The sequence below is a fragment of the Zea mays genome, chromosome 2 (genome assembly GCF_902167145.1).
Source record: "Zea mays cultivar B73 chromosome 2, Zm-B73-REFERENCE-NAM-5.0, whole genome shotgun sequence".
NCBI classification, from domain to species: domain Eukaryota; kingdom Viridiplantae; phylum Streptophyta; class Magnoliopsida; order Poales; family Poaceae; genus Zea; species Zea mays.
Window position 1 is genome coordinate 239,772,999 of NC_050097.1, and position 58,372 is coordinate 239,831,370.

The 58,372-nt window shown below is 49.6% G+C and overlaps 3 protein-coding genes and 1 non-coding gene across 6 annotated transcripts; 2 read left to right on the forward strand and 2 right to left on the reverse strand.

The window, feature by feature from the left end:
• Nucleotides 1–25,098: 25,098 nt before the first annotated feature.
• LOC103648252 (probable flavin-containing monooxygenase 1) lies at nucleotides 25,099–29,798 on the reverse strand. 3 transcript variants are annotated; one of them, XR_004856551.1, is made up of 4 exons: nucleotides 28,607–29,798; nucleotides 26,690–28,339; nucleotides 26,177–26,593; nucleotides 25,111–26,067 (listed from the first exon to the last, which is right to left on the reverse strand). XR_004856551.1 is itself a non-coding variant. In XM_035965595.1 (3 exons), exons 2-3 carry the CDS (start codon nucleotides 26,480–26,482, stop codon nucleotides 25,312–25,314), a joined length of 1,062 nt encoding a protein of 353 aa, XP_035821488.1. In that variant the 5' UTR covers nucleotides 26,483–26,593; nucleotides 26,690–27,162; the 3' UTR covers nucleotides 25,099–25,311. The 3 variants fall into 3 exon arrangements, 1 of the variants encoding a protein (XP_035821488.1); XM_035965595.1 differs by lacking the exon at nucleotides 28,607–29,798 and having other exon boundaries at nucleotides 25,099–26,067; nucleotides 26,690–27,162; XR_004856550.1 differs by having other exon boundaries at nucleotides 26,177–28,339.
• On the reverse strand, nucleotides 29,700–30,887 carry LOC103648253 (probable flavin-containing monooxygenase 1). Its single transcript, XM_035965596.1, has one exon. It carries the CDS (start codon nucleotides 30,378–30,380, stop codon nucleotides 29,937–29,939), a length of 444 nt encoding a protein of 147 aa, XP_035821489.1. The 5' UTR covers nucleotides 30,381–30,887; the 3' UTR covers nucleotides 29,700–29,936.
• Nucleotides 30,888–32,322: 1,435 nt separating this feature from the next.
• TRNAF-GAA (transfer RNA phenylalanine (anticodon GAA)) lies at nucleotides 32,323–32,395 on the forward strand. Its single transcript has one exon. It is a non-coding gene; the product is annotated as a tRNA-Phe (tRNA).
• Nucleotides 32,396–37,268: 4,873 nt separating this feature from the next.
• Nucleotides 37,269–39,258, forward strand: LOC100281253 (receptor protein kinase CLAVATA1). Its single transcript, NM_001154172.3, has one exon. It carries the CDS (start codon nucleotides 37,787–37,789, stop codon nucleotides 38,927–38,929), a length of 1,143 nt encoding a protein of 380 aa, NP_001147644.1. The 5' UTR covers nucleotides 37,269–37,786; the 3' UTR covers nucleotides 38,930–39,258.
• The last annotated feature ends 19,114 nt before the right edge of the window (nucleotides 39,259–58,372 follow it).

A 58,372-nucleotide genomic window follows, 5' to 3' on the forward strand; every position in this document is an offset into this window, starting at 1 on the left:
AAACAGAGAGAAGAAGAAAAGGAGATGTTGGCTGTGTACAGCCAAAGGCTGCTTCGGGCTGGGGCACCGGACTGTCCGGTGTGCACCGGACAGTGTCCGGTGCGCCAGACCAGCGCGGGGCAAACCAGCCGCTCTCGGGTTTTCTCCGGCGACTTCGGCTAAAATTCACCGGACTGTCCGGTGTGCACCGGACTGTCCGGTGAGCCAACGGTCGGCCAAGCCAACGGTCGGCCGCGGAATCTGCGCGCGACACGTGTTCTGGCCAACGGTCGGAAGAAGGCACCGGACTGTCCGGTGCGCCAGATCTGCAACGGTCAGCAACGGTCGGCTGCGCCTGTTAAGGAAAGAAATCGGGCACCGGACAGTGTCCGGTGTGCACCGGACTGTCCGGTGCGCCCGACGACAGAAGGCAAGGATGGCCTTCCAGATTTGTTCTCAACGGCTCCTAGCTGCCTTGGGGCTATAAAAGGGACCCCTAGGCGCATGGAGGAGGACACCAAGAATTCCTACAACATTGCTAAGCACCAAGACATCGATTCCGCGCATTTGATTCATTGTGATAGCATCTAGAGCTCTTGTTGAGTTGTGAACTCATTGTGTTGCGTTGCGAGCTCTTGTTGCGATTTGTGTGCGTGTTGTTGCTCTGATTTTCGAGTCTTGTGTGCGTTGCTCATTCTCACCTTACTCCGTGCTTCTTAGTGAAACTCAATTGTAAGGGCGAGAGACTCCAAGTTGTGGAGATTCCTCGCAAACGGGAAAAGAGAAAAGAAAAGAAGAACACCGTGGTATTCAAGTTGATCATTGGATCACTTGAGAGGAGTTGAGTACAACTCTCGTCCGTTGGGACGCCACAACGTGGAGTAGGCAAGTTTTGTACTTGGCCGAACCACGGGATAACCACCGTGTCAACTCTGTGATTGCTTTCTTGTGGTTATCGGGTTCTGACTCTCTCTAGCCACTTGGCAATTACTGTGCTAACGCTTAATCAAAGTTTTGTGGCTATAAGTTTAAGTTTTTACAGGATCACCTATTCACCCCCCCTCTAGGTGCTCTCAATTGGTATCAGAGCCGTTCTCTTCAAGAAAGGGACTAATCGCCCGAAGAGATGGATCCTAAGGGAAAGGGGATGGTGGTCGACAACAACGAGAAGGAGTCCATCTTCAACGAACCGAAGAATGACAAGTCTACCGACTTGGGTTCAAGCCACAAGCGAAAAGATGGGAAGAAGAAGAAGACAAGGCGCATCAAGGAGATCGTCTACTACGACAGCGACGAATCCTCTTCTTCCCAAAAGGACGACGACCACAACGACTACGAGAAAAGGAAACCGGTTAATTCGAACTTTTCTTTTGACTACTCTCGTATTCCGCAAAGTTCAAATTCGCATTTGCTCCCCATTCCACTTGGCAAGCCCCCTCACTTTGATGGAGAGGACTACGGATTTTGGAGCCACAAAATGCGTACTCACTTGTTCTCTCTCCATCCTAGCATATGGGAGATTGTAGAGAGTGGAATGCAATTTGATAGCTCGGATAGCCCTATGTTTATTAATGAACAAATTCATAAAAATGCACAAGCTACTACTGTTCTCTTAGCATCTCTGTGCAGGGAAGAGTACAATAAGGTGAGCGGCTTGGACAATGCCAAGTAGATATGGGACACCCTCAAGATCTCTCACGAGGGCAACGACGTCACCATGCTCACCAAAATGGAATTGGTGGAAGGCGAACTTGGAAGATTCGCTATGATAAGGGGGGAGGAGCCAACCCAGACATACAACCGGCTCAAGACCCTTGTCAACAAGATAAAGAGCTACGGAAGCACGCGATGGACGGATCACGACGTCGTCCGACTAATGCTAAGGTCCTTTACCGTTCTTGATCCTCATCTCGTAAACAATATTCGTGAGAATCCCAGGTACACGAAGATGACGCCCGAGGAGGTTCTTGGAAAATTCGTGAGCGGGCGGATGATGATCAAGGAGGCAAGATACGTCGACGACGCGTTGAACGGTCCACTCCACGAGCCTCAACCTATTGCTCTAAAGGCAACAAGGAACAAGGAGTCGCTACCTAGCAAGGTGACGCAAGTTGAGGCGGCTGGGCTCAATGATGAAGAGATGGCTCTCATCATCAAGAGATTCAAGACGGTGCTGAAGGGTCACAAGGGGCAGCCAAGCAAGAACAAGACAAAGGGGAAACGCTCATGCTTCAAGTGCGGTAAGATTGGTCATTTTATCGCTAACTGCCCCGATAACGATAGTGACCAGGAACAGGGAAACAAGAGGGAAAAGAAGAAGAATTACAAGAAGGCCAAGGGCGAGGCGCATCTAAGCAAGGAGTGGGATTCGGATTGCTCCTCCTCCGACTCCGACAATGAGGGACTCGCTGCCACTGCCTTCAACAAATCGGCCCTCTTCCCCAACGAGCATCACACTTGCCTCATGGCAAGGGAAAAGAAGGTAATCACTCGTAATGCGAATACTTATGATTCTTCTAGTGATGATGAATCTAGTGAGGATGAAATTGATTACTCTAGTTTATTCAAGGGATTGGATAGAACTAAGATAGCTAAGATTAATGAGTTGATTGATGCCTTAAATGAAAAAGATAGAATCTTAGAGAAACAGGAAGACCTTTTATATGAAGAACATGATAAATTTGTTAGTGCACAAAATTCACTTGCTCTAGAAGTTAAAAGAAATGGAATACTTTCTTGTGAACTTTCTACTTGTAATGAAACCATTTCTTCTTTAAAAGGTGAAATTAATGCTTTAACTGCTAAACTAGAAGTAGCAAGTAACTCTTGTGTTGAAAACATTACAATTTGCACTAGGTGTAAGGATTTTGATGTTAATGCTTGTAGTGAACACTTAGTTTCAATTTCAAAACTAAATGATGAAGTGGCTAGTCTTAATGCTCAACTTAAGACTAGCAAAAGTGATTTTGAAAAACTAAAATTTGCTAGGGATGCCTACACGGTTGGTAGACACCCCTCAATTAAGGATGGGCTTGGCTTCAAGAGGGAAGCCAATAACTTAACAAGCCATAAGGCTCCCATTCCCGCCAAGGAGAAAGGGAAGGCCCCTATGGCTAGTAGTGCAAAAAGGAACCATGCCTTTATGTACCATGATAGGAGACATGCTAGAAATGCTTGTAATGATTTTGACTCATATGTTTATGATTCTCATGCCATGTTTGCTCCTAGTTCTTCATATGTGGATGATAGAAATGTTACTAGGAGAAATGTTGTTCCTAAAAGAAATGTTGCTCATGTCCCTAGAAAAGTTGTGAACAAAACTTCCACCATTTATTACGCATGCAATGCTCCCTTTGCTGTTTGTAGAAAGGGTAAAAAGGTAATTGCTAGGAAGTTAGGGGCAAGATGCAAGGGAGATAAAACTTGCATTTGGGTCCCTAAGGATATATGTGCTAACCTTGTAGGACCCAACATGAGTTGGGTACCTAAAACCCAAGCCTAAATTTGCCTTGCAGGTTTATGCATCCGGGGGTTCAAGCTGGATTATTGACAGCGGATGCACAAACCATATGACGGGGGAGAAGAAGATGTTCACCTCCTACGTCAAGAATAAGGATTCCCAAGATTCAATCATATTCGGTGATGGGAATCAAGGCAAGGTAAAAGGGTTAGGTAAAATTGCAATTTCTAATGAGCACTCAATTTCTAATGTGTTTTTAGTTGAGTCTTTGGGGTATAATTTGCTATCTGTTAGTCAATTATGCAACATGGGATATAATTGTCTTTTTACAAATGTAGATGTGTCTGTCTTTAGAAGAAGTGATGGTTCACTAGCTTTTAAGGGTGTATTAGACGGCAAACTTTATTTAGTTGATTTTGCAAAAGAAGAGGCCGGTCTAGATGCATGCTTAATAGCTAAGACTAGCATGGGCTGGCTGTGGCATCGCCGCCTAGCACATGTGGGGATGAAGAACCTTCACAAGCTTCTAAAGGGAGAACACGTGATAGGTCTAACTAATGTTCAATTCGAAAAAGATAGACCGTGTGCAGCTTGTCAAGCAGGGAAACAGGTGGGAGGCTCTCATCACACCAAAAATGTGATGACGACATCAAGACCCTTGGAGATGCTGCATATGGACCTCTTCGGACCCGTCGCCTATCTGAGCATAGGGGGAAGTAAGTATGGTTTAGTTATTGTTGATGACTTTTCCCGCTTCACTTGGGTGTTCTTTTTACAGGAAAAATCCGAAACCCAAGGGACCCTCAAACGCTTCCTCAGGAGAGCTCAAAATGAGTTTGAGCTCAAAGTGAAGAAGATAAGGAGCGACAACGGGTCCGAGTTCAAGAACCTTCAAGTGGAGGAGTTCCTTGAAGAGGGAGGGATCAAGCACGAGTTCTCCGCTCCCTACACACCACAACAAAATGGTGTGGTAGAGAGGAAGAACAGGACGCTCATCGACATGGCGAGGACGATGCTAGGAGAGTTCAAGACCCCCGAGTGCTTTTGGACGGAAGCCGTGAACACGGCTTGCCACGCCATCAACAGGGTCTACCTTCATCGCCTCCTCAAGAAGACGTCGTATGAGCTGCTAACCGGTAACAAACCCAATGTATCTTACTTTCGTGTATTTGGGAGCAAGTGCTACATTCTAGTGAAGAAAGGTAGAAATTCTAAGTTTGCTCCCAAAGCTGTAGAAGGGTTTTTGTTAGGTTATGATTCAAATACAAAGGCGTATAGAGTCTTCAACAAATCATCGGGTTTGGTTGAAGTCTCTAGCGACGTTGTATTTGATGAGACTAATGGCTCTCCAAGAGAGCAAGCTGTTGATCTTGATGATGTAGATGAAGAAGATGTTCCAACGGCCGCTATGCGCACCATGGCGATTGGTGATGTGCGACCACAGGAACACTTGGAGCAAGATCAACCCTCTTCCTCAACTATGGTGCATTCCCCAACACAAGACGATGAACAGGTTCATCAACAGGAGACGTGTGATCAAGGGGGAGCACAAGATGATCATGTGATGGAGGAAGAAGCGCAACCGGCACCTCCAACCCAAGTTCGAGCGATGATTCAAAGGGATCATCCCGTCGACCAAATTCTGGGTGACATTAGCAAGGGAGTAACTACTCGATCTCGATTAGTTAATTTTTGTGAGCATTACTCCTTTGTCTCTTCTATTGAGCCTTTCAGGGTAGAAGAGGCCTTGCTAGATCCGGACTGGGTGTTGGCCATGCAAGAGGAGTTAAACAACTTCAAGCGCAATGAAGTTTGGACACTGGTGCCTCGTCCCAAGCAAAATGTTGTGGGAACCAAGTGGGTGTTCCGCAACAAACAAGACGAGCACGGGGTGGTGACAAGGAACAAGGCTCGACTTGTGGCAAAAGGTTATGCCCAAGTCGCAGGTTTGGACTTTGAGGAGACATTTGCTCCTGTGGCTAGGCTAGAATCAATTCGTATCTTGCTAGCATATGCCGCTCACCATTCTTTCAGGTTGTTCCAAATGGATGTGAAGAGCGCTTTCCTCAACGGGCCAATAAAGGAGGAGGTGTACGTGGAGCAACCCCCTGGCTTCGAGGATGAACGGTACCCCGATCACGTGTGTAAGCTCTCTAAGGCGCTCTATGGACTTAAGCAAGCCCCAAGAGCATGGTATGAATGCCTTAGAGATTTCTTAATTGCTAATGCTTTCAAGGTTGGGAAAGCCGATCCAACTCTTTTTACAAAGACTTGTGATGGTGATTTATTTGTGTGCCAAATTTATGTCGATGACATAATATTTGGTTCTACTAATAAAAAGTCTTGTGAAGAGTTTAGCAGGGTGATGACGCAGAAATTCGAGATGTCGATGATGGGCGAGTTGAACTACTTCCTTGGGTTCCAAGTGAAGCAACTCAAGGACGGCACCTTCATCTCCCAAACGAAGTACACGCAGGACCTGCTAAAGCGGTTTGGGATGAAGGACGCCAAGCCTGCAAAGACACCAATGGGAACCGACGGACACACCGACCTCAACAAAGGAGGTAAGTCCGTTGATCAAAAAGCATACCGGTCAATGATAGGGTCATTACTTTACTTATGTGCTAGTAGACCGGATATTATGCTTAGCGTATGCATGTGTGCTAGATTTCAATCCGATCCTAAGGAGTGTCACTTAGTGGCGGTGAAGCGAATTCTTAGATATTTAGTTGCTACGCCTTGCCTCGGGCTCTGGTATCCAAAGGGGTCTACCTTTGACTTGATTGGATACTCAGACTCCGATTATGCTGGATGTAAGGTCGATAGGAAGAGTACATCGGGGACGTGCCAATTCTTAGGAAGGTCCTTGGTGTCATGGAAATCTAAGAAACAAACCTCTGTTGCCCTATCCACCGCTGAGGCCGAGTATGTTGCCGCAGGACAGTGTTGCGCGCAACTACTTTGGATGAGGCAAACCCTCAGGGACTTTGGCTACAATCTGAGCAAAGTCCCACTCCTATGTGATAATGAGAGTGCTATCCGCATGGCGGAAAATCCTGTTGAACACAGCCGCACAAAGCACATAGACATCCGGCATCACTTTTTGAGAGACCATCAGCAAAAGGGGGATATCGAGGTGTTTCATGTTAGCACCGAGAACCAGCTAGCCGATATCTTTACCAAGCCTCTAGATGAGAAGACCTTTTGCAGGCTGCGGAGTGAGCTAAATGTCTTAGATTCGCGGAACTTGGATTGAATTATAGCATACATGTGTTTATGCTTTTGATCATGTTCATTCTGCATTTTGTTGCTTACTGTGGTGCTCAAGTTGTACAAGCACTCCCTGGACCTCACAAGTCCGTGCAAAGTGATGCACAGTTTTAGGGGGAGATGTGTTACAACTTGACCCTTTGAGACTAACTATGTGGTTGAGTTTGCTTAATTTAGTCTCGAAGGAGAATTGAAAGGGAATGGTGGACTTGGACCATGAAAGACTTCCACTGCACTCCGATGAGAGGGTAACTAATTCCAAGTCCATCTCATGAACTCTTATTGCTATTTGATCTTAATTGAAGATTTTGGTGAGGCAATGGGGTTAAAAGGGCCAAGATTGATCCCGTTTTGGTGCTTGATGCCAAAGGGGGAGAAAATAAAGGCCAAAGCAATAAATGGATCAGCTACCACTTGAGAAATTTGTAGAAGCTAGTAGAATAGAGCTTGTTGGTTTGTCAAAACTCTTTCATTATCTCTTATGTCAAAAGTTGGTTTCTTGTGGGGAGAAATATTGATTATGGGAAAAAGGGGGAGTTTTTGAAATCTTTTGATTAATCTCTTTTGGAATGACTCTCTTTATGCTTCAACTTGTGTGTTTGACTTAGAGATAGAGAGTTGAGTTTGATTTGCAAAAACAAACCAAGTGGTGGCAAAGGATGATCCATATATGCCAAAATTGAATAAAACTCAAATTTGTTTTATTTGAAGTGATTTTGAACTTGTTCTAGTTGCTTTATGTTGTGTTGGCATAAATCACCAAAAAGGGGGAGATTGAAAGGGAAATGTGCCCTTGGGCCATTTCTAAGTATTTTGGTGATTGAGTGCCAACACAAAGTGCTTAATGTGAATCTATGCCCATGGATGGACAAGTTGCAAATCACAAGTAAAAGGTATGTTTCTAAGACTTAGTACATTGGTTTTGTGTACTAATATATTTGTCTAAGTGTTAGAAACAGAGAGAAGAAGAAAAGGAGATGTTGGCTGTGTACAGCCAAAGGCTGCTTCGGGCTGGGGCACCGGACTGTCCGGTGTGCACCGGACAGTGTCCGGTGCGCCAGACCAGCGCGGGGCAAACCAGCCGCTCTCGGGTTTTCTCCGGCGACTTCGGCTAAAATTCACCGGACTGTCCGGTGTGCACCGGACTGTCCGGTGAGCCAACGGTCGGCCGAGCCAACGGTCGGCCGCGGAATCTGCGCGCGACACGTGTTCTGGCCAACGGTCGGAAGAAGGCACCGGACTGTCCGGTGTGCACCGGACTGTCCGGTGCGCCAGATCTGCAACGGTCAGCAACGGTCGGCTGCGCCTGTTAAGGAAAGAAATCGGGCACCGGACAGTGTCCGGTGTGCACCGGACTGTCCGGTGCGCCCGACGACAGAAGGCAAGGATGGCCTTCCAGATTTGTTCTCAACGGCTCCTAGCTGCCTTGGGGCTATAAAAGGGACCCCTAGGCGCATGGAGGAGGACACCAAGAATTCCTACAACATTGCTAAGCACCAAGACATCGATTCCGCGCATTTGATTCATTGTGATAGCATCTAGAGCTCTTGTTGAGTTGTGAACTCATTGTGTTGCGTTGCGAGCTCTTGTTGCGATTTGTGTGCGTGTTGTTGCTCTGATTTTCGAGTCTTGTGTGCGTTGCTCATTCTCACCTTACTCCGTGCTTCTTAGTGAAACTCAATTGTAAGGGCGAGAGACTCCAAGTTGTGGAGATTCCTCGCAAACGGGAAAAGAGAAAAGAAAAGAAGAACACCGTGGTATTCAAGTTGATCATTGGATCACTTGAGAGGAGTTGAGTACAACTCTCGTCCGTTGGGACGCCACAACGTGGAGTAGGCAAGTTTTGTACTTGGCCGAACCACGGGATAACCACCGTGTCAACTCTGTGATTGCTTTCTTGTGGTTATCGGGTTCTGACTCTCTCTAGCCACTTGGCAATTACTGTGCTAACGCTTAATCAAAGTTTTGTGGCTATAAGTTTAAGTTTTTACAGGATCACCTATTCACCCCCCCCTCTAGGTGCTCTCATGAACCCGTTCATCGTCTTGAGTTGGGGGATGCACCATTGTTGAGGAAGAAGGTTGATCTCGCACATCTTGTTCCTGTGGCCGCACATCTCCAATCGCCATGGTGCGTATTGCGGCCGTTGGAACTTCTTCTTCATCTACATCATCACAATCAACAACTTGCTCTCTTGGAGAGCCATTAGTCTCATCAAATACAACGTCGCTAGAGACTTCAACCAAACCCGATGATTTGTTGAAGACTCTATACGCCTTTGTATTTGAGTCATAACCTAACAAAAACCCTTCTACGGCTTTGGGAGCAAAATTGGAATTCCTACCCTTCTTCACTAGAATGTAGCATTTACTCCCAAAAACTCGAAAATACGAAACATTGGGTTTGTTACCGGTTAGTAGCTCATACGACGTCTTCTTGAGGAGGCGATGAAGGTAGACCCTGTTGATGGCGTGGCAAGCCGTGTTCACGGCTTCCGACCAAAAACGCTCGGGGGTCTTGAACTCTCCAAGCATCGTCCTCGCCATGTCTATAAGTGTCCCGTTCTTCCTCTCTACCACACCATTTTGCTGTGGTGTGTAGGGAGCGGAGAACTCGTGCTTGATCCCTTCCTCCTCAAGGTACTCATCCACTTGAAGGTTCTTGAACTCGGACCCATTGTCGCTCCTTATCTTTTTCACCTTGGGCTCAAACTCGTTTTGAGCTCTCCTAAGGAAGCGCTTGAGGGTCCCTTGGGTTTCAGATTTATCCTGCAAAAAGAATACCCAAGTGAAGCGGGAAAAGTCATCAACTATAACAAGACCATACTTACTTCCTCCTATACTTAGATAGGCGACGGGTCCAAAGAGGTCCAAGTGAAGCATCTCCAAAGGTCTTGATGTGGTCATCACATTTTTGGTGTGATGTGCTCCTCCCACTTGTTTACCTGCTTGACAAGCTGCACAAGGTCTATCTTTTTCGAATTGCACATTAGTTAAACCTATCATGTGTTCTCCCTTTAGAAGCTTGTGAAGGTTCTTCATCCCCACATGTGCTAAGCGGCGATGCCACAGCCAGCCCATGCTAGTCTTAGCAATTAAGCATGCATCTAGACTGGCCTCCTCTTTTGCAAAATCAACTAAATAAAGTTTGTCGTCTAATACACCCTTAAAAGCTAGTGAACCATCACTTCTTCTAAAGACAGACACATCTACATTTGTAAATAGACAATTATATCCCATATTGCATAATTGACTAACAGATAACAAATTATATCCAAGAGACTCAACTAAAAACACATTAGATATAGAGTGCTCGGATGAAATAGCAATTTTGCCTAAGCCTTTCACCTTGCCTTGGTTCCCATCACCGAATATTATTGAATCTTGGGAATCCTTGTTTTTGACGTAGGAGGTGAACATCTTCTTCTCCCCCGTCATATGGTTTGTGCATCCGCTGTCGATAATCCAGCTTGAACCTTCGGATGCATAAACCTGCAAGGCAAATTTAGGCTTGGGTCTTAGGTACCCAACTTATGTTGGGTCCTACAAGGTTAGTACAAATATCCTTAGGGACCCAAATGCAAGTTTTGTCTCCCTTGCATTTTGCCCCTAATTTTCTAGCAACTATCTTCCTATCCTTTCTACAAATAGCAAAGGAAGCATTTAAAGCATGATATATTGTAGAAGGTTCATTAACTTTCCTAGGAACATTAACAACATTTCTCCTAGGCCTATGAACAAAATATCTTCTAGACATATCTCTACCATGCATATAGGAAGAACTAGTAGCAAACATGGCATGAGAGTCAAAAGCATCATAATCATTACAACTCCTATACGTCTGTCTTCTATCATGGTACATAATCGCATGGTTCTTTTTAGCACTACTAGCCATAGGAGCCTTCCCTTTCTCCTTGGCGGAGATGGGAGCCTTATGACTTGTTAAGTCCTTGGCTTCCCTCTTGAAGCCAAGTCCATCCTTAATTGAGGGGTGTCTACCAATCGTGTAGGCATCCCTTGCAAATTTTAGCTTGTCAAATTCATTCTTGCTAGTCTTAAGTTGGGCATTAAGACTAGCCAATTCATCATTCAATTTGGAAAATTGAAGCTAGGTGTTCACTACAAGCATCAATGTCAATATCTTTACACCTCTTGCAAATCATAACATGTTCTACATAGGAGTTAGATTTACTAGTTATTTCTAACTTAGCATTCAAACCATCATTCATGCTCCTTAAGCTAGAAATTGTCTCATGGCAAGAAGATAGTTCACAAGAAAGCATTTCATTTCTTTTAACTTCTAAAGCATAAGATTTTTGTGCCTCTACAAATTTGTCATGCTCTTCATATAAAAGGCCCTCTTGTTTTTCTAAGAGTCTATCCTTTTCATTCAAGGCATCAATCAATTCATTAATCTTATCTACTTTAGTTCTATCCAATCCCTTGAACAAACTAGAGTAATCTATTTCTTCATCACTAGACTCATCATCACTAGAAGAATCATAAGTAGTACTGTCTCGAGTACATACCTTCTTCTCCCTTGCCATGAGGCATGTGTGACACTCGTTGGGGAAGAGAGATGACTTGTTGAAGGCGGTGGCGGCGAGTCCTTCATTTTCAGAGTCGGATGACGAACAATCCGAGTCCCACTCCTTGCCAAGGTGTGCCTCGCCCTTAGCCTTCTTGTATGCCTTCTTTTTCTCCCTCTTGCTCCCTTGTTCCTGGTCACTTTCATTATCGGGACAGTTAGCAATAAAATGACCAATCTTACCACATTTGAAGCATGAGCGCTTCCCCTTTGTTTTGGTCTTGCTTGGCTGTCCCTTGCGACCCTTTAGCGTCGTCTTGAAGCGTTTGATGATGAGGGCCATCTCTTCATCATTTAGCCCAGCTGCCTCAACTTGCGCCACCTTGCTAGGTAGCGCCTCCTTGCTTCTCGTTGCCTTGAGAGCAATGGGTTGAGGCTCATGGATTGGACCGTTCAACGCGTCGTCCACGTACCTCGCCTCCTTGATCATCATTCGCCCGCTTACGAATTTTCCAAGGACTTCTTCGGGCGACATCTTGGTGTACCTAGGATTTTCACGAATATTGTTCACCAAATGTGGATCAAGTACAGTAAAGGACCTTAGCATTAGGCGGACGACGTCGTGGTCCGTCCATCGCGTGCTTCCGTAGCTCCTTATTTTGTTGATAAGGGTCTTGAGCCGGTTGTATGTTTGGGTTGGCTCCTCGCCCCTTATCATTGCGAATCTTCCAAGCTCGCCCTCCACCAACTCCATTTTGGTGAGTAAGGTGACGTCGTTCCCCTCATGTGAGATCCTGAGGGTGTCCCAGATCTGCTTGGCATTGTCCAAGCCGCTCACCTTATGATACTCGTCCCTGCACAAAGAGGCTAACAACACAGTAGTAGCTTGTGTGTTTCTATGAATCTGCTCATTGATAAACATAGGACTATCCGAGCTATCAAATTTCATTCCACTTTCTACAATCTCCCATATGCTCGGATGGAGAGAGAATAGGTGACTACGCATTTTGTGGCTCCAAAATCTGTAGTCCTCTCCATCAAAGTGAGGAGGTTTGCCAAGTGGAATGGAGAGCAAATGAGCATTTGTACTTTGCGGAATACGAGAGTAGTCAAAAGAAAAGTTCGAATTAACCGGTTTCCTTCTCTCGTAGTCGTTGTCGTCGTTGTCCTTTTGGGAAGAATTGGACTCATTGCTGTCGTCGTAGTAGACGATCTCCTTGATGCGTCTTGTCTTCTTCTTCTTTCCATCTTTGCGTTTGTGGCCCGAGCCCGAGTCGGTAGGCTTGTCATCTTTGGGCTCGTTGACGAAGGACTCCTTGTCCTTATCATTGATCACAATCCCCATGCCCTTAGGATCCATCTCTTCGGGCGGTTAGTCCCTTTCTTGAAGAGAACGGCTCCGATACCAATTGAGAGCACCTAGAGGGGGGTGAATAGGTGATCCTGTAAAACTTAAACTTAATGCCACAAAAACTTGATTAAGCGTTAGCACAAATAATGCCAAGTGGCTAGAGAGGAGTCTCAACAAAACACAATAACCACAAGAGATCAATCACAGAGATGGCACAGTGGTTTATCCCGTGGTTCGGCCAAGACCAACGCTTGCCTACTCCACGTTGTGGCGTCCCAACGGACGAGGGTTGCAATCAACCCCTCTCAAGCGGTCCAAAGACCCACTTGAATACCACGGTGTTTTGCTTGCTTTTACTATATCCCGTTTGCGAAGAATCTCCACACTTTGGAGCCTCTCGCCCTTACACTTAGATGATCACAAAGAAGCACAGAGTAAGGGAGGGACAAGCAACACACTTAAGACAAGAAATCACAGCAACACCATGCACACAAGTCGCAACAAGAGCTCACAACACAACTCAATGAGTTCACAACTCAACTAGAGCTCTAATTGCTATCGCAAGGAATCAAAAGCGCGGAATCGATGTCTTAGTGCTTAGTAATGCTTAGAGAATGCTTGGTGTACTCCTCCATGCGCCTAGGGGTCCCTTTTATAGCCCTAAGGCAGCTAGGAGCCGTTGAGAGCATTCCTGGAAGGCAAATCTTGCCTTCTATCGCCTGGCGCACCGGACAGTCCGGTGCAGATTTCTTTCCTTCCCTGGCGAAGCCGACCGTTGGCGCCTGGGATCCGTTGGCGCACCGGACAGTCCGGTGCTCCCTCCCCACCGTTGGCTCGGCCACGTGTCTTGCGCAGATCGCGCAGCCGACCGTTGGCTCACCGGACAGTCCGGTGCACACCGGACAGTCCGGTGCGGATTTCTTTCCTTCCCTGGCGAAGCCGACCGTTGGCGCCTGGGAGCCGTTGGTGCACCGGACAGTCCGGTGCTCCCTCCCCACCGTTGGCTCGGCCATGTGTCTTGCGCAGATCGCGCAGCCGACCGTTGGCTCACCGGACAGTCCGGTGCACACCGGACAGTCCGGTGAATTATAGTCGTACGTCGCCGATGAAATCCCGAGAGCAGCGAGTTCGCACGAGCCAGCCTGGCGCACCGGACACCGGACACTGTCCGGTGCACCACCGGACACTGTCCGGTGCACCACTGGACAGTCCGGTGCACCCAGACTGAGCAGACTTTGACAGAGCAGAGCCATCTCATTTCCAATTCAATCTTTCCCGTTTCCAGCACTTAGACACAATACATTAGTTCATAAAACAATGTACTAAGTCTGGAAACATACCTTTTGACATGATTTGCACTTTGTCCACCACATTGCATAAATCAACACAAGAGCACTTGCGTTGGCACTCAATCACCAAAATACTTAGAAATGGCCCAAGGGCACATTTCCCTTTCACTTTCTCCGTTTGTGCCGTCGAGGAGGACATGGTGGCGCCTGCCACACTTAGGTTATCTTGGTGATGAGGAGTCTAGGTCTGAGATATTAGACAACCAAGGTCGTAGCGTGACAGCAGTCGGCATATGCTACCGAGTTGGTGGTGGTGTTGTGTGAAAGGGAATTAGGCTTGCACCTAGTCCCTAATTAATTTTGGTGGTTGAATTGCCTAACACAAACAATTGGACTAATTAGTTTGCCCAAGTGTATAGATTATACAGGTGTAAAAGGTTCACACTCAGCCAATAAAAAGACCAAGTTTTGGATTCAACAAAGGAGCAAAGAGGCAACCGAAGGCCCTCTGGTCTGGGAGCACCGGACTGTCCGGTGTACACCGGACAGTGTCCGGTGCACCAGAGGACTCCAACTCGAACCCGCCACCTTCGGGAATTTCCAGAGGCACTCGCGCTATAATTCACCGGCTTGTCCGGTGTACACCGGACAGTGTCCGGTGCGCCAAGGATGAGCGGCCTCAGGAACTCGCCAGCTTCGGAAAACTCCAACGGCTAGTCCGCTATAATTCACCGGACTGTCCGGTGTGCACCGGACTGTCCGGTGCGACTCCGGAGCAACGGCTACCTCCGCGCCAACGGCTACCTGCAGCGCATTAATTGCGCGCGCAGCGCGCGCAGAAGTCAGGCGCGCCCATACTGGCACACCGGACAGCAAACAGTACCTGTCCGGTGTGCACCGGACACCCAGGCGGGCCCACAAGACAGAAGCTCCAACGGTCAGAATCCAACGGCAGTGATGACGTGGCGGGGGCACCGGACATGTCCGGTGTGCACCGGACTGTCCGGTGCGCCATCGAGCAGACATGCTCCCAACGGCCACATTTGGTGGTTGGGGCTATAAATACCCCAACCACCCCACCATTCATTGCATCCAAGTTTTCCACTTCCCAGCTACTACAAGAGCTCTAGCATTCAATTCTAGACACACCAAAGAGATCAAATCCTCTCCAAATTCCACACAACGCCATAGTGATTAAAGAGAGTGATTTGCTTGTGTTCTTTCGAGCTCTTGCGCTTGGATTGCTTTCTTCTTTCTTGATTCTTTCATTGCGATCAAACTCACTTGTAATTGAGGCAAGAGACACCAATCTTGTGGTGGTCCTTGTGGGAACTTTGTGTTCCAAGTGATTGAGAAGAGAAAGCTCACTCGATCTGTGGATCGTGTGAGAGAGGGAAGGGTTGAAAGAGACCCGGCCTTTGTGGCCTCCTCAACGGGGAGTAGGTTTGCAAGAACCGAACCTCGGTAAAACAAATCTCCGTGTCTCACTTGCTTATTCGCTTGGGATTTGTTTTGCGCCCTCTCTCGCGGACTCATTTCTTTATTACTAACGCTAACCCGGCTTGTAGTTGTATTTATATTTGTAAATTTCAGTTTCGCCCTATTCACCCCCCCTCTAGGCGACTTTCAATTGGTATCAGAGCCCGGTGCTTCATTAGAGCCTAACCGCTCGAAGTGATGTCGGGAGATCACACCAAGAAGGAGATGGAGACCGGCGAAAAGCCCACTACAAGCCACGGGAGCACTTCATCGGAAGAGTCCCGCACCAAGAGGAAGGAGAAGAAGAAGATCTCCTCCAACAAAGGGAAGGAGAAGAAATCTTCTTCTCACCACAAAGAGAAGAAGGAAAAATCTTCTTCCCACAAGCCGCATCAAAGCGGAGACAAGCAAAAGAGGATGAGGAAAGTGGTCTACTACGAGACCGACACTTCATCAACATCAACCTCCGGATCCGATGCGCCCTCCGTAACTTCTAAACGCCAAGAGCGTAAGAAGTTTAGTAAGATCCCCCTACACTATTCTCGCATTTCTAAACATGCACCTCTACTTTCCGTCCCATTAGGCAAACCACCAACTTTTGATGGTGAAGATTATGCTAGGTGGAGTGATTTAATGCGATTTCATCTAACCTCACTCCACAAAAGTATATGGGATGTTGTTGAGTTTGGTGCACAGGTACCGTCCGTAGGGGACAAGGATTATGATGAGGATGAGGTGGCCCAAATCGAGCACTTCAACTCTCAAGCGACAACAATACTCCTTGCCTCTTTAAGTAGAGAGGAGTATAACAAAGTTCAAGGGTTGAAGAGCGCCAAAGAGGTTTGGGATGTGCTCAAAACCGCGCACGAGGGAGACGAGCTCACAAAGATCACCAAGCGGGAAACGATCGAGGGGGAGCTCGGTCGGTTCCGGCTTCGCAAAGGGGAGGAGCCACAACATATGTACAACCGGCTCAAAACATTGGTGAACCAAGTGCGCAACCTCGGGAGCGTAAAATGGGATGACCATGAAATGGTTAAGGTTATTCTAAGATCTCTTATTTTCCTTAACCCTACTCAAGTTCAATTAATTCGTGGTAATCCTAGATATACTAAAATGACCCCCGAGGAAGTAATCGGGCATTTTGTAAGTTTTGAGTGCATGATCGAAGGCTCGAGGAAGATCAATGAGCTTGATGATCCATCTACATCCGAGGCTCAACCCGTCGCATTCAAGGCGACGGAGGACAAGAAGGAGGAGTCTACACCAAGTCGACAACCAATAGACGCCTCCAAGCTCGACAATGAGGAAATGGCGCTCATCATCAAGAGCTTCCGCCAAATCCTCAAGCAAAGGAGAGGGAAAGACTACAAGTCCCGCTCCAAGAAGGTTTGCTACAAGTGTGGTAAGCCCGGTCATTTTATTGCTAAATGTCCTATATCTAGTGACAGTGACCGAGGCGATGACAAGAAGGGGAGAAGAAAGGAAAAGAAGAGGTATTACAAGAAGAAGGGCGGCGATGCCCATGTTTGTCGGGAGTGGGATTCCGACGAAAGCTCAAGCGACTCCTCCGACGACGAGGACGCCGCCAACATCGCCGTCACCAAGGGACTTCTCTTCCCCAACGTCGGCCACAAGTGCCTCATGGCAAAGGACGGTAAACGGAAGAAGGTTAAATCTAACTCCTCCACTAAATATGAGTCTTCTAGTGATGATAATGATAGTGATGAGGAGGATAATTTGCGTGTTCTCTTTGCCAATCTTAACATGGAGCAAAAATAAAAATTAAATGAATTGATTAGTGCTATTCATGAAAAGGATGACCTTTTGGACTCCCAAGAGGATTGTTTAATTAAAGAAAACAAGAAACATGTTAAGGTTAAAAAGGCTTATGCACTAGAAATTGAGAAATGTGAAAAACTATCTAGTGAGCTAAGCACTTGCCGTGAGATGATTGACAACCTTAGGAATGAAAATGCTAGTTTAAATACTAAGGTTGATTCACATGTTTGCAATGTTTCAACTTCAAATCCTAGAGATAATAATGTTGATTTACTTGCTAGGATTGATGAGTTGAATGCTTCCCTAGCTAGCCTTAGAATTGAAAATGAAAAATTGCTTGCTAAGGCTAAAGATTTTGATGTTTGCAATGCTACAATTTCCGACCTTAGAACTAAGAATGACATGTTACATGCTAAGGTTGTAGAATTAAAATCTTGCAAACCCTCTACATCTATCGTTGAGCATATATCTATTTGCACTAGATGTAGAGATGTTAACATTGATGCTATTCATGATCATATGGCTTTAATTAAACAACAAAATGATCATATAGCAAAACTAGATGCTAAAATTGCCGAGCACAACTTAGAAAATGAGAAATTTAGATTTGCTCGTAGCATGCTTTATAATGGGAGACGCCCGGGCATCAAGGATGGCATTGGCTTCCAAAGGGGAGACAACGTCAAAATTAGTGCCCCACCTAAAAGATTATCCAACTTTGTTAAGGGCAAGGCTCCCATGCCTCAGGATAACGAGGGTTACATTTTGTACCCTGCCGGTTATCCCGAGAGCAAAATTAGGAGAATTCATTCTAGGAAGTCTCACTCTGGCCCTAATCATGCTTTTATGTATAAGGGTGAGACATCTAGCTCTAGGCAACCGACTCATGCTAAGTTGCCTAGAAAGAAAACTCCTAGTGCATCAAATGATCAAAACATTTCCTTTAAAACTTTTGATGCATCTTATGTTTTAACTAACAAATCCGGCAAAGTGGTTGCCAAATATGTTGGGGGTAAGCACAAGGGCTCCAAGACTTGTGTTTGGGTACCCAAAGTTCTTGTGTCTAATGCCAAAGGACCCAAAACCATTTGGGTACCTAAAGTCAAGAACTAAACTTGTTCTGTAGGTTTATGCATCTGGGGGCTCAAGTTGGATACTCGACAGCGGGTGCACAAACCACATGACTGGGGAGAAAAAGATGTTCTCCTCATATGAGAAAAACCAAGATCCCCAAAGAGAAATCACATTCGGGGATGGAAATCAAGGTTTGGTCAAAGGTTTGGGTAAAATTGCTATATCTCCTGACCATTCCATTTCCAATGTTTTTCTTGTAGATTCTTTAGATTACAATTTGCTTTCCGTATCTCAATTATGTCAAATGGGCTACAACTGTCTATTCACTGATATAGGTGTCACTGTCTTTAGAAGAAGTGATGATTCAATAGCATTTAAGGGAGTGTTAGAGGGTCAGCTATACTTGGTAGACTTTGATAGAGCTGAACTCGACACTTGCTTAATTGCTAAGACTAACATGGGTTGGCTCTGGCACCGCCGACTAGTTCATGTTGGGATGAAGAATCTTCATAAGCTTCTAAAGGGAGAACACATTTTAGGACTAACAAATGTTCATTTTGAGAAAGACAGGATTTGTAGCGCATGCCAAGCAGGAAAGCAAGTTGGCACCCATCATCCACACAAGAACATCATGACGACCGATAGGCCGCTTGAGCTACTCCACATGGATCTATTCGGCCTGATCGCTTACATAAGCATCGGCGGGAGTAAGTATTGTCTTGTAATTGTGGATGATTATTCTCGCTTCACTTGGGTATTCTTTTTGCAGGAAAAATCTCAAACCCAAGAAACCTTAAAGGGATTCTTGAGACGGGCTCAAAATGAGTTCGGCTTAAGGATCAAGAAAATTAGAAGCGACAACGGGACGGAGTTCAAGAACTCTCAAATCGAAGGCTTCCTTGAGGAGGAGGGCATCAAGCATGAGTTCTCTTCTCCCTACACGCCACAACAAAATGGTGTAGTGGAGAGGAAGAATCGAACTCTACTTGACATGGCAAGAACCATGCTTGATGAGTACAAGACTTCGGATCGGTTTTGGGCCGAGGCGGTCAACACCGCCTGCTACGCCATCAACCGGCTATATCTACACCGAATCCTCAAGAAGACATCATACGAACTCCTAACCGGTAAAAAGCCAAATATTTCATATTTTAGAGTTTTTGGTAGCAAATGCTTTATTCTTGTTAAAAGAGGTAGAAAATCTAAGTTTGCTCCTAAAACTGTAGAAGGCTTTTTACTAGGATATGATTCAAACACAAGGGCATATAGAGTCTTTAACAAGTCCTCTGGACAAGTTGAAGTTTCTTGTGACGTTGTGTTTGATGAGACTAACGGCTCTCAAGTAGAGCAAGTTGATCTTGATGAGATAGGTGAAGAAGAGGCTCCATGCATCGCGCTAAGGAACATGTCCATTGGGGATGTGTGTCCTAAGGAATCCGAAGAGCCTCCAAATGCACAAGATCAACCATCCTCCTCCACGCAAGCATCTCCACCAACTCAAAATGAGGATGAAGCTCAAGTTGATGAAGAAGAAGATCAATCAAATGAGCCACCTCAAGATGACGGCATAGATCAAGGGGGAGATGCAAATGATCAAGACAAGGAGGATGAAGAACCAAGGCCGCCACACCCAAGAGTCCATCAAGCAATCCAACGAGATCACCCCGTCGACACCATCCTCGGCGATATTCATAAGGGGGTAACCACTAGATCTCGTGTTGCTCATTTTTGTGAACATTACTCTTTTGTTTCCTCTATTGAGCCACAAAGGGTAGAGGAAGCGCTTCAAGATTCGGATTGGGTGGTGGCAATGCAAGAGGAGCTCAACAACTTCACTAGGAATGAGGTATGGCATCTAGTTCCACGTCCTAATCAAAATGTTGTAGGAACCAAATGGGTCTTCCGCAACAAGCAAGATGAGCATGGTGTGGTGACAAGTAACAAAGCTCGACTTGTGGCCAAAGGATACTCCCAAGTCGAAGGTTTGGATTTCGGTGAAACCTATGCACCCGTAGCTAGGCTTGAGTCAATTCGCATATTATTGGCCTATGCTACTTACCATGGCTTTAAGCTTTATCAAATGGACGTGAAAAGTGCCTTCCTCAATGGACCAATCAAGGAAGAGGTCTATGTTGAGCAACCTCCCGGCTTTGAAGACAGTGAGTATCCTAACCATGTCTATAAGCTCTCTAAGGCGCTTTATGGGCTCAAACAAGCCCCAAGAGCATGGTATGAATGCCTTAGAGATTTTCTTATTGCAAATGGATTCAAAGTCGGAAAGGCCGATCCTACGCTCTTTACTAAAACACTTGAGAATGATTTGTTTGTATGCCAAATTTATGTTGATGATATTATATTTGGGTCTACTAACGAATCTACTTGTGAAGAGTTTAGTAGGATCATGACACAGAAGTTCGAGATGTCAATGATGGGGGAGTTGAAGTATTTTCTAGGATTCCAAGTCAAACAACTCCAAGAGGGCACCTTCATTAGCCAAACGAAGTACACTCAAGACATTCTAAACAAGTTTGGGATGAAGGATGCCAAGCCCATCAAGACACCCATGGGAACCAATGGGCATCTCGACCTCGACACGGGAGGTAAGTCCGTGGATCAAAAGGTATACCGGTCGATGATAGGTTCTTTACTCTATTTATGTGCATCTCGACCGGATATTATGCTTTCCGTATGCATGTGTGCAAGATTCCAAGCCGACCCTAAGGAAGCTCACCTTACGGCCGTGAAACGAATCTTGAGATATTTGGCTTATACTCCTAAGTTTGGGCTTTGGTATCCTAAGGGATCCACATTTGATTTGATTGGTTTTTCGGATGCCGATTGGGCGGGGTGCAAAATCAATAGGAAGAGCACATCGGGGACTTGCCAGTTCTTGGGAAGATCCTTGGTGTCTTGGGCTTCAAAGAAGCAAAATTCGGTTGCTCTTTCCACCGCCGAAGCCGAGTACATTGCCGCAGGCCATTGTTGCGCGCAATTGCTTTGGATGAGGCAAACCCTGCGGGACTACGGTTACAAATTAACCAAAGTCCCTTTGCTATGTGATAATGAGAGTGCAATCAAGATGGCCGACAATCCCGTCGAGCATAGCAGCACTAAACATATAGCCATTCGGTATCACTTTTTGAGGGATCACCAACAAAAGGGAGATATCGAGATTTCTTACATTAATACTAAAGATCAATTAGCCGATATTTTTACCAAGCCTCTTGATGAACAAACTTTTAACAAACTTAGGCATGAGCTAAATATTCTTGATTCTAGGAACTTCTTTTGTTAAATTGCACACATAGCTCATTTATATACCTTTGGTCGTATCCCCTTCATATGCTATGACTAATGTGTTTTCAAGACTATTTCAAACCAAGTCATAGGTATATTGAAAGGGAATTGGAGTCTTCGGCGAAGACAAAGGCTTCCACTACGTAACTCGTCCTTCGCCGTCGCTCCAAGCAACTCTTCGTTCTAGGGGGAGAACACATGAGCACCAAGCAACAGGACTTCGTATTTGGTATAATCTTAACTCATTTATTTATTGCCAAAGAGGAAGATAGCACTTCGAGGGCTCTAATGATTCCGTTTTTGGCGATTCATGCCAAAAAGGGGGAGAAATAAGCCCAAAGCAAAAGGACCGCACCACCACCTATTTCAAATTTCAAAAACTCAGTATTGAATATTTTTCATTTGGTATCCTATTGTGTTCAAAAGGGGGAGAAAGTAGTATTTCAAAATGATACATCAAGACCCTCTTGAACACTAAGAGGAGGATCTCTTTTAGGGGGAGTTTTGTTTAGTCAAAGGAAAAGCATTTGAAACAGGGGAGAAAATTTCAAATCTTAACAATGCTTCTCAAAATCTTACTCATTTACCTTTGACTATTTGCAAAAGAGCTTTGAAAAGAATTTACAAAAGATTTTGCAAAAACAAAACATGTGGTGCAAGCGTGGTCCAAAATGTTATATAAGAAAGAAACAATCCATGCATATCTTGTAAGTATTTATATTGGCTCAAATTCCAAGCAACCTTTACACTTACATTATGCAAACTAGTTCAATTATGCACTTCTATATTTGCTTTGGTTTGTGTTGGCATCAATCACCAAAAAGGGGGAGATTGAAAGGGAATTAGGCTTGCACCTAGTCCCTAATTAATTTTGGTGGTTGAATTGCCTAACACAAACAATTGGACTAATTAGTTTGCCCAAGTGTATAGATTATACAGGTGTAAAAGGTTCACACTCAGCCAATAAAAAGACCAAGTTTTGGATTCAACAAAGGAGCAAAGAGGCAACCGAAGGCCCTCTGGTCTGGGAGCACCGGACTGTCCGGTGTACACCGGACAGTGTCCGGTGCACCACCGGACTGTGTCCGGTGCACCAGAGGACTCCAACTCGAACCCGCCACCTTCGGGAATTTCCAGAGGCACTCGCGCTATAATTCACCGGACTGTCCGGTGTACACCGGACAGTGTCCGGTGCGCCAAGGATGAGCGGCCTCAGGAACTCGCCAGCTTCGGAAAACTCCAACGGCTAGTCCGCTATAATTCACCGGACTGTCCGGTGCGACTCCGGAGCAACGGCTACCTCCGCGCCAACGGCTACCTGCAGCGCATTAATTGCGCGCGCAGCGCGCGCAGAAGTCAGGCGCGCCCATACTGGCACACCGGACAGCAAACAGTACCTGTCCGGTGTGCACCGGACACCCAGGCGGGCCCACAAGACAGAAGCTCCAACGGTCAGAATCCAACGGCAGTGATGACGTGGCGGGGGCACCGGACATGTCCGGTGTGCACCGGACTGTCCGGTGCGCCATCGAGCAAACAGGCTCCCAACGGCCACATTTGGTGGTTGGGGCTATAAATACCCCAACCACCCCACCATTCATTGCATCCAAGTTTTCCACTTCCCAGCTACTACAAGAGCTCTAGCATTCAATTCTAGACACACCAAAGAGATCAAATCCTCTCCAAATTCCACACAACGCCATAGTGATTAAAGAGAGTGATTTGCTTGTGTTCTTTCGAGCTCTTGCGCTTGGATTGCTTTCTTCTTTCTTGATTCTTTCATTGCGATCAAACTCACTTGTAATTGAGGCAAGAGACACCAATCTTGTGGTGGTCCTTGTGGGAACTTTGTGTTCCAAGTGATTGAGAAGAGAAAGCTCACTCGATCCGTGGATCGTGTGAGAGAGGGAAGGGTTGAAAGAGACCCGGCCTTTGTGGCCTCCTCAACGGGGAGTAGGTTTGCAAGAACCGAACCTCGGTAAAACAAATCTTCGTGTCTCACTTGCTTATTCGCTTGGGATTTGTTTTGCGCCCTCTCTCGCGGACTCATTTCTTTATTACTAACGCTAACCCGGCTTGTAGTTGTATTTATATTTGTAAATTTCAGTTTCGCCCTATTCACCCCCCCCTCTAGGCGACTTTCATTGTGTCACTTCGACGGGTCCAGGGCTAGGAAGACACTCGCATTCTCTCGCCCTTCTCGGATTGACGTCTAGTGCGGGTGCTCTCGGTTTGGAGCTGCTCCAGTTGGGCTTCTTTCTCCATTTGTGTGCTCTCCCTATATATCTAGCAGTATACTACCTATGTGTCACCTCTGGATGCTTAGGTCTTCGTCATGTATGTTCTCCTTCCCTTCCCCTCCTGATCTACAAAACCTTGGAAGTGGGGGAGACGATGGATGGGGGTCTCTGATTTGCTGCCTATGGTACCCGTGCGTTCATAAAAAAATATTATACAAAGAGCGGAGAAAATCAATAAAAAATCTTGAGATCTTTGTTGTGGATAATTTATGTGTGTATTTGTGAGTCGTCACAACGCACGGGTAACCGACTAATCTATACTATACTTAAAGCACCAGTTTCAACGGTCGTCTCGTGTAATCTTTTTACAATAACCCCTCACATCTATTTCAAATTAATCCGCTGGATGCCTATAGATGGCCAAACGGCGGCCCGGCATAGGTCAGACGCCTACAGACCACAACTCTGGCCCAGGTATGTGATGCCAGCATGCTGACTGTGTCGGGCCAGCCCATTAGCCCGTCGGTCCATTTGATTAAATCAGTGTAAAATGTTAAAAAACGGTGCAGGAAGTGGGGACCGAACTCATGCTCTGATGGAAGATGGGCGGGAGACACTAGGTGAAGCTGTCTAACCAGTAAAACATCATGCTCATATGTTTTTAATATTGAATATAAATTGTATGTATATTTTTTTGTAAAATAAAAAATATAATCATGTCGGGCCGGACCAGCACTATAGGCCGAGGCTACAGCCCAAGCACGACACGACATTTTTGGCTCTTGCAAGCATTAGGTCGTTTCTGAGACCACATTGGCGCAATGGACTGCATGGTGTTTGTGAGGTTGCTGAATTGGATGGAGCAACAATAATTTGTCAGACTAACAGTAAAATGAAAAGTTATTTGTTGGTTTTAAACGTTAGTAATTGCTATAAAGTAGCATAATTTATATGGAGCGTATACAGTTTTTATTGATGGCTGACTTTAGCAACCACTCTATATTTTGATCTATCTTTTTTATAAGTTTGACTTCATGTGACTTATTTTAGAAACTTGAGCTTACAAACTTTCTCTTATTTGGTCTCTGTATGGCGGAATTATGCCATTTAATAATCTCTGCTCGTTCAGTCAGTCGTTATGAACTATTTTCTAATCGCTCACTTCATTGGTCGTGTTGTACCAAGACATATTGCATGGGGTAAACAATAACATCAGTTAGCCAAATCAAAAAAAAATATTATACAGAGAGCGGAGACAATCAATAAAAAATCTTGATTTTTTATAGATAGTTTACGTTGGTATTGTTGTAAGCCGTCGCAACGCACGGGCAAACGACTAGTATACATATATTAATCAGTCTATGAATATGACACGAAATTTATTGATTATACGGCACGAAAGCTTTACATCATGTAGACAAAGTGTAAATTAAGATGGTGATAGATCACACATGTGACAGTACACACGCATCACACATTCGCTGAACATGCATGAACACTCACTCACTCCTCGTAGCAGCAGGAAAAGAGCATGAATCGTAACACGTACCGCGCAACAAAGGTCTAGTGTTCCTTAGAGCTAGCGCAGGAGGTGAGGCCAGCATAATCGCCGGGGCCATAGACGTCAAACAGTTCCGAGAAGAACCCCTTGTTCCTCCTGGGATTGTGCCCCATGTCGCGGCAGAGCTGGTCGTTGTACCAGGTGTGGAGCAGCAGGATGCTGGAGCGGCGGAAGTACCTTCCCGAGTACCTCTTGATGCACTTCTCCCACGCGAGGACGTCCTGGTGCATCGCCGCGACGCTCGGCAGCCTGAAGCCGCCGTCCAGGAAGCGCGCCAGCCACTTGGCGCGGACGTCCGACGTGTACATGTTGGAGATGCTCTCGGAGTACCCGAGCACGGCCAGCTGAGGGATCCTAGGGTGTATGCACTCCCTGTAGAGAGGCACGGTGGTGGACGCCGACCCAACTGCGACGCCTCGGAAGTACTCCGACGTGAACATGTCCCTGATCTTGTCGTCCCCCTTGAACCCGGTGGCGAAGATGACGACGTCGCTCTTCACCACCGCCGCCGCCGCCGGCGCCGACGCCGACGACGACGGCTCGCCCTCCACGACCACCACGCCGTCCTTGCAGAAGCTGAACGTCTTGGACTTCTTCAGCACTATGCTCCCTTCGTCCAGCCGCTTGTAGTGGTCCTTGGGCGTGATGGCGATGGTGGCGGCGGCCAGCGCCTGGAACAGGCTGTGGTCGGGCACCATGTCGTGCTTCCTCATCGGGATGGAGTAGTAGCTCTCGGCGAACTTGGAGAAAGCCCACCTCTGCACACACATGACACAACACAACACCAAGGGGTTCTTACTTCTTTTCAAGGGGTTCTTTTCAATTCAGATCATGCATGAGATGGATGGATGGATGGATGGAAATTACCAAGGGAGACAGAAGGGTGGCCAAGGCGGACAGGAGAAGGCCTTCGCCAGGCTTGTGGATGAGGAGTTCAGAAAAGCGGTTGAGGTAGAGCCTTGAGATGTGGAAGCCCCAGGCGAAGTAGTCCGGCAAGACCCAGTGCTTGGTCCGGACCACCATTGTGCAAGGGTGAGCGGTGCCATTCACTTGCGCGCATTCGGCGGCGATGTCGAGCGCCGACTTCAGGTAGCCAACGACGGTGACACGCTTGCCCCTTATCGTCTCCTTGGCCTTGCTCGAGCCCATCTTGGCGTAGTCCATGGAGTGCATCACCTGCCCGTCAAACACCTCTGGACCTTCGCCCTCTGGGAACGTCGTGGGTACGTTGGGCACACCACTGAACCTCCCCACGCAAAGAACCACAAAGTCTGCTGCGTGTGTCTGCAGAAATCAAGAACGTCGTGGGTACGTTGGGCACACCACTGATCTCGCTCCATCCAAATGCATGCTAGATATAGCCTAGGCAGCTCTGCTCACCTCAACGTGGCCGCCGCCGTCGGCGTCGGCCACAGACAGAAGCCACTCTGTTAGCAGCAGGTAGTGGAGATAGATCCGAGACAGGAATTGGAGGTAGGAAGCAGGAACTAGGGATTCAGGAAGATAGCAAGAGATTCATAGGAACAGAGGAAGCAGAGGTTAGAGACGAAGAAGAAGGTATAGTTCTGTTTACAGTCTGAATATCTCCCTTGTCCTATGGACGATCTCCTCTAAATACTCGTTCAACTGGCTCAAGACACAAAATTACATTGCTGACCACTCTGGGCCGCTCAGCTTCACAATTGCCGTCCGGCTCGCTCACTCTGCCCCGGCCCAATTGTATTTATGTCCTCAGACGTAGCCTGTATCTGTCACTGGATGCCTGACATTCCCCCCTTCTTAAGATTTGGCTTGCCCTCAAGCCAAAAGCATCACGAACTTGAGGTCGAAGACCATTCTGCCCGGATCCCATGGAGTTAGCAAGCCAATGATCCATATCAAATATTTACCACAACTGATCATTTGTGTCACTCCAATAGAGGCAAGCATCAGATGAAGTTCATGAAAATTATAGCCATTAGCCACTTCTAGCATTTCTGATAGTAAATGTCTTTCTATGTTGGTGGCTAACTCCTGTGACCAAGACTTGGGCAATAGAATATTAGGAAATGAAAACTGTGCACCACAAAATATCTCAACTGATGATGAATACTTGAGCTTTCTGAAAAATAATAGACTGTTCATGCCTGTAATTGCCAATAAAATCAGCTGTGATATGAACTGAAATTGTCTAATTATGCTAGCTGAGAAAAATTCACCATGTGACTGCTGCCAATATATTGGTAGTTCAGAAAATAGAAACTGGGTTATTTCCTGACCATCCCAAGGAGCAAACATATCAGCTTGAATGAAATGTCCATGGAAGTGTTGCAAACTCAGTAGATCGAAGCCATAGAATATCATGTGCATCCTCTCATTGTGTTGAATGAAGTAGCAATCAGGAGCAACGATTAGCCACACCACACCTCTGTCATGCTGACTGTATAAATGAGTAACTCCAGAAAAATTCCTAACAGTCCAAGTAAACACCATGACACCCGGAATCGAGCAAACAATGGCTTCCTTCAAAACACCAGGTCGACCTCCATATAATATGCCTTCTCCCATCACATCTATGCAGGTCTGGTGCTGTGGCATGTTTAGTGCAATCTTCATTGCTTGCTGTCTTGCTGCATTTAACACAGCACGAGCTTCAGAGAATAGTCCAAGCCTATCTGTGTTGCCAAGAGATCTCATCCAAGGTTTACGGCAATGAACCATTTCTAAAGCACAAAGACGTGATGTCTTTATCAATTCATCAGGAGAGCAAATGGCGTCAATAGGTAAATGACTTCTCTCATCTTCTATAAGTATAATGTTGAACATTGCAGGTGTTGAAGCCAATCCCACCTGTAGGATATCATGTCCAGCAGCAGTGATTCCATGAGTGACTGCATTCTGTAATTTGTGTGCATAATTTCGTGAATCATGTCCAATATCGTGGCTGAGACATTTGGTCGAACACTCGAGGGGCGAGCTGCTGCTGTCCGTCTTCAGCTTGATGATGGTGAAGTCGTGGAAGAAGTGTCCGTCGAACCTGCCAAAGGCGACCTGCATCACGTAGGCCCTAGTGAGTGATGCGTCGAAACGCAGCAGTCCGTGCCGCTGCACAACGTGGCGGTAGTAACTGGTGTCGCAGGTGGTGCAACTGCCGGGATCGAGCTCCAACACCGCTGCCGCCGTACTGGTGCTGTTGCGGGAGCAGCGCATCCGCCACTTGTTGGCGAAGTGTGTGTCGATTGCCGGGTCAGGCGTGGTGCAGATAGCGGTGTGCGCGTCCCTGAGGATGGTGCTTTGCTGCATTTCCTCGAATACTACCTTGGCACCAATCAAGGTAGGCGAAAGCTTGAGGTACTGCAGCAGCAGGCACCCGATGTGCGACTTGACAGGGTCGAGGCGGGCGCACAGGAGCGTGTCCAAGGGCGTGGCGAGCTGCTCCTCGATGGCGCGGTCCTCGCCGTAAGTGTCCTCGATGCCGCCCGCCACGGTGGCTGCGTCGTTTAGGTCCATCACGAACGGCGCGTCGCTGCCGCGAATCCCCTTGAGCGTGCTCTCCATGTCGCCCGTGGCCGAAGCGCACCACCACAAGGTTGTCGCGGCTGCTGGTCCATCGCCGACGGACGCAGCGAGGGAGGCGTCGTCGAGCGAGGCGCATGCGGAGAGGTCGAGCCGCTCGAGCGTTAGGAACGCACGAAGTAGGCGCGGAAGTGGCTCGCGTCGGGGCAGCCATAGCGCGCGACAGTGCACGGCCTCGGCCATAGCATGCTCGGTGAGCCCCCAAGTCGAACAGGTGGTGGGCATGGCGAAGTTGGTGTTGCTGTGCGCGAGTTGAGACAGCGCAGCGCCGCCGCTACCATGGACGGAGTTGTATGAGCCATATTCGATGCCGGTGGCGATGAGCTCACCGGCGTGGTGGTTGTCGAACAACGCCTTGTCCGAGTGGGAGGTGACGAACGCCTCGTCGGGGTCGGAGTCGCGCAGGTTCGAAGAGATATCGCCGTCAGCATCACAGCCCTCGAAGAGCCCGCCCCAGTTGTCGGCAACGACAGATGGCGCTGCGTAGTACTCCTTGTCGTCATCGAAGCACCCGCCCCAGTTGTCGGCGATGACGACGGTCCCAACGGCCGCAGTCGGGGTGGGCGGCATGCTGGCGGATGTGTCGGAGGATTGGTGGACGCTGAGCAGTGTGGGCGGAAGGTCGAGGTACGCAGAAGGCGAGAAGCGCCGGTCCCAGCGAACCTCCAGCTCGTCGAATCGCCGGTTGAGCTCGTCGAGGATGAGCTTGAAATCGAGCGACATGGCGTGGGCAAATTGAAGTCGAGGATCGAACGAATCTGATACCAATTGTTAGCAGCAGGTAGTGGAGATAGATCCGAGACAGGAATTGGAGGTAGGAAGCAGGAACTGGGGATTCAGGAAGATAGCAAGAGATTCATAGGAACAGAGGAAGCAGAGGTTAGAGACGAAGAAGAAGGTATAGTTCTGTTTACAGTCTGAATATCTTCCTTGTCCTATGGACGATCTCCTCTAAATACTCGTTCAACTGGCTCAAGACATAAAATTACATTGCTGACCACTCTGGGCCGCTCAGCTTCACAATTGCCGTCCGGCTCGCTCACTCTGCCCCGGCCCAATTGTATTTATGTCCTCAGACGTAGCCTGTATCTGTCACTGGATGCCTGACACACTCGCCGGCGCCGGCGCCGCCGAAGGCCTGGCCGTTTCCGGCCCACTCCTCCCACGCGGCCACGTCCCGCTCGCCGACGCCGCGGTACTCCATGCCGACCACACGGCGGCCGAAGCGGACGCAGCCGAGCACGCCGAAGCGGCGCGCGTACGCGTCCAGGTACGCCGACACCTGGCGGTGGCTCGGGAACGTCTCCGTCACGCTCTCCGGCCACGGGAAGTCCGCGTACTGGTACAAGGGGCGCGGCGTCTGCAGCTCGGTGCAGGCCGGCGCGCGCGCCCACACGCCGCCCAGCACCGTGTCCGCCTCGAACACGGTCGGCCGGCACCCCAGCTCCAGGAGGTGCTTGCACGCCGCCAGGCCGCTCACGCCGGCCCCCACGATGACCACCCGCTTCTTCTCCATGCCAGCCGGCCGGCGCGGTGCGGAGGCTTGGCTAGCTGACGGCTGTGCTGTGCAGCTCAGCTAGCAAGCGCGCGTGAGCAAGTGGAAGACCTGGTGAGTGGTGACTGACTACCCTGATCAGTGAGGTGGCGATCTTATAGAAAGCTGGCGGTGCATGCAATATTGTATGAGCTCGTTCTCTGCATGCTAGCTTTTTAAAACTTTTGCTAACAAGTCAAACATCTGGGGTGCAGGCAGGCAGAGAGCTGGATCAGAGAATACCAAAAATGGATGTGATATAGCTTAGTTGTCACGGAACTACCAGCTCAATTGATTTTTTTTAAAATATAAATATAAATAGGATCAGGCTGCTAATAATAGGGAATCGATATAGTCGTCTCATGCCATGTGCCATCCTTTGGTGCTTGAGAATAAGAAACCAAGGATATCGGATCTTGTACTAGCTGTAGGATTCAGCATGGGGCGCGTGCGTGCACTATTGTATGAGAAAAAAAACAAAACAATCTACCATTGAGCAACAGAAGCCTTCATGGCTTCATCACATAATCCGATGCATTATTGTGTGTGACTTGTTTCTGCTGCCTGCCTGCCTGGCTTGCTCGATCATCTCTCATGCTCAGTTTACCTGGTGGTGCCATGCTGAGCGATGTCTTTTTTTTTGTAACCATTGTTAATATAGATTATCTCTGTCAACGATTATGCATGCTCAGGAATAATTGAGTTTTAATAACCTAGCTATGAGGCTGTGTGGGTAGCTTATTAAAAGGTTTCCATGTATTTGATATCCATAAAGCATATGCTCTATTTCATGGTGTATATATGGTTGAGATTGATGTATGAGTCATACATGAGCCCTTTGATACATAGAGAACTACGTGACAAGTATATATCAAACTTTGCATCAGTGTCTAACTAATATAAGGTTATGCGTGTTTAGGCTTCGATGGGTCGAGGCTCCGATGGGCCTCTCGTGCAAAGCCCAGCAAAATGCGCAGGAGCCCTCGTGCAAAGTCAAGCAATCCCTCGCTCGGCTCTGATCTGCTGTTAGGTCTCTCCTCCGCCTCCTGTCGGATGAACTCCTCAACGTTGTAGAGCTGATTTGGTGACCCAGGATCTCAGGAGGATTGGAGGGAATTAAGGGGGAAATAAACTATTTTACTCTCAATTCCCTCCAATCCTCCCGGGATCCCTACCTTAGGGCTGATTTGGGGCTGATTTGGTGACCGGGAATCCCGAGGGGAAGAAATCCTCTTGCTATTCAAAATTATGGATCCCCTAGGGATCCCTAATCACCAAATCAGCCCTTAGGAGATTTTCAAGCATGAACTGTCTTCCAAGGTGTCGATGTAGCTCTTCTCGAGTAGGTGCAGGAGTAGGTTAAAAACAAGGTCTGGTCTGAGTGAGCTGAAAGGATGAAACCAAATAAGCCAACATGCCATCATATCTAGACTAGGAGGATAGATGAATCTTATTACTAGCCACTAAAAAAAACAGCTGAAACGTGTAGCCCATTATTGTACCTACAAGGCTCTTTGGGCCCCTCGATTTTAGGCCCAGACTACGCTGCCAGTCCACCGTACTCTACTCTGTTTTTTTTTTCCTTCTTTTTTGGGCCCCTCCCCTCTCTGAGTATAAACAACTTTGATGAATGAATGGTTTGGGATCCACATGAATTTCAGTATCTGCAGCTTTGAACTACATAACGAATTTAGTTTCTGCTGCTTTGAACTATACTGCGCCAATGGCAGCGTCGGCATGCACAGCACAGAGGGCCACTGGCGCACGTGGCTGTTCCCGTCCCGTGGTGGCCCTCTGCGCAAGCAGAGACAGAGCAGCCGACGACGACGATGGCCAGCGACAGGAACTCATGGGGGACATGTAACATTGCTTTGCCACACACTACGGTTTTCAACAAATCAAATAAACGTAGAAGAAAAACACAGCGGGGATAGCTCAGTTGGGAGAGCGTCAGACTGAAGATCTGAAGGTCGCGTGTTCGATCCACGCTCACCGCATTTTTTATTATTTGTTTTACCTTTTTCTGCAATTCATTAAGTCATTTCATTGTTCTTCTGCTATTTGTTTTCTCTCTCCAATTCATTCAGTCATTCGATTTTTCTCTCTCTTTATTTTCTCTCCAATTCACAGGGTTGTTGCTTTAAATGTTTTACATGCTCTAAGGGCCTATTTATCAACAATGTTGTTTCTTAAAACTAATAGTTTTACAACATTATGATTATAGTGTTATACCAATGCAGCCTATAGAAAGAAGGTATATAGATAGATTCAAAAGGGGGAGAGAGATGATCACGAGAGCGCGCATAGAAAACTGACGCGTTACCAGCCGGCGCATCCATGCAGCCATGTCCAGCCGACGATGCGCATGGACACACACACAGTGCATGTGCATGGCGCACGAGTCATGTCACTGGTCAGCTGACAGTCTGACACCCGACGACGTGATCCGGCCAACGAATCCTGGCCGTCCGTTCGATCGGCGCCCGCGCGCCTCTCTGCCCTCTCCGACGACCGTCCGACGACGAAGGCCTGGCCGTGGCCTAGACAGACTAGAGCTCTTTCGTCGATCATGTACGTGACGGTGAGAACGACGTGCTACCAAACGGACAGGAAAAGGTCACAACAGTGTCATCTCCGACGACGCATATCGACGGCCGTGGCCCGTGGGGGGCCCTGTGCCGGCCGGCCGGGCCCACGATGTGAGCTTTCCTCCGGCAGCCGGCATTGCATGAGGAGGGAGACTGGAACCCTTGTTTCTTCGGGGTTCGCTTTTGTGTGTCTCTATGCATGGATCAGACCGGAGAACTAGATTGCAATAAAAGCACGGTCTCTGGGCAGATAAGTTCATGAATGAACAAATCGCAGCCAATGCTTAGGTCTCCACTACCCATGCTCTACTAATTATCAAAGTAAAATTCAATAACTCCATATCTTGTTATTTTGGATAGCACGTATAGGTAGTCATCCCGAAAGATGTAGACCTCATAGAGATAGGCATTCCAAATGCTGCCTCAAGCACGGTCTATGGGCTACTAAATTCTATAAAAGAATTTAGTGTAGCCAATGCTTAGGACTCTATCTCCCTATGCTCTTGATCCAAAATAATGTAATTTCTTTTTTTTTTGCATGAGATTTATTAAGTCTAACTTAATAAATGCTATATTTATATGCAAACATAAATGAATGCGTAAATAATAGCAAGTAGAGATATGTGAATTATTAATGTAAAACAAACAATAATTCACGAACTAAAATTTGCTCTATGTACAATAAAACAGATATGTCTTTACAATATATGCAGTCTAAATCACGAATTTAGACGCCTAAGATAACTTTGAACTGAAAATGCATATAAAACATAGTCTTATACAGAAATTCAGAATTTAAAATGGTAAAACAGGCTATATTAGGCCTCTGAAAGTAGCCCAGGCGGCCTGCCAGGCGAGCTAGGCAGCGGCCAGAGGCCTGCACGCCGGCCCAGCCCAGCTGGCCTGCCCAGGCGGCCCAACAGAGGCCCAAGAAGCCTATTTTATATTGGGGCGGCTAGGGTTTCCAACCCTAACCGCCCCCAGCCGCCGTCGCCCACAGCGGCTATTGCCAGCCGCCGCCAGGGAGCAGGATGCTCCCAGCCGCCACCAGGCTCCAGGAGGGAGCCGCCGCGCCAAGGGGAAAGGGGCCTGCGGGCCCTCCCGCGCCGGTCTCTGCGCCGATCCGCGCCGCGCCTGTGCTCGGTGGAAGCCAGGCCGAGCGCCTGGAGCTCGCCGGCTCGTCTGGCCGGCCGGGGGCCGTACGCGCCCATGCTCTGGAGCCGTAGGAGGCCGCGCCGAGCTCGCCTTGGCGGGCCGCGCCGAGTGCCGCCGCTGGTGGCCCGGTCTGGCAGCCGCGTCGAGCGCCGCCACGGGGGCCACACGACCCACTCGGAGCCGCGCCGGGGTCGGTGCCGCACGCCCGGACCACCGCTTGAGGGCGTGGGTGGGCCCGCCTGCTCGCCGGGGGCCTTCCGCGCCCGTGCTCTGGAGCCGTGCGCGCGCCCGCCTGGGCTTCTCCCGCGCCAGGGCAGGACCGGCTGCGCTCCGCAGAGCGCGCTCGCGCCGGGTTTGCCGCGCCGTTCCCCACCCCCTCCCCCCCAAACGGCCGACGTGGCGGCCGGGTCGAGGGCCATTAGGCCCTCCGATTGGAGGAGGAAGATGAGGCCACCCCACTTGGGTGATGGCCGGTGAAGATGATGCGGCCTCTCGGGGCATCAACAGCGCGAGCAGGCTGCCCACGACGGGCAGCGATGGTCCCGACGACCACGGGCGCCGGTGGAGATGGCGAACGACGAGCAACTGCCGCTGCAGTGGGCGGAGGCGGCGGTGGTGCCTCCAAATCGACGTCCATAGGAGCGGATGCAGACGATCCCACGTCAACCACCGGCACCGGTGGCGACGGGGATGCAGTGGGGAGTCCACACTCCACCACTGGCAGCGGAACCACCGCTGTCCATCCATGGATAACGCAGAAGTGCACATTTTGCACTTGCACACGGCGTTCAGGGATCGCGTGCACCGGTGGAAGCGCTGCGGCTTGCCCAACGGTGAACGCTTCCAACATCGCATCATCAACAATATGAAGAACTTCGCGCATACGACGTATGCGCATGGAAACGGTATGCTCCATACCTTGCTGTTGATGTGTAGATCGATCTTGCTGTTCTTGTCAAGAACAGCGTGTTCTTCCTCTTCCCCTTCTCTGATTTCTCTCTTGAGACAGTGCTAATAACGTATTGTAATCTATTGCAGTGCTCAGTGGCAAATGGAAAAGTACAGAGACAAAATGGCAGAGGAGAGTTCTTTATTGCAGAGATAGATGTATATATAGTGTAGTACACAGGGTTCCAAAAATGTGCGACCCTTAGGCAATAACTGCCACTAGTTAGGATTGATCACATGTGAAACTTTTGTAACACAGCCTACGATTCACACACACAGTGCATGTGCATGGCGCACGAGTCATGTCACTGGTCAGCTGACCCGACGACGTGATCCGGCCAACGAATCCTGGCCGTCCGTTCGATCGAACAAGAGCTCTTTCGTTGGCCGGATCGAACGGACGCCGTATCGTTGGCCGATCGAACGAATCTCTGCCCTCTCCGACGACCGTCCGACGATGAAGGCCTGGCCGTGGCCTAGACAGACTAGAGCTCTTTCGTCATCGATCATGTACGTGACGGTGAGAACGACGTGCTACCAAACGGACAGAAAAAGGTCACAACAATGTCAGCTCCGACGACGCATGCATATCGACGGCCGTGGCCCGTGGGGGGCCCTGTGCCGGCCGGCCGGGCCCACGATGTGAGCTTTCCTCCGGCAGCCGGCATTGCATGAGGGAGACTGGAACCCTTGTTTCTTCGGGTTCGCTTTTGTGTCTCGTCTATGCATGCATGGATCAGAGAGAGCGGAGAACTAGATTGCAATAGACCAAACTCTGCCTCGAGTCGACGGCTATAGTGTGAACCACACTACCCATCATTTTTTTAATCATCATCGTCGTGGAAGCTTATCTATTCGCTTCGGATTCAAGTCGGGTGTTTGAACTGGTACAGCTGCAATCCATATAGACAAAAATACTGTACAGACAGTAGAAAACGGTACGGATTAAAGATAAACGAACTGACTAGTATCACGCAGAAAGTCTGATACAGAAAACAGTCTTTTGGCCTCCAAAAAGCAATACACCTCAGGTTGGGGATCATGCATCGTCTCACCCTCCTGTGACATTTTAAACAAAATATTAACTGAAAACCTTGTTTTATGGGCTTTGTGTAATAGCTTCACGAGTTTAAAAAGCTAGTAACGTTATCTTGAAGCTACCATTGGCATTTCGAGGTCACAGACAGAGCAAAGCCTCCTTCGCAGTCCAGCTGATGCTGCGCTGATTTCTTCTCCTTTTTTTTTCCCCCTGCATTGCATTGCTTCCTCGTTTGGTTGCGCTTCGTTCGGTCAGCCAAATGCAAGGCATGCCGGTACGGTGGCTGCCAGCTTTCCGCTAGCTCAGGTTTGCTCTGCTCTGGACACATGTGTGTAGTTCGTATTCCATGTATTTCTATTCAGGTTCAGGTTGAGGTTGAGGTTGAGAGACCCTGACGTGTTGTGTTGCTTCTGGACCAGGATGCGTGGTGGTTGCCACCCCTATCCATCTCCATCTGCAACGACGCGGTTTCTGTCGCCGCCGCCGCCGCCGTCTGGACCCGCTGGCATGGCATGGCATGTGAGCAAGGGATCGAGTCGAAAGGAGGGCGGCGCAGGGAGGAGTGGGATGATGGCTCACGCAACCAAAAATGCATGGCATGGCATGGCATGGCAGATTGTTAGATGCTGCCTCCTAAGTGCTTGACCCGTAATCATTCGGTTTGGTTGGAGACGTGGAAGGAGAGGCCAGGCATGGTTTCGGCTTGGCGTGGCTCGTCAACTCCGCATTCACGGGGCCGTTGGGGGTGGTGGATAGCTTAAAATTGTGGCTCAGCGAGAAAAGAAAAAAATTCGGTGATCAGTAAAATAGAGGGGATTCAATTCTCTGGATATTCAAAATTGAATAGAAAGGCAGCCCGGTTTCACAGTGCGTTGGAGTACATGTGACGCGAACGTTTCGAAGAGCGCGTCAATCCATCCGAATCCGAAAGCAGGAAGTACCATTGGACGCCTGCTCCTCCTGGGCCCACGCACGAGCCACGGCGGGCCAACCAAACCAAACCAAACCAACCGTATTTTATCCAAACCAACATCATCTTCAGGTGGTTACACCGTTTTACAAAAAGGTGATTTCGTTCGTACGTATAAAATAAATAAATAAATAAAGCTGGAGACAATGACGCGGCAACGACACAAGGTAGACACAGACACGCCCGGCCGGATCATCGTAGGCCTGCCCTCGACGTCCGCCGAACTAATTTTAATTTGATAATCATATATACGCTTCAATCATCATAACTAACCCACATGATCCCCCCCCCCTACTACTCCTACTCCCACCACCTACAGGCTACAGTTGCCGTCCACATCGCCCGCCGCGATTGGCCGTGACCTCCGTCAAGACACAGCATGAGAACCAGCCAATCACAAAAACACGCCAAACTTTCGGAACAAGAAAAAAAGGCGTAAAAAATTCAGATGAAAAATACAATTTCGTAGAAAAAGTAAACAGCCACACCGGTCAACTTTACAAATGGCAGCCGAAACCAAAGCGCGTCTTTGTGCGTGTATATAAACACCGAACTCGCAGTGACGCATCAGCAATAAGCGCAAACGCACACAAGCGGAGGACAAACAAACAGCAAGAGAGCGGAACGCCGAAAGGCAAAGGCAAAGGCAACGGCAACGCAAGCCAGAGGCAGAGCGCGCCCCGCCACGATGAAGAAGGAGGAGGTGGCCTCGCCGGCGGCGGCGACGGTGGTCCTGCTGCTCCTGTCGTCGTCGTTGGCGGCCGTCTCCGGCCAGCCACAGCCGCAGCCGCAGCCCGGGGGCAGCAAGCAGACGGCGGCGAACAACCCGCGGCTGCAGAAGGCGTACGTGGCGCTGCAGGCGCTGAAGCGCGCGGTGACGGAGGACCCCAAGAACCTGACGCGGAGCTGGTGCGGGCCGGACGTGTGCGGCTACTTCGGCGTGTACTGCGCGGCGGCGCCGGACGAGCCGCGGGAGCAGACGGTGGCCGGGGTGGACCTGAACCACGGCGACCTGGCGGGGACGCTCCCGGAGGAGCTGGGCCTGCTGGCGGACCTAGCGCTGCTGCACCTCAACTCGAACCGGTTCGCGGGGACGCTCCCGGAGTCCCTCCCCAAGATGCGGCTCCTGCACGAGCTGGACGTGAGCAACAACCGCCTCTCGGGCGGGTTCCCGCAGCACATCCTGTGCCTGCCAAATGTGAAGTACGTGGACCTGCGGTTCAACGAGCTGCGCGGGCCGGTGCCGCCGGCGCTCTTCGACAAGCCGCTGGACGCCGTCTTCCTCAACGACAACGCCTTCGACTTCGAGCTGCCGGACAGCCTGGGCAACTCGCCGGCGTCCGTGCTCGTGCTGGCCAACCTGCGCCTGCGCGGGTGCATCCCGCGCAGCGTGGGCCGCATGGCGGGCACGCTGGCCGAGCTGGTGGCGCTCAACTCGGGCCTCCGCTCCTGCCTCCCGCAGGAGCTGGGCTGGCTGCGCGAGCTCACCGTGCTGGACCTCAGCTCCAACCAGCTGCAGGGGATGCTGCCGGAGTCCATGGCCGGCATGCACAGCCTGCAGCAGCTCCACGTGGCGCGCAACGAGCTGTGGGGCCACGTCCCCGAGGGCGTCTGCGCGCTGCCCGCGCTCCGCAACTTCACCTACTCGTACAACTACTTCTGCTCCGAGCCAAGCCGCTGCCTCGACGTCCGCCACGTCGACGACCGCCAGAACTGCATCGCCGCCCGCCCCGACCAGCGCCCCGCAGACCAGTGCCTCGCCTTCCTCCACCGCCCGCCCGTGCGCTGCGACGACAGCGGCTGCTTCGCCCCGCCGCCGCCGCACTACTAGAGATCCATGCGTACTCTGGCTCTGCCGGCGGTGGGAGAGAGACAGAAGGAGAGGGAGACAGTCGCCGCCGGCTCGCCGCGTCGGGGCTTGTAAACTTCGCTTGTGTGGACGTGTGGTGAGGGATGTGAGAGTGAGACCGAGAGGGGGGGTAAATCCGTAAACAGAAAACGACCGTATATATTATACAGCTGTAATTCTTTTTTTCTTCTTCTTTTACCTTACTTTCCACAGGAGTGGTGTCGATTGGAGTATTTGGTGGGATATATTGTAGACAGAAACTATAGTGAATTTTACAGCGTTAATTCAATTACCCACTGACCAGTGACCAACAATCTCTTGTAGTTTCCCTTATACCTTTTTTTTTTCCTTCAGTTTCTTGATTTCTTGGCTTGGAAGGTACCCAAGACGGGTACCACACAGTCCATAGAACAAGTGAACAAAGCAATCAGGCAATCAACCAATGGTAATTAATCAATGAAGAGAGAAAAGCTTCCTAACGGCAAGAAGAGAAAATAAAAGAAAGGCAGCAAGAACATGCATCCACTAACATTTTATACATTAATAAAATGGCTAGGAAGACTAAACAAAAGCAGGTAGCAGCAGGAGCGAGTGAATAATCCAGGTCATGAGGGCCACCAGCCCACCGCCACCACCAAATGACGATGGCTGATTAGGATGTGTCATGTGTGTGTGGGAGGGGTCAAACAAGTACACTGCCGAATTAAATAAAAGCTGCAGATGCCCATCCAATGGCGTCCAGGCGTCCAGCTGCAGATGACCACATCACCTTGGCTGGCTCCAGCTTAGTAGTACAGCCGCTCCATTCAGATCACTGTTCAACAACTGCTGCATGTTCTTCCGACGCGTCCATGCTGTGCCTGCGTGCGTTCAATGCGATGCCCAATCGGACACGTCGGTGAGACGGCTTCCGGCGACGGCGACGGCGACGGCGCTGACGGCAGCGTGCGTGCGTGCGTGCATGGGCATGCAAGGGCCGGTGGCGCGCGGTGGGAAAGGCGCGGAGCAGTTGCCGTCCGTCCGAGAAAGCCAGTCCAGCCATCCTGTTTCAGCTAATCACTCCATTTTGGTAGGGTAGGTAGAGAGGGATGAGCATTATGTATGTATATAATATAAATGGCCTTTAGGTACCCAATAATGCGAGGCAGACAGGCTGGCTATGGCAGGTACTAGGCGTATAACGCGCAGTTTAATTGGCAGGCATGGCACAGACACAGACGAAAGGGTGCTTGCCTTGCCCACCAAGGGGCTGAGATCAGCGAGTCAGCGACTACTCCAATCCAAAGTCTCCAGCACCAGCAGAGCACGCAGTACGTACAACTCTTCAGCTCACCATCTGCCATTCGGTGGCCCCGTTTCATGCCCTTCGACGACAGAACAAAGCATCTTCTGCCTGCCCGCCGGAAGGTTCGGCCCAAAGGTTCTTCGAACAGGCGGCCGTCCACCCTGGTGCTCATGGTGGATCGATCGGCCCAGTCATCACATCACATGGGCTGCCGATGCGCCGGCCTCACTTTGGCACGGCCCGTCCACTTCTCCAACACCATCAGGCTTTGACCCTGGTGAAACCTTTTCCCTCAATTCCTGATATACTTCAGTTTCCTCTCCCTTGCTCAAATTCTTCACCTCCTCTTCTTCCACACCACCATTGTCAGCAGGAGCATGCTTAACATTGACACTCCCCTTTATTGCCCTCTCTGTCAATGTCAAATCCTCCATCTTCTCATCCTCCATGGATGCCTTTGAAGTTCCATCCAAGATCCAAGCAGAATTCTGTACTCCAACCATTTATTGTTACCCCCCAAACTGGGCCCATTCATGAAAAAGGCTCGGCTCGTCATGGATCACGACCAAGATCCATTCAGCATTCGTTTTCTTCTTTTTCCCAACCGTCATCTCTCTCTCGTCACGATCTTTACACAGAATTTAATTGCAAGCAGAAGCAGCCCAGCCGCACCGAAACGAAATGTGTAAATGAAATGGATGTTATAATGCGATGGTTATCCCATTGTGTAAATGGCATAGGCCATGGTTTTCACACAGGTACCATAATGTTATAAAATATGGTGCACATAGTTGCCATATTTTGAAACAAATGGCATAGAGCACAACACACACTAATGTCATAGACCGAATGATTTTGATGGGAATATGCGCTGCCATGGATCGCCTGATGAGGATAACATAGAGATACAGAAGCGAGTGATGCTGCACAAATTTCACCGTTCCCTCATAGCTACAGTGCATCTGCACCTTCTGGACAAAATTGATGATCAATCAAACAGCTCTAGGTATTGTGAATGCCTCATAATGCATTTAACTGTACCACTTGTTTGGGATTCAATCCCTTTAAAACTAACCCTTTGGGTACGCATGTGGCTTCTTTCAGGTATTGCTGAGTTGCCAGCAAACAAATGGTTGGCATATTTCTCACAGTTTGGGTGCAGAATGAAATAAGAGACGATGTGAAAGTTTCTTGTGTGGGTAGAGGACTGATGGGTTATCTTGGAAATAAGGTAAATATTCCTTACTGTAATATTTTAGTCATCACCAGCATGTAAAAAAAACTTAGTACCATTTCTATTGCAGGGCTCAATTTCAATAAGCATGTTGTCTTTGCACCAGACAAGCTTATGCTTAGAGATGGCCAAACCGGCCACCCGGTCCGTCAGACACGGTTAGAAAACTGGGCAAGGCCGTCTAAGCCCGCGGGCTCGATTTTCTGTCCGCACCCGGCCCAGTGCGGGTCTAAATGGGCCGGACCGGCCTGTTTAGCACGAAAAAGCGGGCTAGGCGGGCCGGTAAGCACGTTTTAGTGCAAAAAAGCGGGCTTAACGGGCTTATAGGTAAACGGGTCGTGCCTGGCTAGCCCACCGTGTCTAGTTTCCTGTCCGAGCCCGCCCCGCTTATTCGTGTCGGGCCGGCCCGGGCCCGCATAGAACCGGGTCGTGCCGGGCTCGGACCGGGCCCAAACAGCGAGCTTTGTGACGGGCTCACGAGCCTCGTACTTATTGGCCATCTATACTTCTGCTTCATATGTTGCCATTTGACATCAGGGGAAAAGGAAGGGGATGAATGGTGCAGAAATTCCTGAATCAGCTGTGTCGGCGTTTCGACCTCGGGGGGTCCCTGGACCGACGAGTAAATTGTCGTTGCGTGTCCCTGCCTAGATGGGTTGGCGCGGGATGGAACACAAGATGTGGGACAAGCCTTGTATTATCCTGCACCAGGGGTGCCGCTCGCAGTAGGGGTTACAAGCGCGTCGCGTGAGGGAGAGAGAGAGAGGGGGACACAGAGCTCGTCCGTCACTTCCCTCGCGCGAACCCCCCTTCAGGGTGGCCTTGGACTCCCTTTTATAGAGGCAAGGAGAGAGTCTAGGTGTACAACGGGGGGCGTAGATATGCGCTAACGTGTCCGGCAGTGGAGTGCCTAAGCCCTGTGTACATGCCAACGTGGCCGTCGGGGGAGAGCTTGGGCGCTGTACATGTGATGGTGTGGCCGCCGGAGGAGCACCTGAGTCCTGTAGGAGCACAGCTGGCAGCGCGGCGAGGACCCTGCTAACGTCTCCTTGCTGTCGTAAGGGGCGGAGAGCCACCGGCGTCATGGCGCACGCGGGGCACCATCATTACCCGTCGCCGGGGTAAGCTAGATGGGACGTCGGTCTTGTTCCTTGTAGCCTGAGCAGGCTAGGAGTAGGGGAATGATGCATCCCCTATCAGCATGGTCAGTCCGAGCCCGGGGTCGGTCGAGGCGGAGACTTCTCTTGTGGTCGAGGCCGGGGTTGGGCGAGGATGCGATTCCTCCCGAGACCGGGGTCGAGGCCAAGTCCGGGGTCGGGCGAGGCGGAGACCTCCTCCCAAGGCCAGAGCCTGAGGTCGGGCAAGGCGGAGACCTCCTCCTGAGGCTGGAGCGTGAGGTCGGGCGAGGCGGAGCTTCCTATTGCGCCCGAGGCTTGAGCTCGGTGGTTGATCGTGACCTGTTGTCAGTCGTTGCTGGGGTGGCTGACACGGCAGTCGAAGCGGAGCGAGCGGCGCTGTTTTCCTGTCATATCGGACAGTAAAGAGGAGGGGCGAAGTGACTGCGGTCACTTCGGCCTGGCCGACTGAGGCGCGTGTGTCAGGATACGTCGTCAGGCATCCCCCGCATTTAATGCGCCTGCGAAGCGGTCGGTTGGTGAGGCGGTATGGCCAAGGTTGCTTCACAACGAAGCCTGCCCGAGCCGGGCCTCGGGAGAGCCGAGGGGGCGCCTGCCGTCTGAGGAGGCCCTTGGGCGAGGCGTGAATTCATCTGGGACCACTGTTCCAACCCAAGGCTGGGCTCGGGTAAGATCGCGTCCTTCGGGTAGACGAAGTCTTGGCTTGAACCGCACCCGTCAGTTGGTCTGAGGGTGTTAACCAGCCGTGATTAGGAGCGTTGGGGGTACCCCTAATTATGGTACCCGACAGTAGCCCCCGAGCCTCGAAGGGAGTGATAGTACTCGCTTGGAGGCTTTTGCCGTGTTTTCGGTGAGGGGACCGGCCTTTCTCGGTTTTTTGCCTTGTTCTGGTGGGTGCGCGCGAGCGCACCCGCCGGGTGTAGCCCCTGAGGCCTCGAAGGAGTGGTTTGACTCCTCTGAGGTCTGAATGCTTTTCGTGGTGCTTCGGCCGGTCTGGTCGTTCCCACTTGTGGCCCGGCGGTAGCCCAGGTGCGTGGTTGGGTTCCAAGTTATCAGGCTGGTTTGTTGACGCTGTCAATAGTTTTTGGCCGTAGCCGGGTGCGAGAGCAGCCCCCGAGCCTCTGCACAGAGCGAGCGGACGATCAAGGACTTTCCCGACTTTTATTATACGCCCCTGCGTCGCCTTTTTGCAAGGAGGAGGGGGGAAAGCGCCATGTTGCCCTCGGAGGGCGTCGAACATGGTGTTTCCAGTGAGCTGCTAATGGGTGATCCGAGTGGACGCCTGTGCCCCGTTCATTAGGGGTCGGCTGTAGCCCGAAGGCACGCTCCAAAAATACCTGCGGGTGATTCGCCGGACCGAGACCCCTTCGACAGGGTCCGAGGGCTCGATGCCTCCCTCCGGTGGGATTTCGTTACAAATCGTTCCCGCCGGTCTCGGAAATGTCCTAGGGTACCTCAGGAGCATAGTGAAAGGGAATTAGGCTTACACCTAGTTCCTAAATAATTTTGGTGGTTGAATTGCCCAACACAAATAATTGGACTAACTAGTTTGCTCTAGTGTAGAAGTTATACAGGTGCCAAAGGTTCACACTTAGCCAATAAAAAGACCAAGTATTGGGTTCGACAAAAGAGCAAAGGGACAACCGAAGGCTCCTCTGGTCTGGCGCACCGGACTGTCCGGTGTGCCATCGGACATGTCCGGTGCACCAGAGGACTCCAAACTCAAACTCGTCACCTTCGGGGAATTACAGAGGCGACTCCGCTATAATTCACCGGACTGTCCGGTGTACACCGGACATGTCCGGTGCTCCAAGGAAGAGCGGCCTCCGGAACTCGCCAGCCTCGGGAATTCTCTTCAGCTGCTCCGCTATAATTCACCGGACTGTCCGGTGTACACCGGACTGTCCGGTGTAACAGCAGGGAAATGGCTATTTCGGCGCCAACGGCTACCTGCGACGCATTAAATGCGCGCGCAGCGCGAGCAGAGGTCAGACACGCCCATGCTGGCGCACCGGACAATCTACAGTGCATGTCTGGTGCGCCACCGGACATCCAGGCGGGCCCAGAAGACAGAGCTCCAACGGTCGACCCCAACGGCTTTTGGTGACATGGCTGTCGCACCGGACATGTCCGGTGTGCACCGGACTGTCCGGTACGCCATCGAACAAACAGCCTCACCAAACGGCTAGTTTGGTGGTTGGGGCTATAAATACCCCCAACCACCCACCATTCATTGCATCCAAGTTTTCCACTTCCCAACTACTTACAAGAGCTCTAGCATTCAATTCTAGACACACCAAAGAGATCAAATCCTCTCCAAATTCCACACAACGCCCTAGTGATTAGAGAGAGTGATTTGCTTGTGTTCTTTCGAGCTCTTGCGCTTGGATTGCTTTCTTCTTTCTTTATTCTTTCTTGCGATCAAACTCACTTGTAATTGAGGCAAGAGACACCAATCTTGTGGTGGTCCTTGCGGGAACTTTGTGTTCCAAGTGATTGAGAAGAGAAAGCTCACTCGGTCCAAGGGACCGTTTGAGAGAGGGTAAGGGTTGAAAGAGACCCGGCCTTTGTGGCCTCCTCAACGGGGAGTAGGTTTGAGAGAACCGAACCTCGGTAAAACAAATCCGCGTGTCTCACTTCATTATTCGCTTGCGATTTGTTTTGCACCCTCTCTCGCGGACTCTATTATATTTCTAACACTAACCCGGCTTGTAGTTGTGATTATTTTTGAGAATTTCAGTTTCGCCCTATTCACCCCCCCTCTAGGCGACTTTCAATTGGTATCAGAGCCCGGTGCTTCATTAAGAGCCTAACCGCTCGAAGTGATGTCGGGAGATCACACCAAGAGGGAGATGGAGACCGGCGACAAGCCCACTACGAGCCAAGGGAGCACTTCATCGGAAGAGTCCCGCACCAAGAGGAAGGAGAAGAAGAAGGACTCCTCCAAACGGAAGGAGAAAAGATCTTCCTCTTCTCACCACAAAGAGAAGAAGGAAAAATCTTCTTCTCACAAGTCGCATCGGAAAGGCGACAAGCACAAGAGGATGAGGAAGGTGGTCTACTACGAGACCGACACTTCATCAACATCGACCTCCGACTCCGATGCGTCGTCTGTAACTTCTAAGCGCCAAGAGCGCAAGAAGTTTAGTAAGATCCCCTTACACTATCCCCGTACATCTAGACACACTCCATTACTTTTCGTTCCATTAGGCAAACCGCCAACCTTTGATGGCGAGGATTATGCTAGGTGGAGTGATTTAATGAAATTTCATCTAACCTCACTCCACAAAAGTATATGGAATGTTGTTGAGTTTGGAGCACAGGTACCATCCATAGGGGATGAGGATTATGATACGGACGAAGTGGCCCAAATCGAGCACTTCAACTCCCAAGCTACAACCATACTCCTCGCCTCTCTAATCAAGGAGGAATACAACAAGGTGCAAGGGTTGAAGAATGCAAAGGAGATTTGGGACCTACTCAAGACCGCGCACGAGGGTGATGAACTCACCAAGATCACCAAGCGGGAAACGATCGAGGGGGAGCTCGGTCGCTTCCGTCTTCGCCAAGGGGAGGAGCCACAAGATATGTACAACCGGCTCAAAACCTTGGTGAACCAAGTGCGCAACCTCGGGAGCAAAAAGTGGGACGACCACGAGGTGGTTAAGGTTATTCTAAGATCTCTCATTTTCCTTAACCCCACTCAAGTTCAATTAATTCGTGGCAATCCTAGATACCCACTAATGACCCCCGAGGAAGTGATCGGGAATTTTGTGAGCTTTGAATGCATGATTAAAGGATCAAAGAAAATCAACGAGCTTGACGAACCCTCCACGTCCGAAGCACAACCGGTGGCTTTTAAGGCAACGGAGGAGAAGAAGGAGGAGTCTACACCAAGTAGACAACCAATTGACGCCTCCAAGCTCGACAATGAGGAGATGGCTTTAATTATTAAAAGCTTTCGCCAAATCCTCAAGCAATGGAGGGGGAGGACTACAAACCCCGCTCCAAGAAAGTGTGCTACAAATGTGGTAAGCCCGGTCATTTCATTGCAAAATGTCCTATATCTAGTGACAGGGGCGACGACAAGAAGGGAAAGAGGAGAGAAAAGAAGAAGTACTACAAGAAGAAGGGCGGTGATGCCCATGTTTGCCGGGAGTGGGACTCCGACGAGAGCTTCACCGAGTCCTCCTCCGACGAGGACGCCGCCAACATCGCCGTCACCAAGGGACTCCTCTTCCCCAACGTCGGCCACAAGTGCCTCATGGCAAAGGACGGCAAAAGGAAGAAGGTTAAATCTAAATCCTCCACTAAATATGAATCCTCTAGTGATGATAATGCTAGTGATGAGGAGAATAATTTGCGTATCCTTTTTGCCGATCTTAACATGCAACAAAAGCAAAAAATAAATGAATTGATTAGTGCTATTCATGAGAAGGATGATCTCTTGGACTCTCAAGAGGACTTCCTTATTAAGGAAAACAAAAAGCATGTTAAGGTTAAAAATGCTTATGCTCCAAAGGTAGAAAAATGTAACAAATTATCTAGTGAGCTAAGCACATGCCATGACACTATTGACAACCTTAGAAATGAAAATGCTAGATTAATTGCTAAGGTTGATTCTCATGCTTGTGATGCTTCAATTCCCAATCTTAGAAATGATAATGATGATTTGCTTGCTAAGATTAAGGAATTGAATGATTCTCTTGCTAGCCTTAGAATAGAAAATGAAAATTTGATTGCTAAGGCTAAGGATTTTGATGTTTGCAATACTACTATTTCCGACCTTAGAACTAAGAATGATATGTTGCATGCTAAGGTTGTAGAACTAAAATCTTGCAAACCCTCTACATCTAATGTTGAGCATGTTTCTATTTGTACTAGATGTAGAGATGTTGATATCAATGATATTCATGATCACATGGTATTAATTAAACAACAAAATGATCATATAGCAAAATTAGATGCTAAAATTGCCGAGCATAACTTAGAAAATGAAAAGTTTAAATTTGCTAGAAGTATGCTCTATAATGGGAGACGCCCTGGCATCAAGGATGACATTGGCTTCCAAAGGGGAGACAATGTCAAACTTAATGCCCCTCCTAAGAACTTGTCTAACTTCGTTAAGGGCAAGGCTCCCATGCCTCAGGATAACGAGGGTTACATTTTGTACCCTGCCGGCTATCCTGAGAGCAAAATTAGGAAAACTCATTCTAGGAAGTCTCACTCTGGCCCTAATTATGCTTTTATGTATAATGGTGAGACATCTAGCTCTAGGCAACCAACCCGTGCCAAGTTGCCTAGAAAGAAAACTCCTATTGCATCAAATGATCATAGCATTTCATTTAAGACTTTTGATGCATCTTATGTTTTGACTAACAAATCCGGCAAGGTAGTTGCCAAGTTTGTTGGGGGCAAACACAAGGGCTCCAAGACTTGTGTTTGGGTACCCAAAGTTCTTGTTTCTAATGCCAAAGGACCCAAAACCGTTTGGGTACCTAAAGTCAAGAACTAAAATTGTTTTGTAGGTTTATGCATCCGGGGGCTCAAGTTGGATACTCGACAGCGGGTGCACAAACCACATGACATGGGAGAAGAAGATGTTCTCCTCATATGAGAAAAACCAAGATCCCCAACGAGCCATCACATTCGGGGATGGAAATCAAGGTTTGGTCAAAGGATTAGGTAAAATTGCTATATCACCTGACCATACTATTTCCAATGTTTTTCTTGTAGATTCTTTAGATTACAATTTGCTTTCCGTATCCCAATTATGTCAAATGGGCTACAACTGTCTATTTACTGATGTAGGTGTTACTGTCTTTAGAAGAAGTGATGATTCAATAGCATTCAAGGGAGTGTTAGAGAGTCAGCTATACTTGGTAGATTTTGATAGAGCTAAACTCGACACTTGCTTGGTTGCTAAGACTAACTTGGGTTGGCTCTGGCACCGCCGACTAGCCCATGTTGGAATGAAGAATCTTCATAAGCTTCTAAAGGAAGAACACATTTTAGGACTAACAAATGTTCTTTTTGAGAAAGACAGGATTTGTAGCGCATGCCAAGCAGGAAAGCAAGTTGGCACCCATCATCCACACAAGAACATCATGACAAGTGACAGGCCACTAGAGCTCCTACACATGGATTTATTCGGCCCGATTGCTTACATAAGCATCGGCGGGAGTAAGTACTGTCTAGTTATTGTGGATGATTATTCTCGCTTCACCTGGGTATTCTTTTTGCAGGAAAAATCTCATACCCAAGAGACCTTAAAGGGATTCTTGAGACGAGCTCAAAATGAGTTCGGCTTAAGGATCAAGAAAATTAGAAGCGACAACGGGACGGAGTTCAAGAACTCTCAAATTGAAGGCTTCCTTGAGGAGGAGGGAATCAAGCATGAGTTCTCTTCTCCCTACACCCCACAACAAAATGGTGTAGTGGAGAGGAAGAATCGAACTCTATTGGACATGGCAAGAACCATGCTTGACGAGTACAAGACACCGGATCGGTTTTGGGCCGAGGCGGTCAACACCGCCTCCTACGCCATCAACCGGTTATATCTACACCGAATCCTCAAGAAGACATCCTATGAACTCCTAACCGGTAAAAAGCCCAATATTTCATATTTTAGAGTTTTTGGTAGCAAATGCTTTATTCTTGTTAAGAGAGGTAGAAAATCTAAATTTGCTCCTAAAACTGTAGAAGGCTTTTTACTAGGATATGACTCAAACACAAGGGCATATAGAGTCTTTAACAAGTCCTCAGGACTAGTTGAAGTATCTTGTGACGTTGTGTTTGATGAGACTAACGGCTCTCAAGTAGAGCAAGTTGATCTTGATGAGATAGGTGAAGAACAGGCTCCATGCATCGCGCTAAGGAACATATCCATTGGGGATGTGTGTCCTAAGGAACCCGAAGAGCCTCCACATGCACAAGATCAACCATCCTCCTCCACGCAAGCATCTCCACCAACTCAAAATGAGGACGAGGCTCAAGTTGATGAAGGAGAAGATCCAAGAGATGAGCCACCTCAAGATGACGACAATGATCAAGGGGGAGATGCAAATGATGAAGACAAGGAGGATGAAGAACCAAGGCCGCCACACCCAAGAGTTCACCAAGCAATACAACGAGATCACCCCGTCGACACCATCCTCGGCGACATTCATAAGGGGGTAACCACTCGATCTCGTGTTGCCCATTTTTGTGAGCATTACTCTTTTGTTTCCTCTATTGAGCCACACAGGGTAGAGGAAGCACTACAAGATTCAGATTGGGTGATGGCGATGCAAGAGGAGCTCAACAATTTCACGAGGAATGAGGTATGGCATTTAGTTTCACGTCCTAATCAAAATGTTGTAGGAACCAAGTGGGTCTTCCGCAACAAGCAAGACGAGCATGGTGTGGTGACAAGGAACAAAGCTCGACTCGTGGCCAAGGGGTATTCACAGGTCGAAGGTTTGGATTTTGGTGAAACCTATGCACCCGTAGCTAGGCTTGAGTCAATTCATATATTATTGGCCTATGCTACTTACCATGGCTTCAAGCTTTACCAAATGGACGTAAAGAGTGCCTTCCTCAACGGACCAATCAAGGAGGAGGTCTACGTTGAGCAACCTCCCGGCTTTGAAGATAGTGAGTACCCTAACCATGTCTATAGGCTCTCTAAGGCGCTTTATGGGCTCAAGCAAGCCCCAAGAGCATGGTATGAATGCCTTAGAGATTTCCTTATTGCTAATGGCTTCAAAGTCGGCAAGGCCGATCCTACTTTATTCACTAAGACTCTTGACAATGATTTGTTTGTATGCCAAATTTATGTTGATGATATCATATTTGGGTCTACTAACGAATCTACATGTGAAGAATTTAGTAGGATCATGACACAAAAATTCGAGATGTCGATGATGGGGGAGTTGAAGTATTTTCTAGGATTCCAAGTCAAGCAACTCCAAGAGGGCACCTTCATTAGCCAAACGAAGTACACTCAAGACATTCTAACCAAGTTTGGAATGAAGGATGCCAAGCCCATCAAGACACCCATGGGAACAAATGGGCATCTCGACCTCGACACGGGAGGTAAATCCGTCGATCAAAAGGTATATCGGTCGATGATTGGTTCATTGCTTTATTTATGTGCATCTCGACCGGACATTATGCTTTCCGTTTGCATGTGTGCAAGATTCCAAGCCGACCCTAAGGAATCACACCTTACGGCCGTAAAACGAATCTTGAGATATTTGGCTTATACACCTAAGTTTGGGCTTTGGTACCCTCGGGGATCCACATTTGATTTGATTGGTTATTCGGATGCTGATTGGGCGGGGTGTAAGATTAATAGGAAGAGCACATCGGGGACTTGCCAGTTCTTGGGAAGATCCTTGGTGTCTTGGGCTTCAAAGAAGCAAAATTCGGTCGCTCTTTCTATCGCCGAAGCCGAGTATATTACCGCAGGTCATTGTTGCGCGCAATTGCTTTGGATGAGGCAAACCCTGCGGGACTATGGTTACAAATTAACCAAAGTTCCTCTTCTATGTGATAATGAGAGTGCAATCCGCATGGCGGATAATCCCGTTGAGCATAGCCGCACTAAACACATAGCCATTCGGTATCACTTTCTTCGGGATCACCAACAAAAGGGGGATATCGAGATTTCATACATTAACACTAAAGATCAATTAGCCGATATCTTTACCAAGCCTCTTGATGAACAAACTTTTACCAAACTTAGGCATGAGCTTAATATTCTTGATTCTAGGAATTTCTTTTGCTAATTTGCACACATAGCACACAAATATACCTTTAATCATGTCTCTTTTATATGCTATGACTAATGTGTTTTCAAGTGTATTTCAAACCATGTCATAGGTATATTGAAAGGGAATTGGAGTCTTCGGCGAAGACAAAGGCTTCCACTCCACTCTACTACTCATCCTTCGCCGTCGCTCCGCATCACTCTCCAACTTTGGTATAATCTTCACTCATTTATTTTATGACCAAAGGAGGAGAAAGTACTTCGTTGGGCTCTAATGATTCCGTTTTTGGCGATTCATGCCAAAGGGGGAGAAAATATGAGCCCAAAGCAAAAGGACCGCACCACCACCTAATTTTAAAAATTTGGAGGTTTTCAATTGGATGGAAAATTTCAAAATTGGTATCTCTTTATGTTCTAAAGGGGGAGCAAGTAGTATTTTCAAAACTTGATATCTTAAAACCCTCTTGAACACTAAGAGGAGAATTTATTTGAGGGGGAGTTTTGTTTAGTCAAAGGAAAAGCATTTGGAACAAGGAGAGAGAATCTCAAATCTTGAAAATGCTTCTCAAATTTTATTCATTTACCTTTGACTATCTTGCAAAAGGACTTTGAAAAGAATTTACAAAAGAATTTGCAAAAATAAAACATGTGGTGCAAGCGTGGTCCAATATGTTAAAAATAAAAGAAACAATCCATGCATATCTTGTAAGTATTTATATTGGCTCAAATTCCAAGCAACCTTTGCACTTACATTATGCAAACTAGTTCATTTATGCACTTTTACATTTGCTTTGGTTTGTGTTGGCATCAATCACCAAAAAGGGGGAGATTGAAAGGGAATTAGGCTTACACCTAGTTCCTAAATAATTTTGGTGGTTGAATTGCCCAACACAAATAATTGGACTAACTAGTTTGCTCTAGTGTAGAAGTTATACAGGTGCCAAAGGTTCACACTTAGCCAATAAAAAGACCAAGTATTGGGTTCGACAAAAGAGCAAAGGGACAACCGAAGGCTCCTCTGGTCTGGCGCACCGGACTGTCCGGTGTGCCACCGGACATGTCCGGTGCACCAGAGGACTCTAAACTCAAACTCGTCACCTTCGGGAAATTCCAGAGGCGACTCCGCTATAATTCACCGGACATGTCCGGTGCTCCAAGGAAGAGCGGCCTCCGGAACTCGCCAGCCTCGGGAATTCTCTTCAGCTGCTCCGCTATAATTCACCAGACTGTCCGGTGTACACCGGACTGTCCGGTGTAACAGCGGGGAAACGGCTATTTCGGCGCCAACGGCTACCTGCGACGCAGAGGTCAATCACGCCGATGCTGGCGCACCGGACAATCTACAGTGCATGTCCGGTGCGCCACCGGACATCCAGGCGGGCCCAGAAGACAGAGCTCCAATGGTCGACCCCAACGGCTTTTGGTGAGTGGCTGTCGCACCGGACATGTCCGGTGTGCACCGGACTGTCCGGTGCGCCATCGAACAGACAGCCTCACCAAACGGCTAGTTTGGTGGTTGGGGCTATAAATACCCCCAACCACCCACCATTCATTGCATCCAAGTTTTCCACTTCCCAACTACTTACAAGAGCTCTAGCATTCAATTCTAGACACACCAAAGAGATCAAATCCTCTCCAAATTCCACACAACGCCCTAGTGATTAGAGAGAGTGATTTGCTTGTGTTCTTTCGAGCTCTTGCTTCTTCTTTCTTGATTCTTTCTTGCGATCAAACTCACTTGTAATTGAGGCAAGAGACACCAATCTTGTGGTGGTCCTTGCGGGAACTTTGTGTTCCAAGTGATTGAGAAGAGAAAGCTCACTCGGTCCAAGGGACCGTTTGAGAGAGGGTAAGGGTTGAAAGAGACCCGGCCTTTGTGGCCTCCTCAACGGGGAGTAGGTTTGAGAGAACCGAACCTCGGTAAAACAAATCCGCGTGTCTCACTTCATTATTCGCTTGCGATTTGTTTTGCACCCTCTCTCGCGGACTCTATTATATTTCTAACGCTAACCCGGCTTGTAGTTGTGATTATTTTTGAGAATTTCAGTTTCGCCCTATTCACCCCCCCTCTAGGCGACTTTCACATAGCCCGAGCCTTGGTTATGTATCGAACGTACCCAGAGTCATCCCTCACTCTGCATGCTCTGGGGCGACTGTCGAACCCTTCCGAGGGGCCAGCCTACGAACCCCTGATCAGTAGTGGGCACGGAGCCCGGGCGCTCTGGGGCGGCTGTCGAACCCTTCCGAGGGGCCAGCCTTCGAACCCCTGATCAGTAGGAGGGCTTAGGGCCCACTTCCTTCGCCGGGAAGGATCCTTTCCACAACGTCCCCTTTCCCGGTCCCTGTGGCAAGAGAGAGAGAGGAGGAGGAGGGGAAGGATATGAATTTTAAATAAAGTGGCGCACCTTTTTTGACGCGGTCATTATGGCGAAGGCGAAGCGACGCCCGCCTCGCCTGCCAAAGGTGTTGCTTGCTCCGTCGGGGAGTTGATGCGACGGGACGGGTGATTCGTGTGGCGCCCGTTGCGCGTGTGAGCCGTTCGAGGAATGGGGCACGGGCGCGTCGTCTTCACGCCGTGAGGGAGGGCTCCCCCGTCGCTTCTGTAGGGGACACGAGCCTGTAGGCGACTTGGCTGCTGCCTCCGTTCGTCTGCCGCTGTAGTTACTGCCGGCCCACTTTTGACCATGCCAACCGTCGTGCCTACCCCGCGACTGATCGACCCGTGGCCGTCGCCTTTAATCAGCACAGTTGGGTCATGCACAGGGGTACCTCGAGTCGCGGTACTGGTCCCGCAGTAGAGGAGGCGCAGCATTGGCGTGAGTGGCGGTGGAGCTTCTTGCACGTCGTAACCGGCACACCGGTTACATGACATGCGGGCCCGCTTCCTTCGCGCTGGTCCACCGGGTGTGGACGGAGCCGAAGGGACGCACAGATGTGGTGCAGTTGGACGTTCGTCGCATGGCAGTCCACCCTTTCGACCACCGATTTCTGCGAAGACGGGAGAGTGCTTGTAACCGCGGGGCGGTTACATGCCTTGCGTGTGGCGGTTCGCCTTTTTCGTGCTTCGGTTCAACTCGTATGACGTGTGGGTTCTAGCCCCCGTGTCGTGGGGGGAGAACCTTGGAGGTTGTCAGTGGGGACTTCGCCCGTGACGCTAAGGGGCGCAAGCGAGGAGGTCTGCCTATAAAAGGGGGAAACGATCCCCTGGGCAGTGGCCATGCTTTCGTCCTCCCCTCATGCCTTGCACCTTTCCGCCTTTTGAGCCCCCGGATGGGGTGCCCCAGCGTTGCCTTGCTCTTGCTGTTGCTGGAGGAGCGCGGTCTCGTGGAGATCAGTACCTTTCAGCCATCGTTCGGCTTCAAGGATTTTCGTCGTGCAGCCCGGCTGCATTCCCTCACCAATGGACAGTTTGGTGGGGAAAAGCAAGCCGGGCTGTGGCCTCTGCCCCGCCCTCAGCTTCAAGGATCTTTGTCATCCTTGCTGAGGCGGAGGGAGAGCTGAGTGGGGGGTTGCCTCCCGCATGGGCTGGTAGGTCGTCTCCTCCATCAGCATTCAGGGGAGAAGGCACTCACCGGCCTTGCGGAGGGGCGAACTTCAGCAATGCAGGACCGGTCGGCCGCAAGCGCCGTCAGCTCCAGCGTGCCTGGCTCGCTGGCTCAGCTGGCTCTGTCGCGGCCTCCGACGCTGCCTCCTGCCGCTTGATCTGGGCTCGGGCGTCTGTTGCGCCGCGCGCACCGGTGGACCGTCCAAGACGCCGTACGCCGCATGGGCGGCGTTCGTATTCTTGGATTGTCTTGTCCTCACTCCGGCACGACGCCTCAGTGCGGAGGTCGAGGCCTACCTGTCCGCGAGGACCTGAGTGGGGATCTACCGGTGCAGGCTGGGGCGTCTGCCATTCGTCGGCGTGGCGCTGGCACGCAGGTGGCCGCTGTCGTCGATGCTGAGGTGGTGGTAACCGGAGAAGGTTTCTCCGCCGACGAGACCGTTGGCGCCAGCTGCGGCCGGACCCCCGACTCTTTGGCTTTGATGGCTTGTCCTTGCCCCTCGAGTGGAGACACGGGCGAGGGCCTTGTCACAGCAGCGTCGGCCCTGAGGTCATCGCTGCTGCTGTTTAGCCGCCCGAAGTGGGGGTCGTTGTTGCTGCTGTCGGAGCGGTTGCCGGTGAGCCGCTTGGAGTTCGTCATCCCGCGGGCCCCCTGGTATGGAGGTTGTTCATACCCGCGGGAACGGAACCGGAGTCCCGTTTGTAATGGCACCTTGGGTGCTAGTGTATGTTCATCGTGGCTATCGAGGCCTGAACATTTGGGTATTTGAGAACGAAGTTGTGTGTCTTCCTCATTCCGAGCGCTGGGACTTGTTTGTTGGCTGGCCGAACCACTTAACCTAGCGTCGGTCGCCTTTCACGGAAGGTGACGTGTGAGATGTCCGTATCCCGGAGGCGTAGGAGTCCCTCAGCTCTATCGGCCTTGCCGCTCTAGGCTTCCCTTGCTCAGTTTTTGGAAACCTCGGCTGCTCTGCGATGAGCCGGAGCCAGAGGCAGTGGTGTTAGCGCGGACAGATGCGGAGTCAGCTCGGAAAGAGACTTCGTCGGCCCGGAAGACGGCGGCTTCCTGGGACGAAGAAGGTGTGGCAGCAACTGCTAGAGCTTGTCCAAAACATCTGCTGACGTGGTGCTGGCGTCCTCCCTTAGGTGGAGGTCCTTTTGCCCGGGTCGCCGTTCGAGGCCGGGCCTGGTTCCGCCGAGGGTGGAATCAACACCGAGGGTGCTGCTACTCCCCATGCCAATGCCAGAACCTGCAGGAACAGTTTGTCTGTAGCATGCGCATGCTTTTTTGCGGCCGCCGAGGCCTAAACACTTTATCGTCGTGTTTAAAAAGTTGCGTCTTCTCTCCTCTTGTTTCGAGCATCATGACTTGTCTGTCAATAGCAGAATCGTTTATCCGAACGAGAGTTACTTCTCACGGAAGGTGATGAGTGAGGTATCCGTATCCCGGAGGCGTAGGAGTCCCTCGGCTCGGTCGGCCTTGCCGCTTACGTGCGCTCTCATTCGGTCGAAGGATTCCACTATTGGGACAGTTGAGAAGGTGCGAAAGTCGTTTTCTACCCAAGTGTTAGGACCTGTTTGGTAGCAGGATCGCTTATCCGAGCGTGAGTTACTTCTCGTGGAAGGTGATGAGTGAGGTATCCGTATCCCGGAGGCGTAGGAGTTCCTCGACTCGGTCGGCCTTGCCGCTTACGTGTACTCTCGTCGTTCTCAGGATCCCGCTATCAATACGGAAGTCGAAAGCACAAAGGTTGTTTTGGTAGAAAATTTTTCCAAGGAAAATTTTGACGCAGAGGGGGTTCCCCCCTTCTAGCTCCCGAGGGAGGGTCGGGATTTGCTGAGGCAAGGCCGACCCTTCCTTGACGGTTAGACTTTGTGTACGTAAATGAGGTACATGAACGACTTAAAATATCTCAAGGGTAGAAGCGACGTAGCTGTTAGATGTTCTAAGCGTTGCTGTAGACATCGCCTTGGTCGTTGGCCAGCTTGTATGTTCCGGGCTTCAAGATCTCGGCGATGATGAAGGGCACTTCCCAGGGAGGAGTGAGCTTGTGGCGCCCTCAGGCGTCCTGTCGCAGGCGAAGCACCAAGTCTCCCACTTGGAAGCCTCGGACCCGAACGCTTCAGGCGTGGTAGCGCCACAGCAACTGCTGGTACCGTGCCGAATGTAGTAAGGCGACGTCTCGAGCCTCCTCGAGTTGGTCCAGCGCGTCTTCTCGGCTGGTTTGGTTGCTTCGGTCGTCGTACGCCTTGGTCCTCGGGGAGCCATATTCTAAGTCCATGGGGAGGACGGCCTCGGCCCCATAGACTAGAAAGAATGGCGTAAAACCCGTGGCGCGGCTCGGTGTCGTCCGCAGGCTCCAGACTACCGAGGGTAGCTCTTTCATCCACCGCTTGTTGAACTTGTTGAGGTCATTGTAGATCCTTGGTTTGAGCCCCTGCAGAATCATACCGTTGGCACGCTCCACCTGCCCATTCGTCATGGAATGAGCTACGGCGGCCCAGTCCACACGGATGTGGTGGTCGTCGCAGAAGTCCAGGAACTTTTTTCCGGTGAACTGCGTGCCATTGTCGGTGATGATTGAGTTTGGGACCCCGAACCGATGAATAATGTTGGTGAAGAATGCCACCGCCTGCTCGGACCTGATGCTGTTTAGGGGTCGGACCTCGATCCACTTAGAGAATTTGTCGATAGCGACCAGCAGGTGCGTGAAGCCCCCGGGCGCCTTCTGCAAGGGTCCGATGAGGTCCAGACCCCACACAGCAAATGGCCAGGTGATGGGTATCGTCTGCAAGGCCTGAGCGGGCAGATGCATCTGCTTTGCGTAAAATTGACACCCCCGGCAGGAGCGCACAATCCTAGTGGCGTCGGCCACCGCGGTTGGCCAGTAGAAACCTTATCGAAAGGCATTCCCCACGAGGGCTCGAGGCGCTGCATGGTGGCCGCAAGCCCCCGAGTGTATTTCTTGCAATAGCCCTTGTCCTTGGGTGATGGATATGCATCGTTGAAGAATGCCCGAGGGGCTACGGTGGTGGAGCTCTTTTTCATCACCCAGCAGGACGAATGACTTGGCGCGCCGAGCTAGCCGCCGAGCTTTGGTCTTGTCGATGGGAGGCTCTCCCCGGAGGAGATATTCCAGGTATGGGGCCTGCCAGTTTGGATCTGGCGCGACCCCATTTTGTTCCTCTTCGACGGGCAAGGCCTCTTTCTCGATGGCCGAGGGTGCCTCGGGTGCCGCTGAGGGTACCTCGGGCTCAGCCGAGGGTGCCTCGGGCTGGGCCGAGGCTTCCTTAGGCTCGGGTGCGTCGTCGATCTCGACAGATGGTTGATGCAGATCTCTGGAGAAGACGTCGGGGAACTGTCGTTCGCCCCGAGGCTATTTTCGCCAGCTCGTCCGCAGTCTCATTGTACCGTCGGGCGATGTGGTTGAGCTCCAGCCCGTAGAACTTGTTCTCTACGCGCCGGACTTCGTC

Bases quoted from the DNA above. Each gene is read 5' to 3' on its own strand.
- LOC103648252 (XM_035965595.1), bottom strand. From the start codon at position 26,482: ATGCACTCCATGGACTACGCCAAGATGGGCTCGAGCAAGGCCAAGGAG. The intron at 26,068-26,176 runs GTAATTTCCATC...ATGTGTGTGCAG, and splicing joins CCACCCTTCTGTCTCCCTTG to AGGTGGGCTTTCTCCAAGTT.
- LOC103648253 (XM_035965596.1), bottom strand. From the start codon at position 30,380: ATGGAGAAGAAGCGGGTGGTCATCGTGGGGGCCGGCGTGAGCGGCCTG.
- LOC100281253 (NM_001154172.3), top strand. From the start codon at position 37,787: ATGAAGAAGGAGGAGGTGGCCTCGCCGGCGGCGGCGACGGTGGTCCTG.